Source organism: Quercus suber, unplaced genomic scaffold, assembly GCF_002906115.3.
Source record: "Quercus suber isolate HL8 unplaced genomic scaffold, Cork oak 2.0 scaffold_3B, whole genome shotgun sequence".
Classification (NCBI taxonomy): Eukaryota; Viridiplantae; Streptophyta; class Magnoliopsida; order Fagales; family Fagaceae; genus Quercus; species Quercus suber.
In genome coordinates, this window is record NW_027071805.1 from 1,291,158 (window position 1) to 1,358,107 (window position 66,950).

Genomic DNA, 66,950 nt, shown 5'->3' on the forward strand with positions numbered 1-66,950 from the left:
CAATTCACATCGTGATGTGTCAAACCTAAGTTGTATAAGGCGTTTAAAGCCTCTATACTCCCGAGCACCCTGAACATATTCGAGGCGCACTGCGTGAGAGATAACGTAAAAAACCTAAGGTAATTTCTCGTCAAATTACCCATTGGGATAGTCATCCCTCCCTCGACAAAGGCTACCATGGGAATGACTACCTCCCCCGTTTTTCTATCGTGCGACCAGGTTTGGGAGGAAGCGTATCTCATACCCACTGTTGAGGGAATCCTATACTTAGTCCTAAATGATTCCATTTGCTCCTCGGAATCAACTAGATACTTAAATCTACCCATTTTCTAACAATAGCAGAGAAAAAAAATTGATACAGAAGATGGAAAACTAGGGAGGGTTAAGGAAACTTACAGGTGTGGAAAATAAGCTCCTCGGACGGACTCTTGGTATTTATGAGAGCGTGGAGTAATGAGAGAAAGACAGATTCAATGAATACGTGCTGAGAGAGAGTAATTTGTAACTGAAGAAAGATTTGATTTGAAAGGCACTTTACAAGAGCACAGAAAGTAGGAGCGGGAAAAACCCCGCCCATAAATGCAAAGGTTCCCCCACCGTTAGATTTGCATCAGGTCGTTGAACGTATGGGACAACAGAGCAGTTACCATTTAATAATGGCGTGCCCATGACGCCGAAGCGTCAGGAGCGTGCCTTGGGCAAACGAAAAAACATTCTGAAAGCGGGGGAAACCTACGAAATAAATGGGGTTTGGATATCAAAATCTCCTTTTTCCCGAGGTGGCAAAAAGCGAGATTTTGAGGGGCTATTGTGGGGCATGTTAGTTAAAAAGGTATAGTAGTCCTCAGAAGTGGGCTTGGGGCCCAAAGGCCCAATCCGAGAACACGTAGTTATCCGAGGACAGCCTAAAAAAGTTTTATTTTTATCAAATGAGTAGTATGAAAGAAACGAGTAGATATTATATACAGCGGCATAATACACGTCTGAGGACACCAAAATCCGAGGTCAGGGTAACCTTCATGTTAGCGGAAAGACTCCGCCAAGTTGTATCTGAACTGAAAATTGGATATAACTTAAGAAGACGTCGGGGGAAGTAGCAAATATCTTCTAAAGGCTATCACCTCCACATTAAATGCTTTCTAACTAACACTCTGGCCGCATTAATGTGGAGGTGATACCTGAACAGTAACTAAGCAGCTTTATGACCACTAAGCTGAAAGTTCTGGTAGGTACTGGATGGGACAGAAAGGAGCTCCCAGGATAAGAACTACACGTGTACGATGGAAACAGGGGGAAAACGGAGTATATAACATAGGAACGAAGAAAACAGAAAGGGGCTTTTAAACAAAAAAACAAAAGGAAGAAAAAAAGAAAGAGAGAGACCAATTGAAAGAAGGCCGAGGATAGTTTTCCTCAAAGAGCGAACCGAAAGTATCCCTTATCCCTTGATGAGTAGAACCTTTCCTGAAAAACAGTACTAGTTCTTGGACCCATACTCTAAAAATTTATTATTTGGGCTTATTGGGCTGAAAACCCGTCACTCAGGGTCAATCCAAATTAGGTCCCTACAGTAATATTTATGTGATTTGATTTTTCCCACAATAGTTGTTCTTTAATAATTTAAACTATTCTTACTTCGTATCAATTGACTAAGATGAGATTCTTGATATGAGTTCAATCATGTTTTTTTCATGATTTAGGATTTGTCTTAATTAATTGAATGCTTAGTTTATTAATTATTGATTATAAAATTGGATATCGTTTGTGATTTGTCAGTCAATGGATACAATTTATGATTTGATTTTTAGAATTAGACATATTTTGTAATTTGTTTGACTATGGATACAATTGATGATTTGATTTTATACTTAAGAAGCGAAGAAGAACATGCTTTAGATTTTTAAACATAAGTTTTAATGATAATATTTTCCATAATAGCAAGATTGATTTTTAGATTATCATCTAGTGGTTGGAAAAAATTAATGATCATAAATATATGCTGATATGACTTACAAGGCGAATTCCAAAACCTTAATTTATTTCTCTAGATTGTTTACATCTCTTTATTACTTTATATTATATCTTTGCTTATTTTAATTATTTGTTTAGTTTATTTAATTGCAAACAACCAATTTTTATTAAACTAGATTATGATTAATTTGGTTAAGGTTTAATTAATTTTCCTACGTTCATTCAAGTCCGTGTGGGTTCGACCTTGTTCTTGTCAAATTATACTTTAGTACGGTTCGTACACTTGCGAGTACTTTAAAATTTCACAACAGTGGTTGTTGAGACTGCACTGTTCAAGGGTCCTATCCACATAAATGCGGCCAGAAAAGTTGTTACAGTGCATTTAATACGGTAGCAACAGTTTTTCCTTTAGATATTTCTAAACTCTTATTGCCTTTGTACGTGTCTAAGGTTCATCGTTATCGTTAACTTCTCGAAAGGTCACCTAAATTGTCCAAATATAGGTTTGATCGATATTCATCGTATTCGAGAAGGAGATACTCCTTGGATTGTATCCCTTTATTCTTTCCTTATGTGATTCTCAAATTTGGGGTCTCTCCTAATCATTTACTCCTCCTCGAACATGCTCACGTCATCAGATAAGGCCCAAGGCCTAATATACAAATTTGGGCCCTTATCCCCACATCAACATTGTCTAAAACTTTTTCAAATTGACCAATTTGGTTTTTAAAGCCAACTTAGACTCTAAAACAGTTAAGAAAAATGACCAACTAGTCTAATAGTTTTTTGAAACTAAGTTGACTTTAGGGACCAAATTGGTAAATTTTGAAAAATATTGGACATGATTAATATTAGCCCAAACCTTGGGGTATGTTAATGAAATTTATCCATAATTTTTATTTTTATTTTACAAATGAAGGTATTCAAATCTCTTCGAGGATTTGATTATTCTGTTAAGTATATGCAGTCCTCTATCTCACAAGCACTAGGTTATTATAAGAAGAAATCTCATGAGGTGGCTCCAAGATGCTGGTAAAAGATTTCAAACCTATGATCTTATAGATATCATGATAATTTAGGATTTATAAAAAAAAAAAAAAAAAAAACCTTAGTCTTATATTTGTTTCGCCTTTTCAAGAACAAATTTATGCCTGCCACTAATTCAGTGAGAGCAATTTTAGGCCAACCTAATTAATAACCTTTATTTGGTGTGGGGCCCATAGGCCTGATAACCTCGGCCCATCATGTAGCAGGCCCAAGGCCCATGCCGAGGAGCACAGGCTATTCAGGGCTAAGGTGGGGGAAAGCCTTTTTTCCAATCCACGCCGAGGACCACCTTATTCTCAGCCTGACAAAGGTGATTTTGGGGAGAGACTAACCCCAAAGTAAGCTGTCACTCTCACATTTAATGCATTCAACTAACCCCCCTGGCCGCATTGATGGAGAGGTAACCCCTTGGCAGGATAACGTTGATCAGAGTGAACCACTTGAGTACCGATAAGGCCTCTGATGGGACGGACGGCCAGAAGAAAGGCAAATAGATGATCAACAGATGGAAGGAGGGGATAGGAAGATGAAAACTATAAAAGAAAAGCTAGTAAAGTAAAAAGAGAGGGGAAAAAAAGAGAGAGAACAATCAGGCCTCCTCGGCCACAGGCCGAGGAGCATTCCCCCATTTGTAAAGAAACTCTTAGCATTTTTTATAAGAAAAGTTCATGCATGGTGATCGATGGCCAGCACCTAAACCTCTCAACCCACTCTCTATAAATTTATTGCTTGGGCTTATTGGGCTGAAAACCCATCACTCAGGGTCAACCCAAATTGAGTCCTTACAATTGGCGCCGTCTGTGGGAAGGATTGGGGTGCTGGCCGGCGCACCAGGCAAGTGTTCTAAGTTCTAAGTGTTCGTTTTACAATAGGTTGAAAAAAAAATATATAGAGGGTTCGACAAAAAAAAAAATAAATAAAAAATAAAAAATAAAAAATAAATAAATAAAAGATGGAAGACCTTCAGTAGAGCTGGAGGAGGCTGGAAATGTCCGCAGAAAGAGAGCAACAGAACAGGCAACTAAAGGGTCCGAAAAAATTGGACGTTTGCAGTTTGATTTACAAAACATTGAGTATGTTCTGCTTAAATTGGAGGATGAAAAGAAAAGCAAAGGAAAGCACCGATTTCCTGAAAGTAGAACAGGCAGTCTCTTGAGAGACTTTATTTACAGTGGAGGGAGGGGTAGTGAGAGGCGTAAGAAGTCTTGTTTTTGTGGCTGTACAAGACCTTCAACTGATGGAGACTAAGGTAATTACTAAGAGGAAAGCATGTTTCCATCAGCTGTAAGTTTCACTCCTGAGATGATCCTAATATTATGTGTAGGGGTCATTTCTTGGATTAATCTGTAAAAACTGTGCCTTTTAGCTTAGAGGAACCGTAAGAATTTAGGACCAAACTAATTATAATAAGCTGCTTTTCCAGCATTTTATTTGTTAATTTATAAGACAATCAATATCAGTAAAGGAACTCAGTAGTACAAGTTTCTTATATATGGTTGATAGTTTTCTCGAATGGCATTGTTTGACACCAACTATGGTAGAGAAGCATGGACTTGAACAAGTTCATTTTGACTTGACTACACCTTGGAGATGGGAAGTCCTCGCATATGGTCTTATACAACTTTGACGAGGCCAATATGTGCTAAAGAAGGAAGCCCACTTGGCCAAAAACAAGTATATTAACTAAAAAGGCCCACTTCTATTAGTACTTGTTCTAATAACTTAAGAATTTGATGTGCACAATTTATATATTTTGTGGCATACATTTTCAACAGTGTTGTAAACCAGAGGATTTTGAGTTTGTTCTCATTAACTAAGATTGTGGATGCCTCATGAAATAACCCCTTACTCAGAATGATCTGATTAGCAGAATTATTATCAACATGGTCCTCTATTTCCTTGTTGTAATTGAGACTTGGTTGTCCAATTTGGCCATCTATTTGACATTAAGAGACTCAAATGTTGAATAATGATTAAAAACATTGAGTACAGAAGTCAGTTAATGGCTTAATGCTGGGATCTAGATTTTACACGACTTGAAGTAGGTTAAGCCCTGCAATAATTTTGTGTTCTGAGATAAAAGTTTTAGCAGGTGGAATTGATAGCTTTGACAGTCAAGCAGGAGAAACAGTCCCTTAACACCAACCTACAACCCTATAACTTTCAAGGTTGGAGACTTCGAAAAAGAAAAAAACTTAATGATTTTTCTAGAATCTGGGAGCCGCTCAAACTCCACTCCAGGTTGATAAATTGTTTATAATAGTTTCTCAAGTCTTTAAAATAGTGACAAAGGACGAGATTTGAAAATTAGAAAATTCGTCTCTATAAAATTTCTAAAAAATGTCAAAAGTTTCTAAAAAATTTCAACTGATCGTGGTGCTATAGTGCTATTATAATTCAAAATTTCAAGATACTAATATACACTAAAAATTACTAAAGAATATTGGCATTAAACTATATTAGAAAATGACATTATGGTCCGTTTGAATTGAAGGGAAAGAGAGTAAAGTAAAATAGATTTAGCACAAAATTAGCATATTTTTAGCTAACACTACTCTACTCCCCTCCACTCTCCTCCCTTCCCCCCTCCTTCCAAACAGTCAATTAACACCAACCTACAACCCTATAACTTTCAAGGTTGGAGACTTCGAAAAAGAAAAAAACTTAATGATTTTTCTAGAATCTGAGAGCTACTCAAACTCCACTCCAAGTTGATAAATTGTTTATAAAAGTTTCTCAAGTCCTTAAAACAGTGACAAAGGACGAGATTTGAAAATTAGAAAATCCGTCTCTATAAAGTTTCTAAAAAATGTCAGAAATTTCTAAAAAATGTCGGTTGATCGTGGTGCTATGGTGCTATTATAATTCAAAATTTCAAGATACTAATATACACTAAAAATTACTAAATAATATTGGCATTAAACCATATTAGAAAATGACATTATGGTCCGTTTGAATTGAAGGGAAGGAGAGTAAAGTAGAATAGATTTAGCACAAAATTAACATATTTTTAGTTAACACTACTCTACTCCCCTCCACTCCCCTTCCTTCCCCCCTCTATTCAAACAGTCAATTAACACCAACCTACAATCCTATAACTTTCAAGGTTGGAGACTTCGAAAAAGAAAAAAACTTAATGATCTTTCTAGAATCTGAGAGCTGCTCAAACTTCACTCCAAGTTGATAAATTGTTTATAAAAGTTTCTCAAGTCCTTAAAACAATGACAAAGGACGAGATTTGAAAATTAGAAAATCTGTCTCTATAGAGTTTCTAAAAAATGTCAGAAGTTTCTAAAAAATGTCGGTGCTATGGTGCTATTATAATTCAAAATTTCAAGATACTAATATACACTAAAAATTACTAAATAATATTGGCATTAAACCATATTAGAAAATGACATTATGGTCCGTTTAAATTGAAAGGAATGAGAGTAAAGTAAAATAAATTTAACACAAAATTAGCATATTTTTAGCTAACACTACTCTACTCCCCTCCACTCTCCTTCCTTTCCCCCCTCCATCCAAACAGTCAATTATATATAGCTACTTCAAGACTTGAATTTTTTTTTTTTTTTTTTTTAAATACTACCTTGTATAATGCATACTATCAAATTTTTTATAGAAAAATACTAGATTAGCCCATCGTCAAATAAAGAACAGTTAGATAAATTAGTTCATGGTCACTTCCGATGATCCCGTAGATTTTGTAGCAATAGTTTCAAAACAAAATATTCAAGAAGTTTTAACTTCAAATGACCTAACTTGGTAGATGTAGAGCTTCATCCTACGTAAGTAGTTTAACTTAAAAAGTGTTTCATGTAATTGCACATGGTGGTGGTGGTGGATGTAAAGTTTCATCCACCCTTAACTTCTTTTCAGGGATGAAAATCTAGGGGTTTATCTGAAAATAAGTGTTTCATGCTCATTACATACGGATTTGGTTGGTAAAGATAACAAAATGTCGACTAAATTAAACGGACAAAAATGTCTCTTAATGACAAAATCACTCTAATTCTGACAGGTAGGAACAAAATAGGAGGAATGTTTAAATAAACAAGTTCTCCATAAACAGCGAGCAACAAAATCTCAGAGCCACCAAAAAAAACAAGAAAGTTAAAGCTAAAGGGCAATTTCAGAATCCTTCATTCAGGCTCCAACTAGTTCAGCAGGGGCTTCAGCCATTGTCTCGTCAACAGGCCTATCCACCTTGACACCAACATCCTCTGAATAGTCACCATGAACCTGCATAGACAAACCACAGTGGACACATTTACATGAGTGCTTCAAAAGATCCTAAAACACAAAGGAGGCATATCAAGATGTCAAATATTGACACTTGAAAATGATCAAAAATTTCAGAAAGAGATAATAAACTGGATAGACAGGCATCAAAGTTGCTTGATGAAGGCAACTTAATTAAAAAAAAAAAAAAAAAACTAACAGGGTGAGCATAAGTAAATCTGATCATCCTGAAAAATCAGAAACTAAATTTAGGCGTGGCTTAGGCATTGGATTTGTCTGGGGCATGAAGTAATTGATTTCAGAAACAAAGCCATACACAAATGCCAAAGCTCTAATGGTTAAACTGGTATAATGTTTATGCACACAAAGAAAGAGAGGAAGGTAGAGGGACTTGCCTCCATCAACTTTCCAAGGTCAAATTTTGGAGCTTTCAAGATTTTAACCTTCCGGATAAATACATTTTGTAGAGGGTAGATGCTTGAGGTTGCCTTTTCGATATCCTTGCCAATTGACTCAGGAATGAACTTCTTCACCAATTCCTTCAGATCACAAGATGATGCCGAGTTGATCATGATCTCCCTCATCTTGCGGCGGATCTAGCAGATCACAAGCAACATTATTTGTTAAACGGTGGTACAATTTATATTAGAATGCAGCAATTTAAAAAGATGAAACAATCATCAAAATACTTTGCTGTTCAACCTAGTGAAGTTCACGAACAATCTTAGTTTGGAGAGAAGGCATTGGACAACGAACTATTTAGGATGTAAAGCCAATGATAAAGCATCATTTGGCTCAATTAATTTATCTGTTATATTCTCCACATCTACACTATTCAAGCAGTTTAAAAAATATAAAATAACTTGAAAAGAAAAAAAATTCTCTTGTTTAGGTCATTGAAGTTGGAAAACATTTTAATTAGATACTATTACGCGTGCACACACACTAGAACAAATCAGTGGTCACATATAGTACACAGCCATCTTTGCTCAAATTGCTAATTAATTTCTATAAAACAATTTCTTTTAGTTAAATAACAGTATACAAACCTGTCTAATTTGGCTAGACTGGGCATAACAGGTCCTCTTGACTTGGTTTTGGCGCCTCTTGGTGAATCCAATGCAGAACATCCTCAAGGTGTAATTGTCTGTAGTCTTCACATCCACATGAGCTTCAATCAATGTCTGCCATTTCCTCACCAAAGACCTCAACTTGTCTGTTGTAAAATCCATTCCCTGAAATGTTTTATAAAGTAAGAACATAACAGAAATGACAGATTTTTCATTAGAAACATTCCTGTTTTATAAAGTACAAACATAGCAGAAGTGACTGATTTTTCATAAGAATCATAGCATCAACAATGTTGGAAGCAGATGAAACCATTTAAATTCCACACACCCAGAAATTTGTCAGAACATTCCTCCCTTGAACATCTTCAGCTCTCAATCTGATCTTCCTGTAAGCATGCTCCTCATCATCCTGAAGGTCAGCCAATGATATCTCAAAGACTCTGTGTTTGAGTCCTTCTGAAGCAATCTGTTAGGAGACAAAGCAGAGGTCATATTGTATGCACGAACACATAAAAATCTGGAAAATATTAGATACATTAAAATTTCCAGGTTGTGGAAGAAGTATAGCCTTGGTTCAATGGCAAGTGCATTCCACCAAAAGGAATGGTTGCAGGTTCGAGCCCAGGAATTTGCCTCCCCAAAAAACTATTGTGAGTATGGCTGCCTACCAATAACCTCTCCCAAACCCATCAAAAGTGGGAGATTTTTGCATTGGGTACACCCTTTTTTTAATTAACAACAAAATAAATGCAACAAAACAATCACTGCCGTCACATTAATGAACAGCAGCACATAGATCTATTGACTTCGTCTCATAATTTTATAAACTTTTGTATGACACACAAAACTAAAAACCATAAAAAAAATAAAAAAATAAAAAAAAACACAAGGTTCTCACCACCAAAATTGTAGTCAAAGACTGTAGAACTAAACAAGCAAAATAAAATTATAAAAACTAAACACCTAATATGGGTAATAAAGGGCAGGAAAGAATTAGAACAAGCTCTTCAAAAAGAATGAAAAGCAGGCCATGCTAAAGCAATCTTGCCACTACAATCAATACTTCCATAAACTAGATCTCATACTTTCATCCACCTTACAATGAGAAAGGAATGCGGGTTGGTTCACAAACTTGAAACCCTCACAAAAGATTTGAACATCGTTTGTCATGATACTTTGAATGCAAAATGCACATGTTCCAACAACAATCCGTAACCAAACAACAGATTTCAAAGTCGCTTATGACACAGAATGTCATTTGGCCACACCAAAGCAGCTCCTATCCATTAAATCCAACCGGATCATCTTATAAACAAAGAAGGGTTAAAATTAAACAACAATTACCATCCAAACCACTATAAGAACCCATCTAGATTAGCTTTAACCAATCACATCAACCAATCAAGCAAGCAACAACAAACAAACAAACAAAAAAAAAAAAAAAACCAATATTTTAGCTGCAGAGAAAGCTGACAACAAAACAGAAATGGAAACAACAAAAACCCCAGATACAAATTTTAAATTGGTTTCTAATCCCACAGTTTCTCGTTAACCAAACACAGCATAAGATCAATAAAACAATAATAAATAAAACCCACAAAAAGATTTTAAAAAAAAAAAAGAAAAAAAAGAGCCAACCTTAGTTCCCTGAGTACGAGTGACGAGGGTTTTGCCAACGTTTTTGACAGTGAACACTGATGGGGCCTTGATGTCATACCAGTCCTTCTTTGCAAAAGGATCAGCTCTGTAATACCCACACACAAAAACAAATATACACATATTCAAAATCAATAACAACATCGAAAATGAAAAAAACAAAGAAAACCCAGATCTGAAAAACAAAAATTGAATGCAAAAACGTAAGAAAGACTCACGCTTTCTTCTTGCCTCCCTTCTTTCCCTTGGAAATCCTCTTGTTCTTGCTGCCAAATACAACACGTTAATATTAGCCCCTCACAAATGCGTGAATTCTCAGTGCAAACATGAATATGAGAGTGAGAGTGAGAGAGAGAGAGAGAGAGAGTACCCGACGGCCATGATTGGATGAGCGGAGAGGAGGAGAGTGAGAGAGAGAGCACCAGACGGCTATGGAGGCAAAACAAAAAATGAATGTTTTGAGAGAGCAAAACCCTAATTTTGGATGAGGGATTTATATGGGGGTGTGTGCTTTGGGTTGTTGTACACTCAGGTTGGGTGTGTCGTTTTGGTGATATTAATTTAGACTATACAAGGGTAATTTTGAGATATTGGTATATCCAGTTGATGCAAGGACTGTTATTGGTTTATATAAACAGATGTCGTTCTGTTCTCACCTTGAAAAATCATAGCCTTCTTACTTCTTAAGGCTTTTAAATTTTATTTTTTTATTTTTATAAACCTTTTCTTTTTTGCTCTGTTTGTTTAGATAGTTTTTCACATTTTGCAATATTTGGTAACATAAAAAAAAATTAGTTAGTGGAAAACTATTTTCTTGTTAACAGAAAACCTTAACAAAATAAGGCTTATTTTCTATTAGTTGTGTAGGGAAGAGGTTTATAAGACCCAAATGATTGGTTTTTAGGGCCCAAATGACATTGGTTCATGGGCTAAAATAAGTCCAATACGTGCTTATTTAAGAATAAAGCTTTCCTAAAAGATCCATACCTCGAATCATGGACCAAATGGTGCATCATTATGGATCCGCTGGTAAATTCACCGAGGACCCCATCCGAAGTCATAATCTTCACCGAGCTAGCAAAGCCAATGCACCTACCGAGCTTCTAAGGATGAATTTTGAAACTTATAAGATTATTTAAGGACACCTTCTAAAACTTCTTGATAAATCTATAGTCACCTGCCTAGCACATTTGCACTTAATGATGGATAATTGATCATAATAAAAGAAGTCCCAAAAGTTCCATTCATCATGACATTGAGGAAGGCAAAGAGACTGACGGGACAGAAAGCTGCCCAACTATACAAGACAACTCATGCCGGAGAAGAAAACAGGGCAATTATAAGGAATGATAAAGGTGAAGAAGAAGACACGAGAAATAAGAGTGAGAGAATTTATAAAAAAGAAAAGTAGATTGTTCTAGAGAAGAGCCTGTAACACTATCCCCAAAAAAAAAAAAAAAAAAAAAAAAAAAAAAAAAAAAAAAACACTAATGAATATACCTTTTTACGTGGTTTTTACGTATATTTTTGTGGTTCTTGTTTAAATCTCCCATTGTGGATTGTTGTTAACTCATAACATAAATCATTGTGATCCTAAGCCAAGTTTAACCAATTTTGGGCCGCATAGGTTGTTTTCTTGAAACCTTAAGACTTATTTTCTATAGGTTGTTTTCCAAAAAAAAAAAAATTTATTGGAAAACAATCTCTCTCTCTCTCTCTCTCTCTCTCTCTCTCTCTCTCTCTTCATTTTGCTTTTTCTCTTTTCTCTCACCCTCACTATCACTCCCTTTGGTCTATTATCTTCTCTCTTTTCTCCCTGTTTCTCTTCCCCTCTGTAACACAATTCTAAGAATTTCAAGCTTCACTTTCTTTTTTCTTTAAGCAATTTTTTGGCTGTATGGATTCTAGCATGGAAAGTTGCAGATGTTAAAACTCTTTCGCACATAAAAGTGAAAAAAAAAAATAAAGAAGAATGAAGGAAGTAAAAGACAAAAATCTACTAACATAGTGCCTATATGGCTCTAAATTGCTTTTACATAGGGCAATCCTTACAATAAATTAATAATGTTGTTACAGAGAACAGTATAATGAATGATAATTTTTTAGGGGAATTGCATCTTGTCGCCATATTATCATATTAATATTATGAAGTGAGTTGCAATATTTTCCTAAAACTTCAACACTAAGCCATTGATTTCTTTAAACTATTGGATCAATTGTCATCTATCCCTATCTTGTGTATGGGCTAGTGTTAGTGCAAAACACAATGATAATGGAAATAACATAAAGAGAAGCTAAATAGTACTTCTGAATATTATTAATTTAAAAAGAAAAATTACACAACACTATTTGGACTAAGACGCGGCACTCGCTCTCTTTAAGGAGATTTAAGCCCTTGGTTGGCTAAACTTTATGAACGATGCAGGAGATTCAAGCCCTTGGTTGGCTAAACTTTGTAACCAGTGCAGACCGTCTCTGACTTGTCTCCCTCATGATACAACAGCCTAACAAGTGTCGTATGGCTAGAATTTCCACCCTTCACCTCCCCCTTGTGCACATATCTAGCCCAATATTTAAGTCAATTCATATTAGCCTATTAATCACCACAATTAAAAAGAATAAAATAGTTTCATTCCTTTTCAATGTGAGATTAAACATTTTCACTAACTCCTTATCTTTCATATTCACTCCCATATCTTCACATTTATGTTGTAACATTTATTCATTTTAATTATTTAATATTAAAATGCTCCAACAGCTAGCATTGTAGATACATTATGAATCATTATGTACAGTATTTTTTGAGTAATTTGTGATTGTTTTAGTCCTACAAAGTGATCAATTATATTTTTTATGTACATTACTGTCCGTATATGAGCAAGATGAGTGGTAGAGATCATACAAATTGGACAACTAATTTTGATTGTATATATTGTCAAAATTTTAGTTTGAAAACCAAATTCGTTCTTGGTAAATTTTTTTTTTTTTTTAAAATATTGATTACATTTGTTGAGTTTACACAATACACGTGTTTTAAATTATACAAGAAATATTATAAAAAAAAAATTGTGTATACCAAACACTAGAAAACGTTCTCAAGCTTATTTTCAAAGTCGTTACCAAATATAACATTTTTTCAAGAAAAGTTGTTGTTGAAACAAATAAACCGTTATAGTTGTTTGGGTTCTAGTTTTTTCTTTCTTTCTTTTTTCTCCTTTTTTTTCTTTTTGGTTGAGAAACATGCAAAAAAAAGTCTCCTATGATTTTCGATTTTTGTGTAAATAATATGAGCCGAACGCAGGTGAAAATAATATGAACCTGTGTTATTGAATAAGCACCTGTATTGTTTATATTTACATATGTTTAATGATTTACAAATGTCTTCCTTCACTCTAATTAATATACTACTTGATCCTTGATGTCATATCTTGCATGTCCTTAGTTGGTTTTTTCATAAGGGATTGTATGCGCATCAACCCTAAGGCTAAGGGTTGGCCCGCCTTTATGGCATGTTTGGAAGTTTAGGCCTCGTTTGGGAGGAGGGAATGAGATGGAATAGAAAGGAATTAAAAGAATCATTTTAGAATATTTTTTCATTCTCTTGTTTGGGAGTTTTAATGGAGGGAATGGAAAGCTCATTCCCTTGTTTGGAAGTTTAAGTGAGAGGAAATTGAATGGGTAGGAGGGAACACTCATTCCTCTCCATTCCCTTAAAATCTCAAATTTTCATTCCCCCAAAAATTGAGAGGAATTGGAGGGAATGGAATTAGATTTAATGATTTTTTTTTACTAAAATTTCCAAAATACCCCTATATATTCAACTCTTTATTTTAAAATAGGAGTTTAATAGTAATATTATCATAAATTGATTCCATTCCATTCCCTCCTTGTTGCTCCTAAACAAGATTATTTACATTCTATTAATTTTCATTCCTTTCCATTCCTTTATTTTAAAACATCCAATCAAGGTTACTTAATTCCATTCTATTCAATTATTTTCTATTCATTTCTCTTACTTAAATACATTCAATTCTATTTCATTCCTTTCCATTCCCTTATAATCATTCAATTCCATTTCATTTCACTCCCTTATGAACACCCAAACGGAGCCTTGGAGAGGGAGGAGGGTAAAGGGGAGTAGAGTAGAGGGGGATGGTTATCCTCCACCTTATTTGAATATTTTTAAAATTAGTAAAGGGAAGGGAGTAATTAGCCATTCATCTTATTTGGATGTTTTAAAAATTAGAATGGAAAGGAGAAGAAATTATTTAAATAGACAAATTTACCCCTATTTGAAAATGAACTTGCAACATTGGTCTATGGTTAATTTGTTAAATTATACAATTATGACTATAGCATGTAATATTTTTTTTGATAATTTTTTTTTTTTTCTGATGTGAATTAAATATTTAACATTAGTCTACGATTAAATATTTTTTCTGTTTTTTTTTTTTTTTTTTTAACTATAAAAACCCATCTTTAATTGATAATAATTAAAATAAGAAAAAAAAATGTTTAGTTTGTTTGTTTATTGAAAAAATCACCAAAATATTGAATTTAGTTGTTGCAGAAAAGAGACACCACTTCACATTAAACCAAAACAATAACTTCCATCAATTCAAATTCCTTGGTTTTCTCACTACCCAAACAATGGGAAAGGGTGGGGAAATCACGCAATCAAACTCAAATGACTTTTGTCTTCTTCATACACAACAAGCAGACAATGTTGAAGGAAAAGACAAAAGACAACAAACAAATTCAGAAAAAGATAATACTGACGCACTGATTGGTTATTAAGAAAATACTGGAGAAAAAAAAAACTCAATTTTCTTCCAATTTCAAGTTGAGCAGTGATTTCTGGTTATTTTAGCTAAAACAAACAAAAACAAAACAACAAAATTCTAAACAAAGCTGAGAGAGCTTGAAAGAAATTTGTGGGTTACAGGTTTTTTTTTTTTTTTTTTTAATATTACAAAACATTGTAATTTTATTAATATAATAAGGGTAAATTAGGTAATTTATTTGGTCAATAATTTATGTACTCTACTCTTCTTCCAAATCTCTCCAATTTGGGGAAATTAAAAATGAGGGGTTAGAGGTAGTTAAAACCTCTCCAAATACCTCCCCCTTCTTCCTTAAAAATCTTCCAAATAAGGTAATTGAATTACTCTCCCTCCCTTTACTCTACTCCCCCTCCTTTTTTAAACTTCCAAACAGGCCATTAAGGTCTTAACTGAGAAAACCTCATTGCAGGTGTCAACTTTAGCAACCCTTATTTGCATAGACATTAACATGTTTATCTCCTTCAATTTAGTTATAAGTTGTTAATGACTAAAAAAGGTATGAAAATCTTAATCATTTCTTTCCAATAATAAATGGTGTTGATATTGAACTCATCAGTCCTTCACAGTTCACAGAGTCACATTAAAAGTAAAGTAAAGTAGGGTTTTTAGTCAATACACTTTATAGTGCCTAAGGCCCGTTTAGTTGGAGATAGTATCATTGTTTAAAATTAGGTAAAAATTGTGGTTTAAAAAGTATTGTGAAAACACGTGTTTACAGTATTTATAAAGCAAAAAATGTGTTTGGTACCATGTTTCAAATAACATGTTTTACTGTGTAAAAAAACAAAATAATGTGTTTTTTTTTTTTAAAAGCTGACAAGCGGACCCCTTAATTGGAATTGAAGAAGGAAGCTTCATGGGTTGTCTAATGAAGTAGACCCCATGTTTTTCAAAATATTTACAAAAGTGTCATTAAGCAACGTTGTTTGAAATCTGAAAGCTGGTAAGAGGAGTTTTCCAAATTCAATGTTTAAGCACCCTAAAATGAACAACATAACTCAAAATACTCTTAAAAAAACCCTTATAAAACGCGTTGTTTTTTTCTTTTAGAACAATAGTTTTCAGTGTTTAAACACTGAAAACTGTTGTTTGGAATTACATAATTTTTGTAATACACATACAAGTTTTTAAAATATTTTAATTTGCATTTTAAATTGTTTTATGTTTTGGTCTTTTATTTTACTGTACATTGTATAATTATAACATGTATAAATAAAATAAAAAAGGGTGAATTTTATTCACGTATCTTAAGGTTTGGACTAATGTCAACTGTAGGGTCACAATTTGTAACCCACGCCCTAAGGATATAGGATATAGGCTCAATGAGCCCAATACAATAAATTTGTAGAGAGTGGGTGCAAGAGCTGGGTTTTTGATTGATTAAACAACGGCTAGTAAGGATTTCAAAGATTAATAAGCATGAAACACACGTAAAAATTGATGAACTGGTTTTCCGAGGAGGTGTATTATTAAGATCCAAAACCCAGAACTGAATGCTAATACAGGTTTAAATACTACAATTGTACTTTTCTATTTTTTTTCCGATCCCCTTTTCATGGGAGATCTTTTACATTATATAGTTCCTTCCAGACCACCTTGGTCGTACATTTGTTAATTATCTAAGCCTTCACCTGAGTGCACGTCCCATGAGACATATTCTTTGGCTCTTTGTGAATGGTGGTTGATGTGCATGAAATATATACAATAAAGTACTCACATATCAACATATTTAGTCTTATTTTTATGTTATTTTGTGACTGATTATATAATATATTTGTGTTGCAGGTAACAAGGGCTTTACATGCAAAGTGGGGTTAGGCCAATTGAATCAAGCCAACTTACAAACAGCCAGGCATGATGAAGTTAAAGAAAGCCAACCTAATTAAATTTAAGTCCAATTGGAGTAAGGAATTAAAAGAAATTTGCACCAAATTCAAGTTCAATTCGGATTAGGATTCTAGCCTGCACATCAGTTAGTATTTTTGACATAACTTTAAGCTCAGATGTCCAATCGAGATGATTCAAATAGAGATGGAAAGTTAACTTAAAGGGCTACAATTTTGTGGTTACCAAAAGTCTGAATTTTGACGTTAAATGGGCCAAAATCTCCAGTTAAGTGAAGCCTAAAAATCTAAGATTTTTTCCAAACGGGAATTCAACTTGTAATAAGATTCCTTAACCTATTTAAAGGCTCTTTAGGGCAAAATTCAGAGAGGGGGGGTGAAGGCTAGTGCTAGGGCTGAGGCCTGAATACAGAGAGTGTGGCTAGTTCTTTGGTTTTCTTCCATGACAGTTAGTTTTATTTTATTTGTTTAGTTTAATGTTTAGTATTTTATTTTTGTGTTTTCTTTCAATTACTATGAGTAGCTAAATATATAATTAGGGTTGAGGATGAAACCTTGTTAAGGATTATTAGTAATATTTATGTGATTTGATTTTTCCCACAATAGTTGTTCTTTAATAATTTAAATTATTCTTACTTCATATCAATTGACTAAGATGAGATTCTTGATATGAGTTCAATCATGTTTTTCTCATGATTTAGGATTTGTCTTAATTAATTGAATGCTTAGTTTATTAATTCTTGATTATAATATTGGATATCGTTTGTGATTTGTCAGTCAATGGATACAATTTATGATTTGATTTTTAGAATTAGACATATTTTGTAATTTGTTTGACTATGGATACAATTGATGATTTGATTTTATACTTAAGAAGCGAAGAAGAACATGCTTTAGATTTTTAAACATAAGTTTTAATGATAATATTTTCCATGATAGCAAGATTGATTTTTAGATTATCATCTAGTGGTTGGGAAAAATTAATGATCATAAATATATGCTGATATGACTTACATCTAGTGATTGATTTTTTTTATTTTTTTTTTTTACAAATGAAGGTATTCAAATCTCTTTGAGTATTTGATTATTCTCTTAAGTATATGCAGTCCTCTATCTCACAAGCACTAGGTTATTATAAGAAGAAATCTCATGGGGTGGCTTCAAGATACTGGTAAGAGATTTCAAACCTATGATCTTATAGATATCATGATAATTTAGGATTAAAAAAAAAAAAAAAAAAAAAAAAGAAGCCTTAGTCTTATATTATCAGGGCTAAGGTGGGGGAAAGCCTTTTTTCCAATCCACGCCGAGGACCACCTTATCCTCGGCCTGACAAAGGTGATTTTGGGGAGAGACTAACCCCAAAGTAAGCTGTCACTCTCACATTTAATGTATTCAACTAACCCCCCTGGCCACATTGATGGAGAGGTAACCCCTTGGCAGGATAACGTTGATCAGAGTGAACCACTTAAGTACCGATAAGGCCTCTGATGGGACGGACGGCCAGAAGAAAGGCAAATAGATGATCAACAGATGGAAGGAGGGGATAGGAAGATGAAAACTATAAAAGAAAAGCTAGTAAAGTAAAAAGAGGGGGGAAAAAAAGAGAGAGAACAATCAGGCCTCTTCGGCCACATGCCGAGGAGCATTCCCCTATTTGTAAAGAAACTCTTAGCATTTTTTATAAGAAAAGTTCATGCATGGTGATCGACGGCCAGCACCTAAACCTCTCAACCCACTCTCTATAAATTTATTGTTTGGGCTTATTGGGCTGAAAACCCATCACTCAGGGTCAACCCAAATTGAGTCCTTACATTTGGTATAGTCTAAACATGGACCAAGACCAATTAAAGATTCACAATTCAGGCAGGTTAACTTCAATTTTGTCATTTTGTATAGTATAATTTGCCCTATCCTCCATTAAAATTTAATCATGGTTTTTGAGTGAAGTTGTAGTGTGCATTTTGTGTTAGAATCTCTTTCCCTCTCCATTGTGTGTGTGTGTGTGTGTGTGTGTGTGTGTGTGTGTGTGTGTGTGTGTTTGTTTGTTTCTAAAATAAAAAATAAAAAGAATGAGTAAGGGGTTGTTTGGGTTAAAAAAAATGTTCACTCATCACTCATCACTCAAATATCATCAATCATCACTCTATAACTCATCACTTATCACTGAAAATACCACAACTTCCTAAGGTGGTATGTTTGGTACTTGTTTCCAACTTCTGATAACTCAAAATTTTTTACTTTTTATGGGATCCATGGATTGACTTGGTGCAGCTTTTACTTCTTAATTTTTTTCCCCTTCAACCCCCAATACCCAAACTCACCGAACCTATGTTTATTTTCCTTCTCCTCTTTCTTTATTCTATCCCCCACTTTCCTAACTAACCAAGCACATCCAAATATCATGATTGCATCAATACAGCACAAAGGACTTTCACCACAGGGATCGAAGCAAAAGCAACCATCAATTGAAATAAAGGTTATGATGGACCTCTGTGGTAGGCGAAGGGCTTTGATGGACCTCCAGGTGAAAAACCTCGAGATCAACTCCATTCCAACGAACTAGATTCTGTAGTAATTGGTTTGGATGCCAAGAAAATACAGAGAAAATGAGAGGAACGTAATGTTTAATTGTGAATTCTATAAGATAGGATTTGTTTGGTTGCCGAGAAAAACAAAGAAAAATGAATGAGAGAGAAGAATGATTAACGTTGATCTGAGCTTTGGCTGGATTCCATTAGGCTTAGTGGGAAGTTGCAGGTATTGTATCTTAGTCAATTGCAGAGGCTTTTTTGTGTTTGGAGTAGTGGTGGTATGAAATTGGAGTGATCTTGCTAAATCCTGATGAAGAGAGCCGTTGCTTCTTCCATCAAAAGTTGAGCCTGGTGTGACTTCTCTCTGACCGTGGGTCCCAGCAATGTGTGTTTATTTATTAAAATGCCAAGAAAACTTAGTTTCCATTACTTGACATCACCCAAAGTGTGTTTTCAGTTTTACTAACTCATCACTCAAAAATCAGATAATTGAGTGATGGAAACAAAAATTGAAAACAAATCCAAACACACCCTTCTGCCGTGGGACCCACTAATTTTGAGTTATGGGTGATGAAAACAGAGTGATGAGTGATAGAAAACATGAAATCTAAACACCCCCTAATTGTCCAACATTATTTAAGATAGTGTGTTGTGTATAGTATAACTTATCCCACCATCCTTTAAAAGTTACTATGACTTTTAAGTGAAATTGTGATGTGACTTTGTGTTATAATATTTTTACCTCTCCCTTGTGTGTGTTTGTTTTTCAAAGAAAAAAAAAAAAAAAAAAAAAAAACCTTCAACCAATCTAATAATTAAAAAAAAAAAAAAAAAAAAAGAAAAAGGGATAGGATGATGCCATTTTTTTCAAAGACAAGACAGCCGTTATGACCCACGGCCAAAAGTCTGAGAGAAAGAAGAAAGACACAGCAAACCGACTCAAGTACTCATCCATTATTCACTTCCTCTAGAAGACAAGAGGAAATTCCAAGGAATTATTAAGCATGGTAAATGCAAGGCATCTATCAGATGGAAGAAGAGAAACGTGGGTGTATATATAAGTGTCTTAGCATTTAATCAAACTATTTTATTTAACATTTTTTACTTATGAGATACTCCGAAAACCGTATGAACTAATAAGGGGATGAATCGAACTAGAGAATTTTTAGTTGATTAATGTTTATTACACACAAATTGTTTTACACAGTTTTACACAAACTCTAAAAAACAATTGAAACTTAACTTAAAGTCACAATTTTCAGATAAAAAATTAACCATTTTGTATTTACGAGTTACTACACATCCTTCAACTTATTAACTTCATCATCGAAGTGTCCCCAAAGAAACAAGATACATGCCTTTTTACAATATTACGTTATTTAAATATATATATTTTTTTTAGAAGGACGTTATTTAAATATTAATCACACACTCTTGGATAAAAAGGTTGATTGCGAAAGATACAATGATACATACGTCTATTTCATTCCATATTGGTGTGGGCCTTTATTTCATAGAATTTTAGGTGTACCACCAGCTTTACCCAATGTTTATAACAAAAAGAAAAATTAATGATTATGACAATACGATTAAGTTTTAGGTGTGCCACCAGCTTTACCCAATGTTTGCAATAGTGTTACTAAAACATCTCGGTATTGTATAGCCCACAACTACCAGTGAGTTGACTAGAGCAACACTTTCCATTACATTATTGCAGTCAGCAAAACGTTTCTATTATAAAACATCCTAGAGTGAGAATTAAGACTCATCCAATCTAATTATAAAAAGCAAAAGAAAGAAAAGAAACACCCACACTTTCATGCAGCACTGAAATGTAATCATGGAATAAGACAAAAAAGTACTGAATTATTACCGAAAAAAGAAAGGAAAAATTACAATTTAAAGACTAACAATTAGCTTTTTATAATTTCAACCCATTTAAGTGGAAGGATACTATATTTAAGTTTTCATATGGATTGAGAATTTAATCTTTAGCTTTTCAAACTGTAAGTTCTAATTGGTTACTTTTTAAACCATAAGATTTAATTTCACTTAAAATAAAAAGAATTCATCTCACAAATTAAAATTTTATTTTTTATTTAATAAAGTTTCACCTCAAAGGTTACATTGATTACAGCTTTAAATTGATAATATTTAATCTAATGCATAAAGTAGATTAATTTCATGTGAAGAACAATCTAATAAATACCTAATACAAGAGAAATCAACATGAAATTAATTAGTCTTTTGGAGGAATACTTTCTATATATCATATATCTCCCTCCATTCATGGATTAGTATAATGAGGCATTGGCGGGGGTTGTGAAAAGTGCCATTTTTTTGGCGGCGGCGGCGGTGGCGGCGGCGGCGGCGGAGGAGGAGGAGGTGGGGGTGGTGGTGGTGGTGGTGGTGGTGGTGGCGGTGGACTTCTAACTGAGCAGCCAAATGCACCACAGTCAAGGAGGAGGAGGTGGGGGTGGGGGTGGTGGTGGTGGTGGTGGTGGCGGTGAACTTCTAACTGAGCAGCCAAATGCACCACAGTCAACAGGATGCGCATAGAAAGAAAGACATTCCTCTGGTGACCTTTGCAATGGCCTATCTGGAATACAATTCTTCTTGTCATCTTTGTCAGGCAGCTTCAAGCACACGGGTGGTTCACCACAGAAATAGTTATATGAGTAGGTAAAGTTCTCCAACTTAGGCAGCATGCATATACTCGGTGGAATCACACCTGACAACTTGTTATGCGCCACATCCAATTGCTCCAAGCTCTTCATTTTCCCTATTGATTCAGGCAAAGCACCAACCAACTCGTTAAAGCTCACATCAAACACTGTCACTTTGTCTAGTAACCCTATCTCTGGGGGCACACACCCTTTTAATCCACTGTTCATTAGTATAATCTCTTGCAAAGTGTCCTTCATGTTCGACAAACTCGAAGGCAAGCAACCATTAAGGTTGTTGTTGGCAAAAACAATCACTGAAACTGTAGAGTTGCCTATGTTTTCAGGTAAAGATGTTTGGAACTTGTTGTTGTTGATGAACAAAGCATCGAGTTTCAAGTCGAAAAGGCGTGAAGGGATGCTTCCTTGGAATTCATTGAATCGGATATCAAGGAATATGAGTGAAGGAATGTAAAGAACAACTGAAGGGAATGGACCAGAAAATTGGTTATTACTAATGTCAAGCTCATGGAGAAGGTGAAGGTAGCGAAAGCAATCAGGGATAGTGCCATAGAAGCGGTTGGAGTTTATGTGGAAGAAAGCAAGGTCAGTCAAGAGGCCAAGTTCTTCTGGTAGTGTACCGGCTATGTCAGCATGGTTTAGATCTATTCCAGCCACTGTAATAACGTGAGGGTCATCTGGGGCTGGCGCACAGGTCACACCTGTGTAATTGCAGACGTTTGGGCCACACCAATTTAAGGTAGAGTTTTTGGGGTCAGAGGTGATTGAGTGTTTCCATGCTTGGAGGGCCGTATAAGCCTTTAGGAGTCTTGGGTTTGGGAGTGGTGGTTGTGGTGGTGGAAAGTTTGAAGCTTGGTGAGAGGGCTTGGAGAGGAATATGAGAGAGAAGATGCCCCAAAGGGCTAGAGTGAGAAGTGGGTTAGTCTTCATTTTGAAAAATATGCCATGTATTGGTATTGGGTTGTTCATTCTTGTTTGATGTTTGAGACAATTAGACCCTGATTTATAGAAGGGTAAAGAAGAAGTTTTGATGGTGATAGCGATTCATAGCATAAGATATGGTGTGTAAGTTAAAAAGGTTAATCAAACTTTGACAATATCTCAGTTTTCATTTTCCTTGTGATTAGTTTGTAGGTAGAGTGAGGTATTGCAATTATTGGAGTACAGAAGTACTAATATGTTTTATATTTGAATTTGACTCATTATTAAGAAGGTGAGACGAATGTTCACATTTCACACTTCCTCTCTCTATATATTTTATAAGCATTTCTTCTTTTGCATGGTTCACTGTAATGCACCAGCATGGCCTTTGTTTCTCGTGGAAAGTTGGAATGGAGTTCGGTAGCTGATCTTACCAAAAACACGGTTCTTAAACCCGTTCGGTTTATTATATTGATTCAACTCAAGGCTGGATTGTTCAACAAATTATAACATATATTTTGCAGCTATAAAAGTAATTGTAATTTTTCAAAGTGGGATCATTTAACAAAGATATTGGATGGTGTCCCTAGTCTCAATTCAAATAGTTTCCTAGGACCCAAGACAAGGTCATGAAAATGGCAGGCATCAGAATACAGAAGTAAAATTTGTTAGACATATCTTTTTTTTTAAAAAAGAGTTAGACATATCTTAAATGCCGGTGCTTTCAACAATGAATTGGGAAATGAATCTTAGGTTGATTTGTCAATCATCAGATGGGACTTAAGTTTTAACCAATGGGACCCCCATGCAGTAGCTGAAGGCCTGAAGGGGATACGTTCGGATCTTGTTTGGTTATCCAAAAGGCTCACCATCTTAAACTATGAAAGTCATGAAAAATATATATATCATGTCATGGTTGTTGGAGATTCATAATGAGACTATGATCTCACAACAGAAATGAGCTATAATTTATTATTGCATGTCCATTACTATTATTATTATTATTATTATTATTTTTAGTCATATATTGCACCCATTGACGCAGTAAATGGTTCTAAAAATTCAGAAAAACATTTTCTATTACAACTTGGATTTGTTTATTTCATAGTTGGTTGGATTAAGCATACTTTTGAAGAGCAAGGAAGGCTGCAATGAGAAAGTTAGCAGTCTTTTCAATCTGAACCTATCAAATTAAACCATTGACTTTGTGTAGTGTTTTGATTCTTGTGAACCCAAACCGACATTTTAAATTCACCATGGAGACATTGACCCGATGGAAGGTTTTAGTATTACAGCAGTTGGCTTATGAATGTTTGACAAACCTAAATACGTTCGTTTAAATGAACACTTTATTTATTTGTTTATTTGTTAAAAGTTGGTTAAAGTAATCAGTAAATAAGTTTTAAAAATCGTCCAATTAAAAAAAAGAAAAAAAAAGAAATGCCAACATATATATATATATATATTTCATGAAAGAAATGCCTACATATACTTTTTTTTGATGAACTAATGCTTACATACACATTCTCTTGTAATGTTCCCAAATTTAATAAAGAGGTTCCATGAAAAAGCAAAAAGGGAGAGCCAATTTTGAAAACATTTGAATGCGTGTATTTTACACCATTTATTTTATTCCAAGCAAACATTATATATACTTGAGATCATAGACTGAGTTAAGTCACCTAGCAGAGCAGGTAGACTTTAGTAAGAGCTACAATGTGACTCGGTTGCGTGGTCTATTCAAACATGCTTGAATTAACACAATTTTCTTTTTCTTGTGATCTAAAATTCAATTAATTAGAACCCACTTGAGAGTTGAAATTTGTGAGAGAGAGAGAGAGAGAGATATGAAGTCAATGATATAATAGAAAATTGTACCACACAGCGCACTGAGAGAGAATTTAAACGAGCCTAGCTAGAAATCATAGAAATTGTATTTGCATTTCCAAGTTTCCAACTCTAGACAAATGTAAAGAATGAAGTTTCGGCCTAAGAAGAAGCCAGTCATGCAGTTCTAGCAAAATATGAAACTTTTATATGAGCCTAAATAATGCAGCCATGCTTAACGGCAAGTTAGCTGAAACATAAGCATTCCCAAGACAAGGAGGAGTCACTCTAAAAATGTAATAGTCAATTTAAAAGAATGTTTACATTTACAATACAAAACATTACATCAGTTTCTAGAATGTCGTTTCCTAAAGTCCATAGTACCAAACTCTTAAGACCAAATCACTTAATTAAGCAAGAATAGGTCAGCAATTGTCAACAACAACCTTGTACACCGTCATAGATGTGGATTAAAAACACGATGTTGAAAAAATAGAAAGAAACTTAAGAAAAATGAGGTAATTAGATTTTGAAACTCAGCAAAGCAGAGCACTTAACATGAATTTGATTGGTCACAGACGGAAAAAAGTAATAGTGCCAATTAAAGCCAAAAGGGTTAGTAATAGGTTCCCTCAGTGGACCTTTTTCTGCTTATTTTGCTTGTAATCAGCACAAAGAAAGAAAGAAGAAAGAAGGAAGGAAAAAAAAAAAATCCAAAAAGAATATGCCGGATGACTAGATGAGCATTATTAGTAATTTTTTGAATGATTAAGTTTGGCTACAATTCTCATTGAAAAAATTCACATAATTATATTTTTTGAAAATCTAACTTTTAAATTACATATTCATTATCTTCTTCATACACATCAAATTTTGTGCTAATCGGATTTTATTTATTGCTCAATCCATAAACTTATTTGTTATGCATATATAATTTTAGACTACAATTTTTTTTTTAAAAAATTTAAACATTTGATTGATGATATAGTTATTTGTCTTTAATTTTATGGAAATTTAGCATGTATGAATGATATAAGAAGAAAATATAATTTAATGATAGATTTGTCAAAATTCATATCTAATAAAATGATATTGAATGGAGTTGTAGAACTATGAATTCACTTCCAAGTTTATTGCCAAATTCTGTCACTCTCTGAAAGGAAAAAAATATAAAAAAATATGAACTATGAATTTCTTCTCCAAAATGCCATATATATATATATATATATATACATATACACACTGCATTGGTGTATCTAGAAAATTTGGGCTTATTTTCGCTTTTCTTGTGCACAAAAATAAAACTCCCCCTTTTTTGTAGTACATTAAACAATTAAGCAATTAGAAGAAAAAAAAAAAAATCCAAACGCACTCTATTAATAGGTGTGAATTTTCCCATTGTACTAATTGATGACCTTTTTTTTTTTTTTTTTTGTGGGTGTTTCAGTATTTAATTTTTTTTTTTAACTTTATCTTTTTTTGAGAGATGATTTCAATCGGTTAAGCTAATTGAAACTCACATTCAAAACTTTATTTTATAACATTAAAAGATAAATGAAAGTAAAAGATTATATCTTTTTTCGTTTGATCAAATAAAAGCCTATATCTTAGGTTTTTATAATGGACAATGCTTTCTCCCAAATAAAACCATTCACGTGTTAATTAGGATTAAAACACCTCATTAAAACTATATGATAGAATTTTAAAATAAGTGCTAACAAAAAATTACATGAAATTATCATGATAAAGATAAATATATATATATATATATAAGCTATAGTAGGAATAGAAATAGATTTTAAAAATAAATACAACTTAAAACTATTAAAATACTATAGCTAAACATATGATTTACAAATATGATTTATTTATTTATTTGAGGTAAAAGATTTATAAATCTTAGTGTATGAGAATTGTAGCCGCACATAATGCAGATTACATGCTCGTTTAAATAATATACGTGGTTACGTTAATGGATTTTGAGTTGTCATTGAGGAATTTTGCTTCGAAATGGCTTAAAATTAAACACTTTCATTTTATAATTTCAGTTTACTTGTAAAGTGAGTGAAATTACAACGAAAGCCTTACAAACAAAAATGAGGCCTTGCAGTTCCTCGAGGTGACGACTTATCACACATGAATTTCTTTGGCCCAATTATTTGGTTGCAGCGTTGGGTTGCCTCTTGTACCTCCCAATCGGCTATTCCTGTCTCTTGCTTGTCACACGTGAATTGGTCCTCAGGGCCTTTGCTTTCTTCTTCTTAGTAATAGTCATTTAATTAAAAGAAAAAAAATCATTTGAATTTGACTTAATGGATTAAGGTCCTTATTAGTTTATTATTATTGTTATTAAAGTAATTTCTAATCCTGGTTTTATTTTGTTTCAAAGTGATTTGTGATCAACCATGGCAATTCTACTTAAATGTGACCATAATACCTTTTTTTTTTTTTTTTTGAGAAACCACCCTTGGAAAGAAGGGAGGCCATAATATGCAATTTCTAGTATATAAAAGATTAACATATATTTGTCATTTTTCATGATGATGCAATTTCTAGTGATGAAGTGTGAATTCCTCAGCCAATGCGTGTAGACAGAAACGATCTCCGACCTCCTGCAAGTATGTACCCTCGAATGTGGTCACCGGTGTGGTGCCTGCCACAACTTCTCCAATGCCAAAGTCAGTATTGGAAATTATTTAAGAAAGAGCAATGTAGTGTATCAGAGAAATTTTACAGTAATTATCTCAATGTGCACACCTCTTTTTCTTGGCCATGTGGGGGGCTTTATATATGTTGTTGGAGTCTCTAGCCGTTGGGCAATTAAAGTGGTTCTTAAGTAACGTTTTCTGGCCTCATCATGTTGCTTTTAATTTTATCCCAACGGTCTGTACAACTGGTTTTGTAACCGTCCAGGGCGTTTATTGGCAGCATTGAATGAAGTGCTTAATCCTCGTCAGTGAACTGGTAACTCGTCAGTGTAAATCCATCTCATCGGACCAGTTTTCCTCGTCTATGCATGATTTCGTCAGTCCCATCATCTAGTATATAAAAGATTAACATATATTTGTCATTTTCCATGATTTCTTCATTTGGGTCTAATTTCGTGACTTCAATAATAGTTGTAACAAAAATTGTTGGCATCATAAAAGCTAGGAATGGCAAAATGCCCTCGTCATATATATATAAATAGGTGCCCCTAGTTATTATATATCATGAGTGATACAGAAATAGATACAATTTCAAGATTGTTTGTGAATACATTATCATATTTAAGTTTGATTAGTTTAATAGTTGAGACTTAAGCCTGTATTTAATGTTAGGAATCCTAGGCTAGGATAACTTTAATTGTCTATTAATGAATATAGATATTTTTTGTTGTCAAAGTTCAAATTATTTGTAAATAGTTTAATTTGTTTACAAGGCCCTTTAATTGAATTATAAAAAGTAAAACTCCCTAATTAAGACAGATGAAATCCATTGTCTACAATGGGGATAACAAAAACAGATAGCAAAAATATTGACCGCTTTACTTATTTTTTCTCGATTTGTCTCGCTTGGGTTTTCCTTATCTTGAATAGGTTTTGCTTGCCCCATCCTGAAAGTATATATACACATATATTTGACTTATTTATTTATAATTTTTTTAATGCATATCCTAGTTATAATGTGTTTTTTTTTTAATATATATGCCATTAATAATTTGAAATCACTTTTATTTATCATTCTCTTCTAATACTCTTATGTGGCGTTTGGTATAGGGTAATGTTTTAGAATTCCCAAGAATGTTTAAAGATTCCTATGTTTGGTTGCAAATCATGCTAGGAAATCAGATGCCAGGGGAATCTGGATTCTCTCCTTAAACTCCTCTTAGTAGGAATGTGGATTTCCTTTAAAACATATGGGAATCCAGATTCCCAAGTTTAAAAGAAATTGTATTTTTTATAAATTGACAATTTTAACCTTTTTTTTTAAATGACTTGGTAGTTCATATTCAAATCTAAGGATAGAATGAGAAAAATAAATAATTCATTTAAGATTTCTAGGAATGAACCAAACATAGGAATAACTACATTCTTAAGAATGTGATTCCTAGGAATCTGGATGCCAGAAATAATGTGGATTCTCCCGTACCAAACACTACGTTACAAGTGTCTTTTTCATTTTTGTTTCATCTATACCTCACATCAACGTAAGAGTTATCTCATTAGGAATTGTAAAAACCTCTAAACCCACCCCAAACTGAACTTGCGCCACTCTCCTACCGTGCAAGTTTTTCTTGCACCGAAGAAGAAATAGGACACCTATAATTGAATTTGGCCTTACCTCAATGTCATCTCTAATAAAAAAGAAAAAGAAAAAAAAGAAAAAAAGGCGTTACATCGACAATATTTTTATAACAAATTATAGATAGTTAGTTGTTATTAGTTCAAATTTGAACTTAATACTAAAATTACTTTTTTACCTTAACAATAATAATCAGTAATAACCTGTCACTTATAATTTGTCGTGAAAATATTATAAAAATATTATAGACATATAATTTCCAAAAAAAAAAATTGCCACGATAGAAGTATTTCCCAAAACGCATCGTATCGCTCCCTCCCTCCTTGTTCCTTTTCAACATAGATAGAAAGAGACCCCAAAGCAATCAAGCAGGAGGTGCTAGTGCTGTGAGAGAGAGAATATCATTCAGCTTTTTCTCCTTGTGTCAAAGAGCTACCCCATAAACCCTACTAATACCTCCACAAACCAAAAAGAACAAAAACAAAAACGAAGAATGAGTGAAGCAACAGCAGAGCCAAAATCGGGTGCGGTAAGCTCATCGGAAGGTGGTGGTGGTGGTGAGATGTCTTTGAAAGACAAAGGCAATGAGTTTTTCAAAGCTGGGAATTACCTCAAAGCCGCTGCTCTCTACACCCAAGCCATCAAGCTTGACCCTTCCAACCCCACTCTTTATAGGTAAGGTTACCCTTATTTTTTTTTAGCATTTCTGGTTAAAGTTTGATGCTTTCGTAGAAATTTTTGATTTTGGTTTCTGGGTTTCAAAGTTAACTTGATTCTGTCAAATGGGTACTTTGCAAATTTCATTTTGTTGGGTTCTTTTTTTATTTTGATTTTGATCTCTGTTAGTGGTTTTACTTCACTGTTCACGTGTTATATCAGTTTAGAACTTTAGAAGCTTTACGTACGCTGGAAATTGAAATGGGTTTTGTTTGTTTTTGTTATGGGTTTATGCATTTGAACTCTACAAGGAGACAATGTGGATTTAAATTTTACATAAGCTTTGTCCTTGGATGTGAGGCAGTATAATGTAGTGGGGGGTTTTAGCTGTTGATGAGTTTTTGAGGCCAGTGTGCGATTAAGTGATGTCTATAAAACTTAGTTTTTACAATTACACGTGAGATGGGACACCACACGAATTGTTCATAATGTTTCGGCACGAGCACCCTGTTGTTGCTGTTTAACATAGTTGGACACTAGCGAAGCGACAATTGGTTTTGTGCTTTGTGAGGAAGTTAATATGACATAAGGGAGATGGAGGCATCAGCCAACCAATAAAATGATCTCATTTTGCATTGGTTGAAGAGAGATGTATTCAGTGCAGGCCCAATTAGTTGATTTTTAAGTTACGGGCCTACGGTTTATTCAATTCTTCATTGCAAGGTTTGGATAATTTCTGCTTGATGCTCTCAGTCACCTTGAGTATCACACAATTAGACAAGATCATGATGTCACTCTGAAGATAATGCTTTTGAAGAGGAGGGATTTGAAAGCAGCCAGTGCTTTTCTTATTGAGTGTGAATTTACTTTGGGACATAATTTGGATTTGGTAGATCCCTGATGGTGTGTAATAAAGCCTTCTCCACAATGGTTATTTCCAGCATGCTTGCCATCTGTAGTTCCTTATTCATTGACCACAGCCTTCATTTTTCCTGATCATATTTATGCATTTACTGAGCTACCTATGGAAAAAATTGTAGAAGATAAGTATGGCTGCTAAGATTAGAATCTAGATGGGTATTCATGTCAGTATGCATAAATATGAAATGGTACTTTGCTTTAGCATTTAGATACTGAAATTGCAGATTGATCAGGAGAAGTATCATGGTGGGATAAACACCACCCTAAACTTACATTGTATGGTAGCTAAGATTAGAATCTAGATGGGTATTCCTGAATGCATATGTTGTGTAAACAACCTTTTCATTTATAATGTTCCATTATTGGCCAGCAACCGTGCTGCTGCATTTCTACAGTTGGTTAAGCTTAATAAAGCACTTGCTGATGCTGAGACAACAATTACACTGAAACCCCAGTGGGAAAAGGTACGTATATTCATGCATATGAAACATTAATTGTACTTGATGTCCTAATCTTTTCCTTAAACAGTACTGTTTTGATGCACCTTCAGGGATATTTCAGGAAAGGATGCATATTAGAGGCCATGGAACAATATGATGATGTATGTTTTAAAGTTACTATTATTTTTATTTTCTGTGACAACGATTCTTCTGAACCAGAGCTCGTGGTTTTGGTATCTTGCTACTGATGTTTATCCTATCCACATATTGTAGGCCTTAGCTGCCTTTCAAACAGCTTTGCAATACAATCCACAAAGTTCTGAAGTTTCAAAAAAGATCAAGAGGATTTCCCAGTTGTCGAGAGATAAAAAGAGAGCTCAAGAAGTGGAGAACAAGAGATCCAATATTGATATGGCAAAGCATTTGGAGAAGTTGAAATCTGAAATGGTGAGTGTATTTTTCAAGCATAAACCCCAAATTTTCATATATTTTCTCTTGTTTTTTGTTGGTCTGTAAATATAGTGATTTAGACTCCATTTCTTTTCACATAAAACAATTTCCCAAAATTGTATTCCAAATTTTCTGGTCTTGGTACAGCTGAAAACTTATTGTCAACAAAAAATGTTTTGTTGGTTATTGTTAAAAATAAAGACACTAAAAAAAGTGGAAAATATTTTAGGCATAAACCATTTTCCATATGTTATAGGATCCATAGCTGACCCCTAAAATTTTGGGACTAAGGCTTAGTTGTTGTACAAGCAGCACTAAGGAGGGGAGAGAGGGGCGGGAGTAATATAATTATAGTTATAAAATGGAGTGCCACTTGTCAAGGTGCAGCCTAGTGGTTGGAGGCTTGGGATGAGCAGTAGACCCAGACATCCTAGGTTCGATCCCCACTAGGAGTTCTTCTAGATTACTTTTCACCCCAAAAAAGAGAGCATATCATTCCCATGAAGCCCCACCATATTCTTCCTATCTCCCTGTCGACGCAGCCCACCAGTGGCAGTGAGCCTCCATAACCTCAACTTTTCAGGCAAGACCTTCTCAGGTCTCATCCATCCCCAAATCTACCTCTTGTCACTCTCCCATGAAGTCCCACTGTCCTTTCCCTTTCTCATTGCCTGCAGTTTGATTTCGTATCACTATGACCTCAAGAGGCTGAAAAGGTTCTCTGTGGTGAACAACAATATTCCAAAATTGGTGCCATCTGATTTGGAAAATTTTGGTTTATCCAACTTTGATGTGAACAATGAGCTCTATTGGAAGCCCCTTGGGTCCAAGTTTCATTGAGGCTATGGTGTTGTTGAGCAATTGCTGCTAGAAAGTGAAGAGAATGTTGTCGGGTATTCTCTCAAAAATCCTAAAGTTGTGGTGGGACTGGGATGATAACCAAATCGACTGAATTTCCACAAAATCAAATCCAACTTTGATGAGAATTGGGGTTTGTTCTTCTTGGTTGCTTATACTTTCTGGGTTTAATATTTTTGTTTCTAGAATTGATTACTTTTGGTTCATTCTCAATTTTGAGCATGATTCCTATATCAAGAATTATGGGTAATTGGTGTCTAAAGAATTTGGCGCTAAAAATTATGATTTTGGAAGATTTGTTTCTTGTAATTGGGTTGATGGTTTTATTTATGTGAAAATGGCTGTTTCTAACTTATCCAAAAAATAAATAAAATGATTGACTTTTAGGTTTTCATTCTGTAACCAAAGTTTGCCCAAGGTATTTTTGGACTATTTAGGATTATTCATTGAGCTTTGCCTTGCAATATTTATAGGCTTAGCTGCATTTGTAATTTGATGGATTTTGTGTGAACCAACCAAAACATGGAAATTTTTTTCATGACTATCTTTGGGAGTCCAACCAAACCATGGAAGATAAGCGATTTTCGTATTTTCCCATAGAATATGCTTAGGTTGAAACAAACAGAGTCTTAGCTTGACTTATTCTCGTTTTCTTTAATAAACTTTCTAGTAATGGTGATATAATATAATTGTTTCTATTTGCTTTAATCTTTGTGTTCTGCTTTGTCATCTTTCCTTCTCTCTTATAGAGCAGTTGTATGTATCCTCTGAAACTGTCTAATGCAGGTAAGAGTTTACTACTTCATCAGCTACTTATGTTGAGACCATCAGTAGACTATCTGGGGTAGGATTTGTTTTCAGTATTCACAAATAAGGAGGACTAAATTGGTCATTATCTTTGCAGTCTGAAAAGTGGGGACCTGAAGAATCCTGGAAAGAGATTTTCTCTTTCCTTGTTGAGACAATGGAGACTGCTGTAAAATCATGGCATGAAACGTCTAAAGTGGATCCAAGAGTATACTTCCTTCTTGATAATGAAAAGACCCAGACTGATAAATATGCTCCAGTTGTGAATATTGATAAGGTATTTAAATTATGTCAATACTTTTTTTGCATATATAAGTTTGCTTGCTGATATTCAGTATGTTATGACCCATTAGTGTTGTTCAGGTTACATATGTGAACTCAACTTTGAATTTTTATTTTTATTTTTTATTTTATCTTATCTAGCAATAAGTTTCTAACACTTACATGCATGTTCTCTTTGTCCATCATTTGCAGCTTGTATTTGCTTCTTACACATTTTTATTGATTACTTTTATCTTTTGCATGTGCCAGGCCTTTGAATCACCCCATACACATAGCAGTTGTTTTTCATTTCTTAGGCAGTATGCTGATGATTCTTTCTCCAGAGCGGCCTGTGTGGTGGCCCCCAAAAGTATCATATCTTACCCACAGGTAACTTTTAAGTTCTTCGGGACATGGATGTTTAATAGACAGGGACTTTATCATGTGACAAGCTGGATACCTCCCTATATTTTACCCCCATGCTAGTAGAAGCATGTCTCAAGATGTCTCAACTTTAATTTTGATGCTTACACTTGCTATTGTAAAGTGCTAAAAAAGTTTCTTTGCTTCAGATTTTTACTATAGAATGGGCACTGCATAGAAAGCGCTTTAGGTCATTATATGTGTGTGTGAGGTGTAATGAAAATGGCAACTGGTTAGTTTATAACTTGTTGGAGGTCACACCACAAATTTGGGTTCTAGTATTTCTAAAAGTTTGAAATATGCCTTCACCTACTAACACAATTAATGGCTGATAGTTGCTCGTTGACAGTCAAAAACCCAAATAATGATTTGATGCGGTGCAGTGCAATTTACTATCTCTATTTAGAATGTGGCTGATGGTTCCAAGTATAATAACTGTTGAAAGATTAATCAGGCAGTTATGAACCTGCTTTAATTGATATGCCATTACCCTAATTAGAAAGCTCTATCTGATATGCCCATATCTGTATTCCATAAAGTGCGATAACTTATTCAGTTGCCTAGGAAAAAAAGGCTTATGCAGTCTAGAAATTGATTGTGTAGTTGACAACCAGTACCAAAACACCCTTTTGCAGGTCTGGAAAGGTCAAGGATCTAGAAAGTGGAAACATGGGCAACACGATGGTTTCTTTGTTCAGTTTGAGTCCCCTTCCCTGCGACAGCTTTGGTTTATTCCCAGTTCTAGCGAAATGGGACAAACAGTGTGCAGGTTTTGTCTCTCTCTGTCTCTCTTGCATTCAATCTTATCCATCATGAGTGTTATCAATGATTATTAATTAGTTTAGAGTACAGAAAGTATTTCAATAGTAGTTACCCCGAGCATATCATTGCCAAAGCTGTTTTGAGACAAATGCTCTTCCTTTAATAAATGGGTCCAGTTACGTTAATCATCAATTTTAGAAATTTTTTGATGAGAAATTGAAAAAGCTGTCAAAAAAGTTAGTCACATTTTCATTTTTTCATAAAAAGTTTCCTAAAATGGTTTAATAATATATGCCCTTAAGTCATACGTTAGTAAAACCCATAATAAAGGGTCTGGTTAATGTATGCAGCATACATTAATCATACATTTTATACTTTTAAGTATCAATTTCAGGAACATGTATTACTTTTTGAAGCTAGTGATTTGATTGAACAGTCAGTACTGGCAGGTCCATCAGATCTCATTCTTTTTTGTCTATACCCTGGTGAAAAGTGATGGTTTTTAATTTTAAAAAAGAAAAGAAGAAAAGTGATAGTTTTTAACTTCCTTGTGGAGCTTTAATACTGATCCATATTATTCCCCCAAATTCACCGAGTTATGGTTTGTTTTTCTTTTAAGAAGGAAAAATCGAGAAAGTGAAACTGAATTTTTTTTTTTGCAATCCCAGTAGATTGATTCCTCGTTGATTTCAAATCAAATTAATTCTTCATATTGATAGAGATTGGTTCCTTTTTTGAGTTTTAGGATGTAACCCACTGCTTTCAAGGAAACAGGCCACTATGCATGTCCTCATCTTTTATTAATATAATCATTCAATAATTTATCATATAGAACTTTGTAGTATTCAGTGTCCAATTGAATAGCATTGATAGACTCCATTCCATACAATTTTTTCTTGTTAAAACATACAGAACCTTAATCTTAGGGCCCTTTTCAGGGATCCGGAGGTTCTTGACATCAGCGTCCATGAAGTGCTTCCACGCGTATTCAGGGAAACGCTGCCCAAATCTTAATACTCTTTCTTATCTTGGCATGGGATCCATCTCATAAATTTTGGAGGTCTGCTAAAGTTAGACGGCTTTAAGTCAAAAAGAAAGACAAAACATCAGCTGTATGTGTTTTGCCTTGATTTGGTATGCAAGTTCCTGCTTTGATGTGGTAAATGCTTGCCAATAGGTGCTTTTCTTTGTCATATCATTCTTGTAGTCAGCTTTAAACTTTTTCTGAAAATTCTGCAGGCTTTTTGAGTGGTTTTGTTTTGCAGAGATTTTTTATTATATGATTGCTTTTCCTGTAATCTGATGAAAATGAGGGCTTTGGCCCTTGAACTAAGTGAGTCATTTCTGGTGCCGATTTTATATTACTAACATCAATGTCAGGAACTGTTGGAAGTAATTGTCTTAAAAGTGTTTAAAATGGCTATAGCTTATAAATAGTGCTAATACCGTTATTCCAGATCTCCATTTATGTAAATTTCAATGAAACAATTTTTTATTTATTGGTCTGTGTTTACTCGTATATAAAAAACTTGTTACTGTGCTCCTCATTAATTGCGTTATTCTGATTGACTGATATTGTTAACTTCTAAATCATTCTTTTATCTTGATTTCTGCTTAAAGGAAAGATGAATTGGTGGTTCGGAGTCTATCATCTTTCACGTTCATATAGTGTGTGTTAATGTTCTGATAAGAGACCATCACATGTGTATCTCTTCAATTCTTCTATTACTTTCATGCTTGGTACTACATATGAGACCTTTAAAACCATATCTGAGCAATTGTAATTGTGTTTAGGAAAGTGGGTAATCTACTTAAAGATTAGTTAGGGTTCTAAAAAATGATTAGTGAATTACCATAGGCGTATATAAATTATATTGTGATATCACTAAACAGGAATTAAGGATGAATATTTCATCATCCTGAATTAGCTTTACCTAGATACAGGGAAATTCAGTTAGCTAATGTGGAAAGGATTGTGATCAACATTAATGTGGAAAGGACTGTGATCCTCATTAATTGCATATTAACATTGTGATCAATTCTGAGTCAATTAAACGCAGTCATTGGACCTGAGAGTTCCAATGGTAAGCAAAGATAGGTGATGGTGAGCTTTTATAAATTAAAGCAAGCGCCATATCTGACATACAAATAATTGCACAAATCAAGAGTGAAAAATGTGATATGGGTCTTGCTTGTTGATGGGGCTTCAGCATGGACAACGGATAAATAGGGGTGAGAATGGGATTAAGCCAGTTTGTACTGGGGCATTTGATTTTGGTTTGGTTCATATTGATCTCTATAACCTGGAATTTTTTAGCTTAGATCAGGATAAGACTTGGTAACTTGGTTGCGCTGACATCTTCTAATAAAAGCATATCCTAAATTTAGCTTCTCAAATGCTTAATGTGATAATCTTTGGAGTTGCTAAATACATGAAAGCAAGTAGAGAGGCACTCACCTATTCAACTGAGTATCACAAAATAGGAAATAAATTTGAAGAGAACCATAACCAACAAGGGTTTAATAAAATTAGTAGAGGAAAAGAGAAGAAGAAAAAGTAAGCAATTTCCAGTTATGCTATAACTGGAAAATTGCATTAGTAGAATTAATAATAAAAATGACATTTCATGTCAATTAAGGAAGTATCAGAGATTCAGAGAATATGACTTTAGATAGAATATAATGGAGAAAAAAAATACATGTGGTTTTCACAAGTTCTAAGAGCTTCTGGTTGGGCTCTCCACTTATTTGGAGGCTCTTATGGTTTACATGGCTACATATTTCTATTGAAGTCCTAACTTGAAGGGTGATTTATTTGGTTGATAAATGTCTCTTAATTAGTTAATAAGGTCATCCCATAAACTTCCAAGTTCAAAACTAAAGCTTTTCAATTGAGTTTCTTTACGATCTGAACTCATAGATAAGAGTGCTCGTTTTACATTGTTGTAGGAACTAGAATTTTAGGTGTAGAGTTCACTTGGGTGATTTGACATTTTTTAGAATAATCACATGGGAGCATCCAGACACGCGCATAAGCTGCAAGTACACCATATTTAAGATAGGGGTGGCAAAATCAACCCAAATCCATTTGCCCACCCAAACCTACCCACTTAAAATAAACCCAAACCCACCCAATTATTAGTTGGTTAAATGGGTATTAACCCAATTAAACCCAATTAACACAAATGTTTATTGGGTTTTAATTGGGTACCTAATTACCCAACCCCAAAACTACTAAAATTACCAAAATACCCCCTCAACCTAAAAAATGACCAAAATAACACCTAAACTCAGAAAATGACCAAAATACCCCTGAAACTCAAAAAAAGACTAAAATACCTCCGAAACCTAAAAATGACCAAAATACTCCTAAAAACCCAAAATGACCAAAATACCCCTGAATTCCAAAAAATGACCAAAATACCCCCGCAACCCATAAAAAGACCATAATACCCCTGAAACCTAAAAATGACCAAAATACCCTTGAAATCCAAAAAATGACCAAAATACCCCCAAAACCTAAAAATGACCAAAATACTCCTGAAACCCAAAAAATGACCAAAATACCCCAGAAACCTAAAAATGACCAAAATACCCAAAAATGACCAAAATACCCTAAAACCCAAAAAAAATTTACCAAAATACCGCTGAAACCTAAAAATGACCAAAATACCCTGAAACCTAAAAATTACCAAAATACCTCCGAAACCTAAAAAATGGCCAAAATAACCTCGAAGTCTAAAAAATAACCAAAATAACCCTAAAACCTAAAAAATGACCAAAATACTCTCGAAACCTAAAAATTAGCCAAAATAACCCCGAAGCCTAAAAATTGATCAAAATAACCTAGAAACCTAAAAATGACCAAAATACCCCCTAAACCTGAAAAGTGACCAAAATACCCCTTAAACCTAAAAAATGACGAAAATACCCTCAAACCTCTAAAGTGACGAAAATACCCCTAAACCTTTGAAATGACCCAAATAAACCCAAAACCGCTAAAATGGCCACAAACAACGTGAAACCTCTAAAATTTCCAAAAATACCCTGAAACATCTAAAACGACCAAAATACCTCTAAACCTTTAAAACGACCAAAATACCCCTCAAAATATCTAAAATGACCAACATACAACTAATCCTATAAGATGAACAAAATACACTCGAAGCCTCTAAAATTACCAAAATAGGGGTTTGGGGTATCTTAGTCATTTTTTAGGTTTATGGGTATTTTGGTCATTTTTTATGTTTAGGGAGCATTTTGGTCATTTTTTAGTTTTACAAGGGATTTTGATAATTTTTAGGTTTAGGGTGTATTTTTATCGACTTACAAATTTAAGGGGCTTTTTTGTCATTTTATAGGTTTCGGGGAATTTTGGTCATTTTTTAGGTTTCAATGATATTTTAGTCATTTTAAGGTTTAGGGGTTATTTTGGTTGTATTTAGGTTTCAGGGGTATTTTGGTCATTTTTTAGGTTTCAGGGGGTATTTCAGTTAATTTTTAGGTTTCGAAGGTACATCGATTATTTTTTAGGTTTAGGGGGTATTTTGGTCATTTTTAGGTTTAGGGGCTATTTTGGTCATTTTTAGGTTTCTAGGTTATTTTGGCCAATTTTTAGACTTCGTAGTTATTTTGGCCATTTTTGAAGTTTCGGGAGTATTTTGATCATTTTTAGTTTTCAAGGTTATTTTGGTCAATTTTTAGGCTTCGAGGTTATTTTGGACATTTTTTAGGTTTCAGAGGTATTTTAGTAATTTTTTAGGTTTTGGAGGTATTTTGGACATTTTTTGGGTTTAGGGGGTATTTTGGTCATTTTTAGGTTTCTATGTTATTTTTGTCAATTTTTAGACTTCGTGGTTATTTTGGCCATTTTTTAAGTTTCAAGAGTATTTTGGTCATTTTTAGTTTTCAGGGTTATTTTGGTCAATTTTTAAGCTTCGAGGTTAGTTTGGCCATTTTTTAGGTTTCAGAGGTATTTTAGTAATTTTTTAGGTTTTGGAGATATTTTGGACATTTTTTGGGTTTATGGGGTATTTTGGTCATTTTTAGGTTTCTAGGTTATTTTGGTCAATTTTTAGATTTCGTGGTTATTTTGGTCATTTTTGAAGTTTCGGGAGTATTTTGGTCATTTTCAGTTTTCAAGGTTATTTTGGTCAATTTTTAGGTTTCGAGGTTATTTTGGCCATTTTTTAGGTTTCAGAGGTATTTTAGTAATTTTTTAGGTTTTGGAGGTATTTTGGACATTTTTTGGGTTTATGGGGTATTTTGGTCATTTTTAGGTTTTGGGGGTATTTTGGTCATTTTCAGGTTTCTAGGTTGTTTTGGTCAATTTTTAGACTTCGTGGTTCTTTTGGCCATTTTTGAAGTTTCGGGAGTATTTTGGTCATTTTTAGTTTTCAGGGCTATTTTGGTCAATTTTTAGGCTTCGAGGTTATTTTGGCCATTTTTTAGGTTCCAGAAGTATTTTAGTAATTTTTTAGGTTTTGAAGGTATTTTGGACATTTTTTGGGTTTATGGGGTATTTTGGTCATTTTTAGGTTTTGGGGGTATTTTGGTCATTTTTAGGTTTTGGGGGTATTTTGGTCATTTTTAGGTTTCTAGGTTATTTTGGTCAATTTTTAGACTTCGTGGTTATTTTGGCCATTTTTTAAGTTTCGGGAGTATTTTGGTCATTTTTAGTTTTCAGGGTTATTTTGATTAATTTTTAGGCTTCGAGGTTATTTTGGTCATTTTTTAGGTTTCAGAGGTATTTTAGTAATTTTTTAGGTTTTGGAGGTATTTTGGACATTTTTTTGGGTTTATCGGGTATTTTGGTCATTTTTAGGTTTTGGGGGTATTTTGGTCATTTTTTGGGTTTCAGGGGTATTTTGGTCATTTTTTGGGTTTCAGGGGTATTTTGGTCATTTTATGGGTTTTGGAGGGTATTTTGATCATTTTTAGGTTTCAGGGGTATTTTGGTCATTTTTTGGGTTTCAGGGATATTTTGATAATTTTTAGGTTTCGGGGGTATATTCGTCATTTTTTGGTTTTGGGGATATTTTGGTAATTTTATGGGTTTTGGGGGTATTTTGATAATTTTTAGGTTTCAGGAGTATTTTGGTCATTTTTTGGGTTCTAGGGGTATTTTGGTCATTTTTTAGGTTTTGGAGGGTATTTTGGTCATTTTAAGGTTTTGGGGATATTTTGGTCATTTTTTTAGGTTCTAGGGGGTATTTTGGTAATTTTTGGCTTTCAGGGGTACTTTGGTCATTTTTTGAGTTTTTGGGGTATTTTGGTCATTTTCTGAATTTTGGAGGTATTTTGGTCATTTTTTTTGGATTTTGGGGTTATTTTGATAATTTTCAGGTTTTTGGGGCTTTTTGATCATTTTTGAAGATTTTAGAGTACCTTGGTCATTTTCACTTTAGTGGCATTTTGGTAATTTTGATAATTAGGTAATTGGGTGGGTTGGGGTTTACTCATAATAATTGGGTTGGGTTGGATTTGGGTTATAAGGAATTAGTTAAATGAGTTTTAAATGGGTAAATGAGTTTTATATACCCAACCCGATTATGCCCACCCCAAACCCACCCAAACCCGCCTATTTGCCACCCCTAACCACAATACAGAGAGTTTGATGGGGTGTTTGGTAGAGTAGTTTGAAAATTGTTGTTTGTAGTTTTTTAAAATACGTGTGAGTGAAAAAATGTGTTGAAATACGTGAAATACTGTTTAAAAACTAAAAAATGTTGTTTGAAAACACAAACCAAACGAGCCCTGAGACACCACACTTCAAAAATATCTAGATTGTAGATTCAATTGGCTTGAAAAATATGTTGTAAATTCAAAATTCTCAAGTTTCATCCACCACATTATTAATCATTAAGGTTTTTAGGGTGTCTCAGGATAGAAAATAATATATTCAAAGCTAAAAGACTTAAGTGTTTGTTTGGCATCAACTCATAAGCTTAGTTTTTTAAAACTTTACTTTCTCTCGCCTTATCTCATTTTTTTTAAATTTTTTCAAATTATAAATTTACTTTAACATTAAGCAAAAAGTTAGATTAATAACGAACGCCAAAACATCACTTCCATACATATTTGATATAAAACAGGCCTTTGTTTTGCTCTTGAGTGGGTTCACAATACAAACAAAGCACAACCCAACCGTCAAATGGTTTTGAGCGTGCATACTTTTAGTTGAAAAGGACAAATAACGAAATGTCCAAATTGCCATTTTTAAATGGCTGTTCAACGATGTTGAGAGAGGGTTGTTTTGTCTATTGGGGTCAGTTTCTCTTTTTTTTTTTTTTTTTTTAATAATATCTTTGGGGGGTAGGGCGTGGCGGAGAGAAACTAGTGGACGAGGAGAAGAGTGGAAGCGTGGTGGGGGCACCCATGACACAAATCTTACAAAAAAACAAACACAAAGTGCGCAGTGCGCACAAGCAGCAGCAATATTATATATATTGCATCTATCTATGATAGATAGTGTGGATTGTGGTTGGAGAGTATTACTTTACTACTACTTTTACTGTGTCGAAAAGTCTTATTAACGAATCTATGTGAGCTGGCTAATTGGGCGCTGGCTTCTGTAACTGGCTCTCACGTCAACGGCTTGGTTTGTTCACAAACCACTGAGTCACTGACATATCTTTGCCCGTGCCATTGCCAACGTATCACTATAAGGACATTTAAGAACACGTCCAATCTTTTTTTTATTATATGTTGGCGTGTGGTTGTTGGTAAGCATATGACACAACTTTTGGTACCATTTTGACGTAGTTGATTACGAGTAAAGAAAAAAAAAAAAGATAAATTTATGTAAAAATAATTATTTATTACACATAATTAACTATATTAAAATTATAATTGATTTTATATAGATTCATTGTTTTTTTTTTTTTTTATCATTCACAATTGACAAATTTAGCAAGTTTTAAATTTAGATGTTTAGAGTATTATTATTTTTTAAAATTTAATATTAGTAATTTGTCTCAATCCCCTTATGACTTTTAAAAAAGGGGATTTCTTTTTTCCTTTTGTTGGCAATAAAATTTGTGCATCAAGCTGAGACATTTTTATTTTATTTTATTTTATTTTTCGTTTTTTAACTTATAATGAAATTTATTCCTTAAAAAAAATTATAATTAAATTAAAATTTTATATGTCTTCTTTACCTCAACTTGACATTTTTTAATGCCATATAGTCATGTAAGAGTATTTTAATATGTTTTTTTTCTAGTTTTGTCTTAACTTCTTTTTAACTATGTTTGTATATATAATATAACCAACTAAAATTTAATTTTTTGTATTAGCAACATTATTGTTGAGTTACGTCATGCTTTACATCATCACTGAAGAGGAGAAAAATCACCCTCGTCCAAAAGGAGAGAAAGCCAGCTTCGTCCACTAAGCCATCTTTGTCCATCAAGCCAGCATCGTTCATGTGACGAACGACTACATCATACATTAAATAAGTTCCCCATAAATGACATGAGTAACGGTTAATGCCTCAGACAAGAAAAAGTGTAACTGACGAACCAACGAGCAAAAGACTATTGAAGTCTATAATGCCTCTGCGTTCATTACTGATGAGTGTTAATTTATCAAGATTGTCTATCTCTCAACAGACAAATCAAACGATATTCAATGTAAGGCGTAACATATGGACATCAATGACGGACAAAGCCATAAAAGACATTCAATGCCCAAGACAACTAAGGAGTAACGTACGGGCACCAACGGACGAATCGCCGTTGGCAAAAAATAAAAGCTTGATTGCTCACTCTCAAATGCAAGAGATTGTAGCAATATAATTCTCAGAGTACCGAGGTAGATTGTAGCAATATAATTCTCAGAGTACCGAGGTCAAACCATAAGAAACGAGGTAAATTCAAAAACAACATAATTAAACAACAATTTGGGTGAAGAAGAAAAGTACTTTTTCTTGGTGATTGTTAACAAGAATAATAATAAAAAATGATTTAAATCAATAATGTAAATACCAAGCATCAAGGTATTTCCCTATATCGATATGAAATTATTTGTGATCTAAGAAAATATATATTTCATTATTGATTGTTCTTATACAATTAAAAACTTATGATTCAGTTGAAATAAGACAATTCAAGAACACATGATAACCTAAATTAATAATGCGGTTAAAATAGTTTTCAGAAAAACTCGTTCACTTTAAAACGTGATTTCTATTTGAAACTATTAGAAATTCATCTAAACGATAAGAAAAAACATGATTGAACTTATTGAAAGCATAGAAGAACTAATATATCAAAGAAATCTATTTTAACAATCAAATATGTTATTGTCTAAAATCTTAGAAAGAATCACATTGAATATTCATATCATATAGAAGAAACATAACCCCTAAACTTAGCAAAGAGTTTATGCTACCATTAGAGAAAGGAAAATACAAGGTTTTCTCTCCAAAATTCTTTCTCCATGGCCTCCCCTCAAAACCATAACGTAAAGTGTCCGAAGAAAAATAAAACTTTTACTATTTTAATTTTCGTTCAGACTTACAGTAGTAACTTGTGAGTTAATTTCAGCCTTTAAAAATTGTGAATTTCGAAAAACTCAAAACTGGAAAGTTGTATATATTTAAGTCACAATTCCAACCCATCTAGCGTTGTATTAATTGGATTTTTGAGGAGAGAGATATGCCCAAAATACTGATCAGTGCTCAAACTTGATCTTTCCTTTTTAGATTCTGCATCTTTGATTTCTTTCCGTATTTGAAACTTCCAAACATAGTAGACGACCCAAGCACTCCAGCTGCATTTCCTTAGACATTTAAGCAAGTCCTTTAGCTCTTTAAATCTTGTTTGGCATCCATTCTCTCACAAATTCCTGTAAACTCATCTAGTTCACATGATTAATTTTTTGAAAGTAGAAAATTATATGCAATGAATGACATCTTATTCAAGAAATTATGTAAAAATAAATAATAGAGACTAATGCAAATCATGGCTTAATTATACAAATTAAATATAGTAATAAGGAGATAACGCCCTCATAAATATATAACAAGTATACATTTTAAGGCGTTTTTAAAGCCAGCCATTAATACCAACGGCTTTATATCCCATAAATGCAAATATTCATTCAGACAATGGAGACAAGGGCTATAAAATCCACACAAACCAAAGCACCAGAGGTACACATAACTCTCATCCCAAAAACTACTCCCAAGTTGAATTCTTTTGTAATATACTTCAATTGAATCTCATTCTAACATAATCATCAGAGGGTGTTTGGCAAAAACCACACCGGTGTACTTTTTTCTCCATCTCACATCTTATTGCAGGTTTGTCTCTAGACGAAGCCAATAGCTTCATCCATTTGTATTGACAAGGAGAGAAGAACAGCACCATAAGCTATAGAGTTAGAGAAAAACAACACCCAAAGGTTTGTCTCTGGACGAATGCTCAATGCCTTCGTCCATCTATATCGATGAGGAGTTCAACCGACAATTTTTTGCATCATCAATCACAATTAAGTAATAACTACATAAAGTCACGACAAAATGGTACTAAAACTAGTATGTAATCTACTTAAAAAATAACGCAACCCTATTATTTAATCATGATATTGCTCGTACTAAAATTTCAGCACAAGCATGTTTATTCAAATTCTTCATCTTTGTATAATATTAATTTTAATTATGTTTAAACGCTTAGCAATTGATGCCATAGATAAGGTGAGATTTCACCTAATTCTATGTTTAGAAATTTTGAGGGAGAAGAAATGAAGAGAGACAATAGTAATGTTTATTAGTTTAGAATATTTTAAGAAGGAGAAAAACACTTTCCTCTTTTTTATGTTTGAGGTGGTTCATAATTTCCCCCACTCTTTGAAACTAACCAATTTTCTCCTGTTATGTTTGGGAAATAATCAAATAACTCATATTTTTTACGTTCTCAGTTAAATCCAATGAATTTTTTTTGGAAGAAATTATTATTCGTACACCACAAAGAAGTGAAATTGTTGAGAATTGCATTATTATTTTCTTGGATTACATTTGTAATTGTGCGCGCCCGATACCGAAACCCGTCGGACTGGGCCTCAAGTTGGGCTCACAACTTACTTGTATAGTGGGTTTGGATTTCCAACACTGGGTCGTTCCTCTCGCTGAGACCTAAGGCCCTTTCTTTTCTTTCCTCGTGGGTCTGAGTCCCCTTCTCTTTTTACTCACTCTGTTCTTATACTCTCCATGCTGCGCGCCATTTTTTCCAACCCCTTTCTTCTCCAAACTTCCTGCATTTATAGGCCATAGTTTAGTGGAGAGGTCATAATTACTTGCCAACGAGTGCAACCGGCGGTCCACTATTATCGATCGTAAGTGGGTGGAGTTGGAACTTGGTTCCTGCCTCCACGATAGTCCTCGGGAGCGGTGGCTCTCCGGGGCGCGGCCGGGTAGGTACAGTGCAGGTCTTCCCGTGAGTCAAATATCTACTCCATGGAAAGGTGTTGCCGAGAAACGATGAAGAAGCAAGGCTCGGGCTTGCAGTACGCGTGGCCCGGGGGTGGGCTGCCGGGTATAAAGGGATTGGCCTCATGGGCCATATACCCAGGCCAGGGCCCAAGGCCCAATGTAGGATATGACGCGGGGGCCGTACAGATAACATCTAATTGATATGTAATATAAATAATATACAATCCAATGGCTAGATTTTTAAAATATATAATCATGTTAATATTTTTTAGTAGTAGTTTGTAACCATTAATTACAACCAAGTTTGTATTTAAACTCTATACTTATGTGGTGATGTAGAGACTATTTATATATGATTTTACTCACATGACTTTTTAATAAATCATGTAACTTGTTTAAATAATATATATAAATAGAGCTTATAAGTTACCACATAATGAATCTCTTTCAATTCATTCAAATCGGTTTGGAGTTAATCTTTACGGAAGAAGGCTATATAACCCATGATATGGTTACAAGACTTTAAGACTGCTGTGGATGACAAGTATTTGGGCCCAAACCGGGCCTACCAAAACCCACGATAAGGGCCCATGTAGGAAACATAGATTATATCCCTCACGTGTGGGTGGGCCAGTCAAAGTCAACATTCTTTTAGGATGCACACGTGTTTTGTGTCCAATGTCGGACGTGTCCATCGGAGTTTTGCCGTTTTAACCACCCAAGTCACCTTCATCGTGCGTGCTCAACCCTACATTTTCACGTGTGTTTTGGCCCAACAATACTGCACCTATATATATATATAAAATATCTTTTCTAAAAGTATTGGCTCTTCATATTAATATTCTAATAATGTAGTATGATAAATATTTTGTTAATATATACTCATGTTACCCACTACGGGGACTTCTTTTTTGTTTGAATTCTCAACTTTTTGACTCAATTTGGATAATGGTGAACTGAACTGTCAAGCACTTATCATGTGTGATGATTAAGAAAACACCCAGATGAGAGCGCAAAAAATAAATTAAATAGTAAAAGAAATTATTATTATTATTATTATTTTCTTTGTATGAAATATGTCCACGAATATAATTCTTTTGTTTGTTTTCTTTCATTTAATTTTCATGACCCTCTCTTATCTATGAATTTCCAAATGTAAATATGTATTGTCCCAAAGAATATTGCAGTACAACAAAGGGAATTAAAAGCATATTGTCCGTAAGAATATTTTAGTAATGACCAAAGGGAATGATATATTAATTAATAATAACAAAATACTTAGTTATTTTTGCAGAAAATGTTTTCATCCAAAAAAAAAAAAAAAAAATTCTCTTGGTTTCATCTAATCTTAATAGCTATATATCTATCATCTTACTCTCAAAAATCGTAATTCTCATGTCATTCTTTCACTTTTTCAGCTAACTTTTTTTGCAACGAGTCTGACTGCATGCTGAACACCGAACAGTGAATCATCTATCAATCATCCTATGGTTAATTATTGTCACAACTTTCATTATCCATTGATTTTTTTTCCTGAAATATAAATTTTCACTTTTGATTTGTCATCAAGCTCAATGCAGTTATAAGTGCTCGCTATCTCTGTCATTGTTGGACTAATTGTCGCGAAAAGCATTGCTAATATTTTTTTGTCAAGTAATAGTCTCAAAACTTTCCATCTGATCCCTATTCATTCATTCATTCATTCATATATCTTTCAATCACACTCAAAACTGTGTTTTCACCATCGCTGTTTAGATGCTTGGGAATCCTCTCCCCTCACTAAAACCAAGCTCTCTCATTATGTTTTTGTTTTATTATTGTTTTACTTACATGTGAACCAATTAATCATCGTATAAAATGTCATAGATATAGCTTTCCACCACCAAATTATTGCAATGACGATCGAAGCAGCAAATGTCACTCCTGCTCTCATAGTGGGGGAAAAAAGTTAAAAGAAACTTTATATATATATATATATATATTGAACATATATATTTGGTTCTGTGTTATAGCTTATTTTGCTTAAGAATAAACTAATAAAAATATTATTGTACATACAAAGATTGTAGAAAATTTTACATTAAAAAAGTAATGAAAAAACAAGAAAAAAGTACAAGTGGACAAATTATGGGGATAGAGTAGAACAATACTTTTGAGAAAAGTACTTCATGAGGTGTATGAACATCAAGCCTACAACGCATCTCATCATCCATTTGAGCAGGCTTATAATTAAGAATACGTAAGTCATTAATTGTTTAAGTTTAATATTGGTTTGTAAAATTTAGAATTACTCGTTAAAAATATCTAAGAAGAACCATCTCAAAGGAGCATTCTATCTTGATGATACTAATATATTCACTGACTTTTTTACATCATTTTTATGTGTTTTTGTTTTGTGGTGAGCCCATTTGAACACTATCTTAAATATTATGTTGTTTATCTATTCTATCACCAAAATCTAGCCAAACATATTACTATATCTAGGAACAAAAATGAAATCAAAATCTAGAGCAGCAATTTGATTTCCCAAAGTGCAGTAAGTTGTTCATTATTTAAATATAGTACAGTAATGTACTGAGAAAGTACTACTACTATCGAGTAAATTATATTTATATATAGGTTGTGTTAACGGGGTATCGTAAGACACATATTTTAATAATTTTTTAGATTTTTTGGTAGCTTTTGTCAGTTTTTGGTAAATTTTTTTACAATTTTTTTATTTTATTTTAGTGAGGCATAAAAAGGAAAATCTTAACAAGTACTGCACTTTAGTCAAGCTTGAGGCTCAAGCACTTTAGCTAGTTTTACAAGCCTATTAATAATTTGGGACAAAAAAATTGTAACCTAATGATTGAAGTAATATGGAGATCAGAATACCCATGAGTGATGGTCTCCCCCACTCAACTCCATCCACGATAGCAATTGAAATTTGGAAAATGTCATTGTTATTACATTACTTTCTCCACATGAAAAAAAAAAAAAAAAAAAAAAAAAAAAAAAAATGCCTAGGGTAAATTCTACTAAACCCCCCTGAGATTTGGACTAATACCATTTAAGTCCAAGACTTTTAAAAAACGACCAACTTGGTTCTTAAAAGACAATTTTATCCCTAACTCCATTTAGCATGATTTACTCTTCTCTTTCTCATCTCAGATTCTCTCTTCTATTCACTGTGATTACACTAACAAGAAAGGATTTGAGCACAAATGACACTACACAAATGCACAATCTCATAGAACACAAACATACACACTTAGCTATACAAATTTCAAAACCTGAAACCCTAAAAAATCATCCCGAATTACCAATCATACACAAATTTATATGCACACACTAACAAAATCACCAATTAGAACCATTTTGAGACAAACGCTAAATCAAAAAATACCCACAAATCTGCAAATGATCATACCCAAACCCCATTTCAAACCCAAATCAAAAATCACCAAATCCTTATATCACATAAAAAAACACAATCCGTAAATTGACCAAGACCTAAACAAAGAACCAAACCAAAAGAGAAAAAAAAAAAAAAAAAAAAAACCAAAATAGAATAGAGAAAGAGGATAGAGATCGATGGCCATCGGTGTTNATATGAAAGATATATAATACCCTTATTACCTAGGGCGTTTTTCACAGCTTTTCCCTTACAACGATGAGGAATTAGCTTTGAGTAAGACATATTTGACCCACAAATCCTTTGGACAGAGAAGTGGATAGAGATCGATGGCCATCGGTGTTGGCGTCGCAAATGGTGGTAGCGGAGCTTGTAGGTCTTGTCAAATGTTCCCTTGACATTTGACACATAAACCCAAACACAAACAAAGACCCAAACCCAGAAATAGAGATACAAACCCAAAAACTAAGACCCAAGCATGTTTTGCACCAAATCAGAGCTATTGGCATGGAACAATAGCAGTGGTGGTGATGTGAAGCTCGAAAATCCTTCGTCAAATGTCTCCATGGCACTGATTTGAGAAGAAAGTGGAAGATGGTATTGGAAAAAATGGGTTTCGGCCATGAAAGAGGGAGTCTTCAACCGCCGTGGGTATGGATGAGAGAGAGGGAGCTGCCATGGGTGTGGCTGAGAGAGAGAGAGAGAGAGAGAGAGAGAAGGGTTTGGGACTGAGATGAGAATGGTTTGGCTAGTTAGGGATAAAAATGTCTTTTAAGGACCAAGTTGGTCTTTTTTAAGAGTTTTGGACTTAAATGGTATTAGCCCAAATCTCAGGGGCGTTTAGTGGAATTTACCCAAAAACCTATTATGCCTAGACCACCTACCATTGCGAGTTTTGGCAGCACCTGATTTCCCCTCAGATCAATTTTTTTTTTATTTGAATAATTTTTTGATAATTACATGGTTAAGAGTAGAGGAATTTGAACTTTATATATACCAAGTAAACTACAAAGCTCTTGGTAAATTTTTTTTTCTCTAATTATGGTTAAATAAATGGTTGGTTTTCACTTAACATATTTATCTTAAATTGATATTAAATAATTTTAATCAATATTTTTAAATATTGATAATGTGGAAAAGTTACTCTATAGTTTATAGGATCACTTAACCGTAAAATTCTTAAAATTCAAGTAAATTTATGATTAAATGATTTATTCAGTGTGTTTTTAAGTTCAATACTTATAACCAAAAAAGAAAAAAAGGACTTAAACCTTATATATATATATATATATATAAAAGAATATCAATAGTTACAAGACTCTTATCAATAAGTTATAACATATCATATCTCTAAAAATATAGACATAAAAAAACAAAAAACAGAAAAAAACAAAATATACTGTTGGGTTTGATCCCATCCTAGTAAATTCAATAATTATAATTTTCACAGTAGAGTTTAATCCAACTAACAAAAAAGCATATCCATCAGAAGTGGGGTCAAAAATAAACAGTGTTTTAAGTTGGGGCCGACCAAAACAAAAGTTAAAAGCGACAGCCCCACGTGGATCTCTGTGGTGTGATTGGCGAAATCCAAAGGGGTCCCATGCACTCCCTTACTCTTTTCTTTGGTTGTATTAAGAGAAAGTGAGGTGTGAGTGACCCCTTAGAGAACACGTCAGGTCAACGCTGGTGCTTTCCACGTGTCAAGATCCTAGGCTCGGTCCCCCTTGAAGAAATATTTCTTTTACCGGATTCCACGCTTCTAGGGAACCGTGCACGGACCCTACACCTACAGACCTAGCCCATGCTTACGTCGATATGTCTCCTTCCTTCCTTCGTTACCCAACCCCTATCCTCGCCGATTTCCTCTTTTTTCTTTTTAAGATTATTTCATAATCCAAGTTGTAAAGTTTAAATTCTAGATATTTAGATTAAGAGGGAACGGCATAAATTAAAATTATTTATATATATATATATAAATTGAAAACACTATTTTTTTTCCTTAAAAAAATATTGAAAACACTACAGCTAGTTGAGCTTCTATTATTTATTTATTTTTTTTATGAAAAGAAAATAAGAAAGAAATACGATGAAAATATAGAGTAAATTGCAGTTTAGTAATTATTTTTTCAACTACATTTATACTAAGCATCTCCAATCGTGTAGGTATTTTCTCACCAAGTTAAAAGGGCAAAGGCTTTTTTTAAAATAAAAAAAAAACTATATACTTTTTCCAATACACTTTTTTACAAACTTTATAGTGTTTTTCTATTTTTTTAAATATAATTTTTTATTCTTTCTTAAAAAAATTTTAATCATTCCTTCAAATAAACTTTTTATTCTTTCTCATAGTCATTCATCAAAATTTCTCATCAAAATAATATCTTTCCAGCGTTAAGTTTCATTGCAAACTATGAGGGAGAAAAAAAAAAAAACACTTTAAAATATTTCTATTTGTTTTTCTATTTTATAAAAGGACATTTTTATGAAGATTTGAATTGACCCTCTGTCTTCTTCTTTTCTTTTCTTTTTTTCTTTTTTTTTTCTTTTTTTTTTTAATTTAAGAAAATGGTAAATTAGAACTTACTCGCTTGTAGTTTGACTAAAATTTAAGTTACTTACATGTGATTTGAAATTTAACACTTTTTCCATTTGAGATTTTACCGAAATTTAAGTTGCCTACCTGTAATTTGAAATCTCATGATTCAAGTATTCTGCTGGATTCTTTTTGATCTTATTTGATATTATGTTTTTATGTTTTTTTGTGTTGTTGGAGGAGAGAAACATAAAAGTGGAGAAAAATTATATATTTTACTCTATTTTTAACAGAGATGGGTTACAAAACTCTAACTGAGCTAACCTCAAGTTGGTAAAGTATCAAATTTCAAACCACATGTAGGTAAATAAATTTTAGCCAAACTACATATAGATAAGTTATAATTCCCCCTTAAGAAAAACCTTAATTTTATATTCACAGTGGAAAGGAGTGTTTATTTTAAATTTATGGATGCAATGGAGTAACTGTTAATACAATTCCAATCAACACAAAACGTTATGGACTTTATCCTATGATATAAAATCTCACAAATTCACTCCATAGCTCCAATTTTATTAATTGCCTCGAAAGGGACAAAACTCTGGTAAATTATCCTACAGTCACTCTTCAATTTTTGGTTTTATTTTTTTGCCTAATAACTTTTCAACTTAAGAAGAAAAAAAGAAAAGAAAACGAGAACTAGTTGATTTTTAGAGAAATAATCATGGCAAAACAATGCCAATAAAGTTTTACGCCCTCAAGTGCAAAACGTGGAAGAATATATGGTTGCCCAATCACTTTCTTCATGATGACAGAAAGGAGAAATTTTGAAAACATGCTGCCTGCCATTTGGTGAGCATGAGCACAATTCGTTACCAAGTTTTTATAAATAGGGAAAAAAAAAAAAACAAAAACAAAAACTTATGAATGTATTTAAATTTTTAACTAAAATATACGTATGTAACTATCCTTTATATATGTCAAAAAGTGTCTATTATGTATATTGATATTCCTGTAGAAGATAAGATGGTAATTGGCCGTAGCTAGGTTCATAATATATGTTTACATTTAAATAACAAGTCTTATCACTTAGCCAAAATAGTTAGTAGGTTAGGATAGGGATCATTTAATTTTAAGCAGTTATTATTATTATTATTATTATTATACAAGATAGAATTTCTATTCTACCTTAATCTAAGTGTATATGTGTGTGAAGCTCTCTCCTAGTGACTTAAACCCTGGTCCTTACCTCCCACACCCCACAAGCACTTATACTTGTGAAGTGATCACCACACCAAGGGTGTACGGTGGTTTTTATTAAGTTGTTGTTTTCTTTAGAGGTTTTATTAGTTTTTATTAATATTTTGGAGGTTTCGTTTCCTTTAAAGAAAACCATTCTTAGCTTTCCATTTTGTAGACTCAACATTAATCTTTTTCCTTACCCTAATTCTAATCAAGAATCAAGATAGGTAGGAGAGGTAGACAGAGAATGAGAGGTGTGTGTACAAATTGAATGTATTAACTTGGTATCAGAGCTAGGGATGGATGTGCAGGTAATGAAGACTACCTTAAGCCAGTTCAACCTCCAAGAGAAACAAGACTAAAAGAGAACTAAGAGTGAGAGAGAGAATTTTAAAGGGAAAGAGAGAAAAAATGCTTCAGTTTTCTTATTATGACTTCAATTAATTACAAGAGTGTTTAAATAGATTACCAAGCTTGATCACTAATGGTTGGCCAATTTAGCATGTGCTAAAGGTGTGGAATTACAATAGTACATGCTAAAGGTTTGGAATTACAATTAATACATGTTAATCAATCTATACCAACTAACATCAAATAACTACACCAATTCTTTTCAAAAAAACAAAAAAAAAAAAAACAAAACCAATTGAGTTTATTAAGATAATTCACACATGTGCTAAAAACAACCAACTTCCCTAACTAATTGTAAAACATGTGATCAATTCAATTCTATTCATGCTCATGCTTAACCGATTAGGGTTCTTGTTAGTAATATAAACACATTAGGGAGTTTTCTTGAGTAGTTAATATAACCTATAGAAACACACTTAACTTAAAATGTCTAAGCCTGATGGGTATGTGCTCAATTATGTAATATTAACCACTTATTCTTCTCATCATTATTTAATATGAGATTTCACTCATACATGTATACCCAACAATCTCCCTCTTACATGTGAATCTCTGCCTCTCTATGGGCTTCAAGACCTCTTTGTGAGCCTTGAATGAGTCCTACATACTCTCCCTTGCCTTATGGGGCTTTTTCGTCATCAACGTGTCATCATAGGCCTCTAGTGTGCCATCCATGAAAATCACGTGTCAACCCTGCACGTACATCCATGGAAACCCCCTACGTCCATATCCATGGGAATCTCGTGTCACACAGTTATTTAGCATCATTAGCAACACTCCTTTGTTAGGTCTTTTCCCAAGATTGTTTGTGTGGTGTGGTGCCCAAACCCGAGAGTGATGCTTTCAGGAACAAAGGACTTAAGCTCCCAATTTACTTGTTAGTGGGTTTCCTTGCACTCCTACGGATAGTTGCCTCAAACGCTGCCTTGATAGCCTAACCTCTTTTACTTATGTGATTCTAGCCTAGTCCTCACCTACCTTCTGGTTTTTCTTCTCCCTCTCTTTTAACTTGTCCTCACCTTCCCTTTATCTCTCCCTTTTTCCCTTTCGAACCCCCTCACTATTCATCTTCCCTCCCCTTCTATAGTCTATCCTTAGCGAGGGTTCAAATAATTACTTTTTCATCATTTCCCACATAATCCCATTTCTGCCTAGAATTCCAAGGAAAAATCATTCCTTCTAAGGATTCTCTTGAAACTTGTTTTAGATCCCAAATAGCGTTCGACAACGAACTTTCAAAAAGCACTAACAATACTTGGGGACCAACCTAAATTTGTCCATCCCCCATCAGCCTCCCCTTGGCTTGTTAGTCGGTATTGGGCCTAACTTTTCTTGGACACAATAGGACTTCCTTGAACATCAATCTTTGAACCCTTGCACACTTGTCATTGGGCTGGGCCTATCCCTACAATATCAGGCCAGTTTTCGTGGTTCGACAAACTACCTACATCCACGGCGACGACAGAGAAATTTCACTATAAAAATAAGGAGATACAATAGTGCACAAGAATACTCTCAAGAAACCTAAATCCTAATTACACCCTAGTATTCTCTCACAGAAACAATAAGAATAGAAGCTGACTGCCTCTCTAATTCTCTATTTTCTTATGCGGGTATAGCCTACTAGGTTATTCAGAGGCTGTTTGGATCACTTTTTTTCATCACTCAATTTCCTTCACTCATTACTTATCACTCATTACTTAAAATACTCCACCTGTTTGGCACCATCACTCATTATTCATCACTAAATATTTTTCATACTATTTGTGGGCCCCATACTTGTCATTTTTTTTTCCAAGTACCCAAACTCACCAAACTTAGTGAAAAAAAAAAAAGGAAAAAAAAAAGGAAAGAACTGAAGACCGAACCCAGTGAAAGAAGAAGAAGAAAAAAGAAAAAAGAAAAGAAGAAACCTAAAACTGAAAGAAGAAGAAAAAAGAAAAAGAAAAAAGAAAGAACTAAAGACCGAACCCAGTGAAAGGAAAAAAAAAAAAAAAAAAAAAACCCAAAACTAAAGACCGAACCCAGTGAAAGAAGGAAAAAAAGGTAGATTGGTCAAAAGTTATGGTTGAGTTATGACTAGCGAGTCCCCCATGTGTTTTAATTACAAAAATGTCATTGAGTTATGAGTTATGGAAACTAAAAATAGCCAAAATGTGTTTTTAGTTTCCGTAACTCATAACTCAAAAATCAGATAATTGAGTTATGGAAACAAAGTCATGGAAACAAAGTTATGATGGTGCCAAACAGACTTCTAGCTATGGGTCCCACCATTTTTGAGTTATGAATTATGGAAATTGATGAACTAAACAGCCTCTCAAATTCGCCTATTGTCGTAACTAATAGCATATATATAGGGATATATGTTAGGACCTTGGACTCCTAATACAACAAGTATTTGGTAAATTTATGTTGACTTGGGCGTGGCAATACAAGCCACATGGCCCACATCAACAAATCTCCACCTTGGCTTGAATTGATCAAGTTGCACGAGCAAACTCCTCCATCGCCTTCACCTTAGCCCTTAAGGGCTTACAAGCTGCAAACATCAACCAAGTCCAAGTAGCTCTTGAACTTATCTGTTGGAACTGACTTTGTCAACATACTAGAGGATTCTCAAGTTTTATTATTTTATAGTGACCCCATCTCTTTTACATCTCTGTAAGACAATGGACTTCTACTGCTAATTATGAGAGCAAAGCTAACCATGTCTTCAAAGCTATATCTCTGTGGTGCTTTGTGAACCCGCTTCTCTCTACCTTTAGTAATTGAATAAGGCTCTTCTTGTTGCTACTGTGGATCAATCTCAACATTACCCTTATCAATGGGTAAACTATTTTCGTCAAACTCCACCTTAACAGTTAATTTCTTGTGTGGACTATCATCACAAGTCTCAGCTTCATTCTGTTTCAACGTAAAGACTTCATCAAATATGACATTTCTGCTGGTCACCATTTTCTTTAAGATTAGATCCCAAAGCCTATAGCCTTTAACACCTTTTTCAAAACCGATAAATATGCATTTTCTTGATTTCGAATCCAATTTAGAATGCTCTCCACTCTGCACATGCACATAAGCTAGACAACAACAAAATTTTAGACTTAAATAATCAACTGGTCTACCTGACCAAACCTCTTTTGGAATCTTGAAATCTATAGCTGATGATGTAAATTTATTAATAATGAAGCTTGTTGTGTTAATTGTCTCTGCCTAGAACACCTTAGGCAACCCTGCATTTAAATCTCATGCATCTGGCTCTTTCTGCTAAGGTCCTGTTCATTCTCTCTACAACTCCATTCTACTGTGGAGTTCCTTTAACTATGAAGTAATGAGTAATGCCTTCTAATTCACAAAATCTTATAAATTCTTTATCTCTATACTCTAGTCCATTATTTGTTCTAAGATATTTTATTTTCCTACCAGTTTGATTCTCAACTTGTGCTTTCCACTTTTTAAATATGCCAAACACATCAGACTTATGCTTCATAAAATAAATCCATACCTTTCTAGAGTAATCATCAATGAAACTGACGAAATACTGAGCACCGCTATAAGAAGAAATTGATATTGGACCCCAAACATCTGAATGAATATAGTCAAGAACACCCTTACTTGTATGAGAACCTGTCTTGAAACTGACTTTACGCTACGTCACATACACACAATACTTGCAGAAGTCTAGCTTGCATGTCTTCACCCCCTTTAATAAATTTCTTTTGTGCAACTCTAACATACCACGTTCACCAATATGGCCAAGTCACATATGCCATAATTTGGTGTCGTTAGTGCTAGACTCCACCAGAGTGGTGATTGTAACTCTTCCTACAACTGTGTTCCCAATCAATCTGTAAAGCATGCTTACTTTCTATCCCTTCAACACCATCAAAGCACCTTTGGTAATCTTCATGATTCCACCCTTTGATGAGTATGAATAGCCCAAATCATCCAATACTCCTAAAGAAATTAAATTCTTTCTAAGATCTGGAACATGTCTAACACTACTAAGAACTCTCACAACTCCATCAAACATCTTGATCTTCACAGTATCAATTCCAATAACCAAGCATGTAGCATCATTACCCATTTGAACCATACCACCATTGTAGGGCTTATACGTGTCAAACCAATCTTTCTTTGGTGTCATATGATATGAGCATGCTGAATCTAAAACCCAAGATTCCAATAGAACATTGTTACCTGATGAAACTGAAAGTAAATCTGCACAAACTTCACTGTCATCTGATGTTTTTTCAACAACACTAGCTGATTCTAGGGCTTCTTTCCATTCTTCTTCTTCTCTAAATGCTCTTTCAACTCTTTACACTAATTCTTGTAATGCCCTTTCTTGTGACAATAAAAGCACTTTACATTTTACTTTGCACATGATTTAAACTGTGATCTATTCCTGTTGGAGTTCCATTCTCTTGATTTGCTTCTACACTTATTGCTTGACTCAGACTTTACAATAAGTCCATTAGCCTGAGAACCATCACCATCTTACTTCATCTTTATGTGTGACAAGAAAGCACTAGTCACCTTCTCGAGTACTATAGTCTCTTTCTCGTACATCAACGTAGTCACTAGATGATCAAAAGAAGTAGGAAGCGACGCTAATACGAGTAACGCTTTATCTTCGTCCTCATAATTCACCCCAAAACTTGACAGTTGGGTGTTCAACATATTAAATGTGTTGAGATGCTCTAATAGATTAGAACCCTCCTTTATATGCAAACTATACAATTGCTTCTTCATGTACAACTTGTTCGTCAGATTCTTTCTCATATAAAGACCTTCTAGTTTTTCCCAAACCTCCTTTGCGGTCTTTACTTATAGGATGTTATGAATGACCTCATCACCTAGGTTAAGACGAATAGCGCTAGTTGCTTTCTCATCCATCTTTATCTATTTTACATCCTTCATTGTTTCCGATTTTTTCTCCTTCCCAAGCAAAGCCTTATGAACTCCTTGTTGAATTAGGAGATCCTTCAGTCGCCTTTGCCAAAGAGAAAAATTTCCCTTACCACAAAACTTCTCTACATCATACTTTGTGCTTGACATCTTTACTATATTCAAAGGATTGAATCCTAACTTGGCTTTGATACCACTTGTTGTGCAGATAGCACCTCAGGATTCAAATCAATAACAGTAAATAAGCAGAAATTAAATAACAAGCACACACAAAGAATACAAGAATTTACGTGGTTTGGCAAAATGCCTACCTCCATGGCGACGACGGAGAAATTTCACTATAAAAATATGAAGAAACAATAGTGAACAATAACATTCTCAAGAAACCCAAATCTCAATTACACCCTAGCATTCTCTCACAAAAACAATAAGAATAGAAGTTGACTGCCTCTCTAATTCTCTATTTTCTTATTTGAGTATAGCCTACTAGGTTATTCAAATTCTCCTATTGTTGTAACTAATAGCATATATATAGGGATATATGTTAGGTCGGCTACTTTGGACTCCTAATACAACAAGTAGTTGGTAAACTTGTGTTGACTTGGGCTTGGTAATACAAGCCACACGGCCCACATCAACACTCTCCAATGTGTTTATCTCCCTAATAGTTCAAACATGTGCACGATGGTTGTGCATAACGAGTTTCAAATGACTGATTGGAAATTTGTCACAATAGAGTTGATTTTTTTTTTTTAATTCCAACATATGCTTATCACTTCTGACAATAAACAGTAAGGGATCTTTGAAATTTTTAAATGGGTTTACGAAAAAATCAGATCTAAAGTTTTTGAAAAGGTTTTGCATCTAACACCTTAAGTACCCGAAATAATCAGGTCTAAAATATCTTTATTATTTATTTTATTTAATAAAACTAGGGTTTATATGATACTTTAGGTAGTTTTTTGTTTCATTATTTTTTTTGGCTGGTTAGAACCTTTTTTTTTTTTTTTGGAGAATGTGGCTGGTTAGAACTTGAAGACTTGAAGTTAAGTGATATGAAATAATCTAAAATATTACATTGGATTTTTAGTATTTTCTTAATGCTTTGAACAATAGTTTTTTATAATGTTTATATTGTATTATAAATACGGTAAATTTAGTGTAAAGTGAATACTAATTCTTAAATTTAATTAAATAGTATTTTAGGTGCCCAATTTTGTGTTAACCCAACTTGATCTATTCACCCATTGCATTGTAAGATATACGGGTGGGTTAGAGATTTTCAAACATAAATGGTAAAACTTTGGGAATTGTAAAAATTTAATAAGATTTGGTATTTAAAAATATTTAAAGAGTTTAGACATAGTAAAATTAGACCCAAACTCGTTAACCTACCCGACCGCTGAATAAAAAAATAAGGTAAGGGTTATAAGAATAGAAACCCATTTTAATTCAATAAGTTTCTAACTCATACCCGGTTTTGGGGTTTTGTTCTGGTTTACTTGGGAATAAATAAATTGTGTTAAGATCTATTTTTACCCACTACGCCTATCATTACTACTTTTCATGTTGCCACCATCATTATCACTAATATTATCATTGTCATTACCACTATTGCTGTCACTGCCACTATCAATTCTGTCATTGCCACTATTACCACCATCATCACCACCGTCGTCATTACTATAACTATTGCTAGCACCATTACCATCACCACTACCCACAGTTGTTGTGAGCACCACCACTAATTGTTGGCATTACCATTTTACCACTACCGTCGTCACCACCGTCACCACCAAAATAAGGATGCAATCATTATCAGCATTGTTGCAACTACTATAATGCTTAAATTTTTAATTTTTAGATATTGGTCAGTAATTGGTGCAATGTAAATTGTGAAGTCTCAAAAATTTATATTGCAATATTAGATGAAGAAAGACTACTATTTTTTTAATCTACATATATTATACATTAAAGTTATCCAAATAATCAAAAATTAAATTACCATGACTGAAATTTCCCCCTTTTTTTAAGAAACAAACACACACACACATAAGGGAGAGGGAAAGGGATTCTAAATTAAATGGCATCATTTTGAAAATTCTTCATTCTAACACAAGGAAAATTTAGTTTGTCATTATACTACGGTGACTCTTTTCTTTACCATACATTTGAAAAAATATTGTTCACAACAAAATATATTTTTATATTAAGAGGAAGAAAAAAGTTGTGTTTGTTCTCTAAAATTATCATTTTCAACTAAAAGAACTTAGGTGATTAGCTCCTAACTTTCCTAATGAACTATTAATTTAAAAGCACTCCTTTGCCATGGTTTGGAAAATTGTATTGCAATTTCCTCATTACAGATAAATCATGTTCAATAATGTAAAAAAAAAAAAAAAAATCATAATGCTGATATTATCTCTATTTTATTTTTAGATAATTCGATAGTTACAACAATCGAAATATAATATTCAAACCTTATAAAAAGGAACAAGTAATGCCACCGAATTACCAAACCCTTGACAACATACTCTAAGAATCATAATACTAATTTTAAGATGAATTTGGGAATTCATTAAGGTTGTGTTTAGTTGGAATGAATTTAAAGTGAGAATTCAAAATTCTTAGAAGTTACTAGAATTATGAGTGTTCTGTTAACTAATATTATGGGAGTTTGAAAATTGTAAGGATATCTCAATTCCCACAATTCATGTGATTCTAAAATCTTACCTAGATGTTAAGAATTTTAATCACCTGCCTCCTGCATAGAATTGTAACAAATCACTCCTAAAACTAGTTAACATTCTATAGTAGGTATGACCTACCATAATGACCAAGTGAGTTGTTTACCCACCATTAAGCCTTTTTTCTTTTAAAAAATCCCATGAAACTTATATTAAAGTCCAAGATTTCTACAATGAGTTTCTTAGAACCTACCAAGTACTAAGATTTAATTTCTCAAAAATTCAAGTAGTCATGACTCATAAATATAAACTCACAAGAATCTTAAATTCTCAAAATTAAAAAAAAATAATAATAATAATAATAATAATCTTACCAACCAAATAGGCCCTTATGAACTTCTATCCTCCTCTTTTAATTCATAAGTTGCTTCTCATAAAACCCCAACTTCAATTTCTTGTAAGCATTGTCAAATGGTTGAGAATATAGCACCGAAGTTATAAGTACATATACAATTTTATGAGAGATTGGGGGGTGGGGGGGTTTATTAAACTACCATTTCAACTCTAGCGACCACGAAAGTTATAGTTGAAGTTGCTTTCAAATGTCTACTGATTACAAACCCATCCAAATATCTCCCTTATCATCAATGTCAGACAATCAAGAAGCATTATGCTATTGAAATGATAGTATCTGAACAGAGTAAGTTAATACTTAATATTGGTAAGTGGTAAGATTTGACATAAATGCTACTACACTGGCCTGAACCCCACAGGCTCACACTATGAGAAGACAACTAGATTAGATGGTTTTTGTCACTCAATTCCACCTTCTTTTTAGCCATTGAACTTTAAACATAACTTTCAATCATGTTGTGAAAAAGGATTCCAGTTGTACCTTTGACAATATCCAGTTTATGTCTGCCAGATTTTTTTTTCTTCACACCACGAAACTATTGGGGATCACCAAAATGGTATCTTCATTTTTTTCCTTTCACACTAGTAGTGTACTTTTTTTTTTTCACATGAGTAGTGTACTTGTCTTTTGATGTAAGAATATTTAACTCCATTTTCATGATACATTTTAAAAATCTTATTAATCAATAGTGTGTTGAATAAAACTTGAAATCTCTAAATTTATGATACGTTTTTTAAATCTATTGAGTTTTTCACCTGCGTGTCCCATGAATTGACCAAATCTTTATAGTTTTGATTCTGCTATTTTATTTATTTATTTTCAATATTTCTTTTGCAAGAGCATTTGACTGTATACTAGGCTGGATGGTCCATTGGTCCCATGAAACTTTACATGAAATAACAACACTAAATTAAACCGTTTGTGTGTCCAATAGTGGGAGAGCAGGGCAAGACTAAGGCCAGCATCCCCTGGGATTTTACCCAACTGACCAAATATTCAAATCCAATGTAATCTTTTCTTTACCTTTTTTGTAAAATTACCAAAAACATGTATGGTAAAAATATGTGGTCCTACATGATCAATGACCAAATTCATCTCTGACTGCATCTGTGCGGCGTGGAATAGGCGTGAACATATTGATATTGTGTCCCTTTGGATGCGTATCGAAAAATCAGAAGACAAAGACATATCACATATGACGTGATACAGGAACACAAACAACCAAAAAAAAAAGGGACCTTATCTTCAAGCATAAGTGCTTTCAAAGTTAATTTTGGTTTTTGTTTTTTGTTCTTTCAATCTGCAACCTGAAAAAATTGTCTCTATGTTTTTTTCTGGGATTGTCTTGGGAGGCACTACGTACTGTAGACTTATTTGTCTGGCATAGAGTTGAAAACATTTTCTGAAATCAAAAACTGCTTTTGTTTGTTTTCTGATACAAAGGGATACAGGGAAACAGCATTCTGATTCTACCTTATCTGTCCTTCCACTTCAATACAAAACTTTCTTGGCCTGAATCGCCAGTTCTTGTCTTTTGACAGCTTCAGCTTGTGCTCATTCCCGCCTACGCTTAGCATTGATTTCATCGCCGGAACTGAGATTTTGGCTGAGGTCCTACCGTCCTAGAAATACTTTTTTTTCCCCTGAATATACATGGGTGGATTTATACCATAGTTTATACGTTTCGGTTTGATTTGGAAGATGGAAAAGTGGAAGTAATTTGTACATTTCTTTTTATTATAAAGTTTTTAATTACGTGTTTGGATGAGAGGATGGAAAAGTAAAATTTATTATTATGCCCTTATAAGAAAACAAGATAAAGAGGAAAATACAAAAAAGTGATATGTGGCTAATATTATAAAGGATGACATTAGTGTCATTTTACGTTGAAGATAACTTTCCCTTCCATTTTTACTCAAATTTAGAGAGATTCAGTTTTGGTGGATCTAAGTAGAAAACACTACCACTCATTTTTCCTTCACTCTTTTGCCTTTCCCAAATAAGGGAAAATGCCACTTTTCTCCCAATTTTCCAACCACCTGATTTTTACCATAATCAAACACTACCTTAAAGTCATTTTAGCATGAGGGTAAGTGGGTAATAAATTTTTTTTTACTTTTTAGAACAATATCGAGTCACTTTTAAAATTACTTTTATTGTCAATCATCACTAATTACAACATACCATCATAATAAATTTTTTTTTTTTTGGGTGATAAATTAATGTGTCCTTAACCTTAAATTTTTTACTAAGGCAAATTACACTTTTCCACCATAAACTATCATCACTGATTACACTTAAACCCCTGAACTATCAAAATACACATTGACCTCGTAAAGTTATAATTCTATTTCAATGTCTCTTACCATTTGTTTGGATGTTAATTTTGATAGAATTTAGTATTAAAAGACCAATTTATCCCTCTACAAAAAAGATGACTAAGGGGTAAATTTGTCTTTCAATACTAACTTTTGTTAGAGTTAATAATAAAACAAACAACATGAGGTTAAGTATAATTTATTTTTGAAATTGGGGGGTCGATCATGCATTTCGATAGTTTAGGGGTGAAGTGTAATCGGGTGATAATTTAGGATAGAAAATTATAATTTCCCTTTTTTACTACTTAAAACTTGCTATCTCAACAAATTGTGAAAGAAGTAATGACTTATGTCTATAGTAAAGGATTTTTGTTTTAAGATATATACAATTTAGAAAAATTCATTGGTATATTTTAATAAATTGGTCTTAATATATTTTACAACTATTGAGGGAAATAATAAGTTTATTTATTTATTTTTATTTTTAAGAACATAGCAGGAGGATAGGAGAATAACTATGATTGGAAGAATATCACTTTATACCAAACTTTGTATCCTAAGACTTACTGTATTATTGTACAAGCAATTTGGCTTAAACATTGCAGCATACTTGGTCAAGGTTGAATATAAAATCTAGATTTTGACCTAAAGAATTTTTTAAAAAGGGAATCCCAAGATCTGGGGCATGATAGTGCAGACATATTTCAATTTTTTAAATTACGCTTGGAAATGGTCATAGACCTCAAATAGTGTCTATAATATGATCCCGCCACATCCCTTTTATTTTCTTGAAGGGCTTTAATTTTATTTATAGCCATCTCGTAATTTTATCAATAGCCATCTCTAATAAGACTAATAAGCCCTAATTTCTGGACCAACCAAGCACATGCAAGGCTGCATGTTTTGTTCCAATGAAAAGGGAATAGCTTTATTAAATTCATATGCTTGATCAATAAATAGAATCCCCATCTGTTGATAAATGTTGATATAGTTTGATAAATTGGTCTTCATCTTTTTTCTATTTGCAACATGGTTAGACTTTATTTTATTGGTCACTTGACATTAACATACAAGGGGAAAGCTATGTTCCGACCAAAAGAAAAAGATGCTTCTATTTCATAATATAGTAATATAGTTTAATTGCATAGAGAGAGAGAGTTTTTGTCTTGTGGACAACTCACTAAACAAATGGATTAATTTATCTTTATGGGACCGTGATGTATTCTTAGACTAACTCAATTACTGTTGGAAAAGTTGGTGTCCTTTTCTTGAAAATTATAGAAAAAGATAGGAGCTCAGAGGAGCTGGCTCTCTTGCTGCCGTTTTAGTAAGTTTAGATAACCCATGAAACTTCGGTGGTCATGATTCATTCCAAGAATTAAGAATCAAATTCCCATGAAACGTGATGATTATTGCAAGAAACAATAGCTAGCTGAACAACTGGAATAAAAGAAAGAAAGATACTATTAATTAATTCAAAAGAAAAAAAAAGAAGAAGAAAAGCTTTCCTTGAACCAGGAACTGTTTTTGTACACAGGCTACTTCAGAGTCTCTATGCATACTAGAGTACAAAGACTAAAATATTCAAAAAAAAAAGAAGAGGAGGGTAACCATAAAAACATGGGTTAACCTAAAAAAGGATAAATTAACTTTTTTCCTAAAACATCACAAAAACAGTTCTAAATTAACTACTTGGTCTTTGGCCACCGCCCTTCATTCCCTTTAATCTCCATTATTCCATTTTTTGTGTCCTGGGACCCATTTGGGACATTTGGGACTAAAGTAGCTTGAAACGGCCCTCGAGTTCATGAGCTCAACAATGGGTGCAAATTTAACACACCTAGGGGTCTTATATTGATTAATAGAAGCCCCTAAGCTAATCGCATAGTCCATGAGCTTATCAAAGGTTCCGGGCTCAACAATCTTGATCTCAAGGGGCCCAATTGACTTGTCAGAAACACGGCCTTGGCGGTAAACACTGTTGAGGGACTCCTCAATGGTCAAGCAACAATCTTCAAACACTGATGGTGGAATTGGGGTTGACCCATTAAGGCTAAGCTCCCAAAAAAGCACATAGTGGCCTGGGATGGTCTTGGTGTCAGCATAGCTAGTATATTCAGAAATAGTTGCATCAAACGGCATTAAATGGTTCACAGCGTTTTTCACCGCATTTTGAAGCTCAACTTCATCAGTCTTGTCAGAATCAATGCTGAGGACCACATTTTTCCTACATATGAAGTTGAACTGAGGTGCCTTGTTTTTGAATCCAGCAACTCGGAGCACATCACCAACTCTATAGCGATATAGTCCTGCAATATCAAATATATGTTAAGCAAAATCAAGTGCCATATGTTACAAATTTTACAACCAAATTTTAAAAAAAAAAATTTTAAAATTTAAAAAAAAATTTAAAAAAAAAAAATTACCAGAATAAGTTGTAACAACAAGCTCATATTCGTGGCCAAGCTTGACATCAACTAGATCCACCAATTCTTGCTGTTCTTTTTCAGTAAGAGATTTGGGCACGTTGGGAGAGTTGGTGACCCCATTGTTTCTGTGGACAGGAAGGAATTCAAAATAGCACATGGTGGGAATGAGAGTGTAGGAAACTTCACTAGGCTTGCAAAGAGGATTAAGGTTTACACCAAAGTAGCATTCAGAGGAAGCATACATGGTACACACAAGTGGGAGGTTATTGCTATAGTAATCAAGAATTGGAATGTACTGTGACATGGTCCAGTCACAATAACATCCACATACTTTGTGTTGGGCCACAACCTAGTTATAATTCCTTGCCAAGGATCTTTACTACACTCGGCTTCAATGAAATCTGCCAACATTGGATCAGGTTTGAGGATCTTCATAACAGCCTCTCTAACACAAGGGTCAGTAATTTGGGGGTTCATAGTTCCACTTCGAATATCATTGCAAAGAAGGGTCCAATGCTTTTCAAGGAACCGGATTGCGCGAATGAAGCCAGAGGCAAAAACTGCGCCAACCCTTAAGACTTCTTTTGTTTGGTAAAGGCCACAGAGAAGTTGTGAATACATGCTTTGGTAAGAGTCAGGCCAAGATTGAAAGCCTGCAATTTCTAAAACC

General features: G+C 33.8%; 4 protein-coding genes and 1 long non-coding RNA gene across 5 annotated transcripts; 2 read left to right on the forward strand and 3 right to left on the reverse strand.

The window, feature by feature from the left end:
* Positions 1-6,914: 6,914 nt before the first annotated feature.
* LOC111998449 (small ribosomal subunit protein eS1) lies at positions 6,915-10,471 on the reverse strand. Its single transcript, XM_024030546.2, has 7 exons — positions 10,357-10,471; positions 10,205-10,252; positions 9,969-10,074; positions 8,659-8,796; positions 8,310-8,495; positions 7,656-7,856; positions 6,915-7,260 (listed from the first exon to the last, which is right to left on the reverse strand). The coding sequence occupies exons 1-7, from the start codon at positions 10,365-10,367 to the stop codon at positions 7,165-7,167; spliced, it is 786 nt and encodes a 261-aa protein (XP_023886314.2). The 5' UTR covers positions 10,368-10,471; the 3' UTR covers positions 6,915-7,164.
* Positions 10,472-21,281: 10,810 nt separating this feature from the next.
* On the reverse strand, positions 21,282-22,880 carry LOC111998453 (leucine-rich repeat extensin-like protein 6). Its single transcript, XM_024030549.2, is given in 2 exon segments — positions 21,282-21,645; positions 21,647-22,880. Coding segments are annotated over 2 exon segments (1,365 nt in total). The 5' UTR covers positions 22,862-22,880; the 3' UTR covers positions 21,282-21,495.
* Positions 22,881-29,255: 6,375 nt separating this feature from the next.
* On the forward strand, positions 29,256-36,002 carry LOC111998446 (uncharacterized). The gene is made up of 8 exons (XM_024030540.2): positions 29,256-29,599; positions 30,873-30,966; positions 31,053-31,103; positions 31,216-31,389; positions 33,155-33,334; positions 33,589-33,708; positions 34,377-34,510; positions 35,442-36,002. Exons 1-8 carry the CDS (start codon positions 29,418-29,420, stop codon positions 35,515-35,517), a joined length of 1,011 nt encoding a protein of 336 aa, XP_023886308.1. The 5' UTR covers positions 29,256-29,417; the 3' UTR covers positions 35,518-36,002.
* Positions 36,003-61,592: 25,590 nt separating this feature from the next.
* LOC136066204 (uncharacterized) lies at positions 61,593-63,301 on the forward strand. The gene is made up of 2 exons (XR_010627650.1): positions 61,593-61,818; positions 62,977-63,301. It is a non-coding gene; the product is annotated as an uncharacterized LOC136066204 (long non-coding RNA).
* A 1,996-nt stretch (positions 63,302-65,297) lies between these two features.
* Positions 65,298-66,917, reverse strand: LOC112024715 (indole-3-acetic acid-amido synthetase GH3.5). Its single transcript, XM_065770172.1, is given in 3 exon segments — positions 65,298-66,160; positions 66,278-66,586; positions 66,589-66,917. Coding segments are annotated over 3 exon segments (1,209 nt in total). The 5' UTR covers positions 66,902-66,917; the 3' UTR covers positions 65,298-65,573.
* Positions 66,918-66,950: the final 33 nt, after the last annotated feature.

What these genes read in the sequence shown, in the direction of transcription:
- LOC111998449 (XM_024030546.2), bottom strand. An exon ending in ATGTTCTGACAAATTTCTGG is followed by an intron (nt 8,496 to 8,658) that starts GTGTGTGGAATT and finishes AAAACATTTCAG; the next exon opens with GGAATGGATTTTACAACAGA. An exon ending in AGTCTAGCCAAATTAGACAG is followed by an intron (nt 7,857 to 8,309) that starts GTTTGTATACTG and finishes GTGATCTGCTAG; the next exon opens with ATCCGCCGCAAGATGAGGGA.
- LOC111998446 (XM_024030540.2), top strand. Translation starts at nt 29,418, where the DNA reads ATGAGTGAAGCAACAGCAGAGCCAAAATCGGGTGCGGTAAGCTCATCG. An exon ending in AGAAGTTGAAATCTGAAATG is followed by an intron (nt 31,390 to 33,154) that starts GTGAGTGTATTT and finishes TTATCTTTGCAG; the next exon opens with TCTGAAAAGTGGGGACCTGA. An exon ending in GTATCATATCTTACCCACAG is followed by an intron (nt 33,709 to 34,376) that starts GTAACTTTTAAG and finishes ACCCTTTTGCAG; the next exon opens with GTCTGGAAAGGTCAAGGATC.